Source organism: Nicotiana tabacum, chromosome 9 (assembly GCF_000715075.1).
Source record: "Nicotiana tabacum cultivar K326 chromosome 9, ASM71507v2, whole genome shotgun sequence".
In the NCBI taxonomy this organism is placed as follows: Eukaryota; Viridiplantae; Streptophyta; class Magnoliopsida; order Solanales; family Solanaceae; genus Nicotiana; species Nicotiana tabacum.
This window is the reverse complement of record NC_134088.1, coordinates 120,199,838-120,271,926: the sequence shown is the minus strand read 5'-3', so window position 1 is coordinate 120,271,926 and position 72,089 is coordinate 120,199,838. Positions and strand designations below refer to the sequence as shown.

The 72,089-nt window shown below is 39.4% G+C and overlaps 1 protein-coding gene across 1 annotated transcript; it reads left to right on the top strand.

Moving 5' to 3' along the window:
• Positions 1–19,780: 19,780 nt before the first annotated feature.
• Positions 19,781–47,375, top strand: LOC107814702 ((DL)-glycerol-3-phosphatase 2). Its single transcript, XM_016640152.2, has 6 exons — positions 19,781–20,024; positions 22,301–22,525; positions 30,329–30,389; positions 30,537–30,684; positions 35,841–35,920; positions 47,110–47,375. Exons 1-6 carry the CDS (start codon positions 19,937–19,939, stop codon positions 47,246–47,248), a joined length of 741 nt encoding a protein of 246 aa, XP_016495638.1. The 5' UTR covers positions 19,781–19,936; the 3' UTR covers positions 47,249–47,375.
• The last annotated feature ends 24,714 nt before the right edge of the window (positions 47,376–72,089 follow it).

The following is a 72,089-nucleotide window of genomic DNA, read 5'->3' as shown; positions in this document are numbered from 1 at the left end:
TGTTCTAAGTTTTGGGAAGTCATATAAATAGGGAAGGTGATGTCCCATCGTAAAATAGGTTGCGGTCGATACATAATAGTTACGACGCTTAAACGCTAACAATAGTATCATTTCTCTTATTATAGACTAAGGAGTCGTGACATTTGCATAGCTTGAGGTTGAGCAGTATATACAAGGTGTGTGAGGCTATTCATTTCCTTCTTTTGCACGACTCCGATTGTACATAATGTAATGAACAAACTTCCAAAGATACTCCACTCTTAGAAGCTAGCAGTACTTACATTGTTTCCCGTCTTATGGAACAATTGATGTTGATGTTGCTTCCCTTATTTTTATTTTATCAATGTTGTTGGTATTTACTGATTCTTATAAGATTCGTGATGAAGAGTTAGTCCTAATAACGTGTACGGAGGATACCGACCTTACGTCACTCCGAAAGGTTCAGAATATGATTCCAATGAGTCCAGCATGCATTTTATATATGTATATATTTTACTCTACCGAGCGGCGCTATAGTTGGCCGAGTATGTCACCTATTGTGCAACCACTGATCAGTTGAGTTTTATCGAGCTCCACGTGGCCGGGTACAATTCTATCGAGTCTTATGATGGCCGGGTACGTTTTTACCGAGCCTATTACGGCCAGGTACGATATGATGATGATGATGCCCAGAGGCGTAATATATATATATATATATATATATATATATATATATATATATATATATATATATATATATGTCAGTAGTCCTTTAAAGGTACCCAGATGTTATATGTTGTATATTCTCTATCCCTTTTTACCTTACTGTTCTTACTTATGCTTTTCTGCCTTACATACTCGGTACTTTATTCGTACTGAAGTCCTTTTTATTTATGAATGCTGCATGTCGTGCTGTAGGTCCTGATAGACAGGTAGATACAGCTCCCCCACCAGAGTAGGCTTCCCAGTTTAGCGGTTATTGACGAGATCCCTTCTCCGAACTTGCCGTGGTCTTGGTATGAAATTTTGTTATAGACATTACGGGTATGCCGGGGCCTATTCCGGCAATGTTGCAGCACTTATGTTCCTTTAGAGGCTCATAGGCAGGTGTCGACTCATTTATAGTTTGGATTGCCTTGTTGACTGATTTTTGCTGTATAGTCTCTCATGGCAGCTTGTCAGCTCATACCTTTATATAGCTTCATGACAACCTTATCAGCCCATATTATACATGTTCATGCCATTATCTAACATTGTTGGTTGTTTAGGATTCATGTCTACCATTTATATTTATCTCGTCGGCCCTTATAGATAATAAGAAATGTTAGATAAAATGTGCATTGTTGCTCGGCAGGTATGGCCCGGATGCCAGTCATAGCCCTCCAGTTTGGGTCGTGACAAGTTAGCTTAAATATTTTAGAATTTTAGCGTCCAATTAGAGTAAAATGACATTTTACAGCAAGATGAGGGAAAATATTTTCGAAACTCTCCAATTGATGGTTCCAACCCTCCCATCCCATCCACCACCCTTCCACCCCACCCCCACCCCTTGCCACCTTGTTCGCGTCGCCACCCCACCTCTCTGCCCAATTCTCCCTCCCCCGAGCCCTCCTGGCCCCAAGCTCATCATCATGACTACCAGACTATCCAAGATTTGATGGCTACGAGTGTCATTATCTTTAATATAAATATATTGCTAGTCAAAGAGATTGAATTAGGACGTACATTTAGTCTATTTGACTAATTAAATAATTCGATTTGGTTCGCTTCATTTAAATTAAGTCAGTTCGATTTACAAGTTTTTTGGTGCATAAACAAATGCACGATCATATGACGAAATGATTCTCCAATTCGAAATCAAGGAAAAATTGACATTAGATATATGTGAATAGAAAATGATTACTATCAAATTCAAATACAATATTAAAATCTAGAAAAAACGAAAGCAAATATATAATTTAAATAAATAATAAAAATTTGATTGTACAAAGAGAGAGGAAATGCAAAAATAATTTTTTTCTTATAGAAATAAAGAAAAGGAGCAAAAGAAAAAAATAGAAAAAAGGAAAAAGTACGAAAATTTTGGGTGGGGATGCGCTCCCTCTATTCTGCATATATCCACCATCATTGCGCTCCCCTCTATTATGCATATATCCACCATTATTTCAGCTATAACCAATCCACCTCAACCTTATAGTGTTTGCTTAGAAAATATATAAATGTTCTTGGGACATATCTTTTGCCTACTTACCAAGGGAATAAATACTCTTTTATAAATTGCAACTTCTAGCGTTTGGACAAAGATTTGATTGAAACTTGAAAAAAGAGTTTTTGAAGTTCTATTGACAATCTATATCAGCTCCCTTTACAACGTCCAAAAGGGTAAGAACCACACCCAACAAGCTCATCAACCGATTTCAAGAAGTTTGAGCATGTATCTCGGACCTAACGGCTACTTCACTATAGTAGTCTACCTGAAGATTCCTAAAAGACTTGGACTCTAAGGGATCCCGGCCCATATATAAACTAGACACGGGACAAGCGACTGGGGGAGATAATACATTGACACAAATGATATATATTGACCAAGATTATTTATTCTTTCTGGTCTTAAACTTATTCTGTTCACATGTAAACACTTAACATCTATTTTAGCTTTTATTGAAGCTCTATATATTGTACCCCTTACTTTGACATTGTATTTGGCCTTATCAAAGCTTATATTCCATGAGAAAGTGGTGTATCATGAGGACCATCATCGAATAATACAAATACGTTCTCTCTTTATCTTTCTTTATTGTTGTCGCTTTTAATACTATTCTTTATCTCACTTGCATCATCGACCGTAGCAATGCATGAGATCAATATACAAGCTACCATGAATTTTATTTCTTTTATCAACATATGTAAAGATTAAGGATATGCTACGTTTTTCTCTCAAATTTATATGGTCTAAGTATTTGCTCGATCTGTATGCTAGTAAAAACCAGAAATAACTTCTTGCATTTATGAATTATGAAATATTAAACATTAAACAAAACGAGTTAAAATGAAAAAATATGGATAGTTCGAATTTATATATTGAATATCATTGTAGTAGAAGTTCTTGTATAAGTATTTGCCTCGTCTCTCTTTCTCTTTGTACTGTTTCGTCTACTCCAGAAAATTCGGTTGCTTCTAATAAAATTTATTTTAAAGAAAGGGAGGATATTGCTCTTTCACTATATTTAAATGCACTAGGACTAGAGCCTTGCCAAGCCTTTTACCTATATTCTAGTCCAAGAAAAGAAAAAGAGAGAAAGAAAACAAGAAAGAATTATGGGTGTATCGGTATAAAGGAAAATGATTTTTTATTTATTTATTTCATATTTGGTTAGCTTTGATATTTTAGAGTTTTCGCCTCCAATTGCAGTAAAATGACTTTCACAGCATGAAGAGGGAAAATATTTTTGAAATTCTTCAATTGATGGTTCTAACCCTCCCATACCATCTACCACCTTCCACCCCTCCCCTACCCCACCCCTTGCCACCCTGTTCATGCCTCCACCCTACCTCTCGGCCCAATGTTCCCTCCCCCGAGCCCTCCCGACCCCAAACTCCTCATCCTGAACCCCCGGACTACCCAACCCTCGAACTAGTAGCATAGCCATGGTTTGATGGCTACGAGTTGCCTTTGATACAAATGTACCGCTAGTCAATGAGATTGAATTAAGACGTACGTTTAGTTTATTTGACTCATTTTAAATAATTCTATTTGGTTTACTTCATTTGGAATTAAGTCGTTTGATTTACAAGATTTTTGGTATATAAACAAATGCACGATCATATGACCAAATGATTCTCCGATTTTAAATCAATAAAAAATTGATATTACACATATAAGAATATAAAATAATTACTATCACATTAAAATACAATATTGAAAATCTAGAAAAAAATGAAAGCAAATATATAATTTAAATAAATAATAAAAATTTGATTGTACAAAGAGAGAGAAAATACAAAGATAATTGTTTTTCTAGAAATTAAGAAAAGGAGCCAAAAAAAAAAAAAGAAAAGGAAAAAAAAGGAACAAGTATCATGGGAAAAGTGAAAGTGGTCATGTGTTATGTCATGGGCGGGTTTCCAGCCATGCCCCGTGACCCCTTGGACGCGTCTCGTGGTGTCCTGGCAAGCCTTCCAACGCCTAGCGCCACTGACGACCCTGTTGCCTTGGCTGCGCCAAGTGACAAGCGCGCATGTGCCTCTGTCGCCCCACCGATATCCCTCGCCAGCGCCCAGCCGCATGCAGATGCCAACAGCGTCGTGCACACAGACCGTGATGCCAAAGACAAGGTTGCTGATAACAGACCTGTTTCTACCTTATAGAAAATTAAGTCCTTTTCATTGTAAATATATAGTAGTTTTATTCCATGTACTTCCATTATGTTCCTCTAGCTTAGTTAGGTCAAGTCTTGTAACTTGAGTTTATTCATTTTAAGTACTATTAGGGGGGATCAAGTAATTAAATTTTCTAGCAAGCAAATAATTTTCCGTACTGGTATCTCTCCCCCTAGACATTGTGTTGCTTTTCTGTAATAGCTTTCATTAATGCAATCAAGTTTTCTTTCATTCTCAATTCTCATTTTTGTTCTCTCAATTGCTCTTTACATTGGTTTTTCCATACGGCACTGACAATCTCGTCTAGCGTACGGAGGGGACCTCAGTTGGTGGAAAGTATATGCACTGACATCAGTTGCTTAGCCTTACATCGCCCTTCCAAGGAATCTTAGAAAGGCGCCACATAACAGTTGGTATCAGAGCCTAGGCTCGACATCGGATGAGGGAACACATTGCCATTACCACCATTTGTGACCATGGTGAATCATAGGGACCGCATTGTGGCCCTTGAAGAGACGGTTGACGTATTACGACCCATCGTGGATACGGTGCCTGAACTAAGAACCATCCTAGTGCAAAGGTTGGACAACCTGGACCGCAGAATGCTCCAGGCCGAAGTTGACATAGAAAATATCAGTCGCGACTCTAAAGGAGACCAGCAAACGGCAACCATAGAGGCAACCGGAATCTTTGGTAAATTCGAGGGCCTCTAACAGGAGTGTGCCGAGGATTTAGCCTACAGGGCACAAGAGGCAGACAAGGCGACTGCCATGCAATAAACTATAGACTAGGCCTGTGCATGGATCAGATCGGATCGGATTTAGCACATTTTGGATCGGATTTTTGGATTTTGGATTCTAGAAAATGCAATCCGAATCCGATCCAAATTAATATCGGATCGGATCCGATTTTAAAGTTTGGATCGGATCGGATTTTTGAATTTCGGATCGGATTATTATACCTCAAAGTTACAAATTCATATGTATATTTTCTTTGTAAAAGAGGCAGTATAGTAAGAAAAATCCATGTTTATACAATTATGAGAGTACTATGGTGCCAATAGAGCTAAATCCATCAATTGTAAAGGTAATAACTTGGAGGAAAATGTAATGAAAGTACTAGTTATCCGAATTAAAGTTTAGAATTTATACATGCCCTAATAATTTCGGATTTCGGATCGGATCGTATAAAAATTATACCAATCCGAATCCGATCCGAAATTTAAAATTTTAATAAACACAATCCGAAATCCAAAATCTGAAATTGAACGGATCGGTTCAGATTTCGGATATCCGATCCAAATGAACAGCCCTACTATAGACAACTTGACAGGCCAACTCAATGTTGTTAATGCTGCTTTACAAGGCCTACTTTGAGGAGGCGGAAACCAAATCGGGGTGCTGTGAACCTCGCCCCCGTGGCAGTTTAATTGAAAATACCTAAGCCAAAGCCATACAATGGAGCTCGGAATGCTAAATAAGTGGAAAACTTCATCTTCGACATCGAATAGTACTTCGATACCGTGGGGGGCCAAGAAGAAGCTAAGAAGGTAGCAACTGCTGCCATGTATCTTCAGGGTGATGCTAAAATCTTGTGGTGGGTGAAGTACGAAGCCATTAGGGCCGGTAAAGATGCTCTAGAGACATGGGCAGAACTGAAGGCAACCATACGCCTACAGTTCTTCCCCGAAAATGTTGAGTACAATGCAAGGAGAAAGCTACGGGAGCTCCACCAGACCACATCAGTGTGGGATTACGTGCGAGAATTCTCCACGCTCATACTGAACATACGTGACATGGGGGACAAAGACAAACTCTTCATATTCCTAAAAGGGTTGAAACCTTGTGCCCGTATGGAGCTGCAAAGACAAAGGGTAGATACCTTACCCAAGGTGATCCAAGCAGCGGAATGCCTTGGGGACTATCAAGTGGAAACTCGGAAGGATAGGCCTCAACCGCATGTCCGATCGGGATACAAATGGGGCCAGCCTAGCAATGGTGGCCCTAGTAGAAGTGGAGGAGATCAGAGTGTAACCAAATCTAAGGCTCCTTCCTCAGGCAGCAATAGTGTTGCGTCAAACAACAATGATCGTGGGAGAAAACCCCCTTCATGATGCCGTCATTGCGGCGGACCACATTGGAATAATGAATGCTCATATGCACAGATAAACGCCCATCAAGCTTTTGATGATAGGATGGATGGCGAAGCAGATGATGCGGACCAGATCGAACCAGTAGGTGCATTCAATGTAATTATTGGCTCTGTTTCCGAGGCCTTAGCGGGAACCAGTACTGGTATCCGTAAGAAGAAGGACCCCTGCCCAATCACCAAGAAAGGGAAAAAGAAGGCGGATAAGAGGACTCCTCTTAAATAAGAGAGGACTTTAATGTTAGTTGAGGTGAAGGTAAATGGAAAGCCCATTCGGGCGATGATAGACATGGGTGCTACCCATAACTACTTAGCCTCGACTCAGGTGGAGCGCCTCGTGTCAAAGCTATCAACTTACCTCCTCAGCCAGTGGGTGGAATAGCCAAAGAAGTACCAGTGAAGCTTGGTCCTTATGAAGGAAAATTCAACCTGCGCGTGGTGATCATAGATGAATTCGAGTTGATAGTTGGGTTAGAATTCCTGAGGAAAACCAACACCATGCCCGTACCGTATGCAGACATGCTACTGATGATGGGAAAAAATGGGGCCAAGCCCTGCATTATCCTGTGCATGCCCATGAAGATGGCTGTTGAGAACATCTCGGCCTTGCAGTTGAAGAATGGGGTCAGAAGACATGAACCCACGTTCCCGGATACCCTCTACATTGAAAATATAGAATGTTCCTTGGGTCCCATTCCTACACCCCTGAAGGAGCTGCTACTGGAGTTTGAAGACGTCATGCCACACGATATGCCAAAGCGACTCCCGCCTAGGCGCACTGTGGACCATGAGATTGAGTTGGTGCCGGGTGCGAAGCCACCCGCCCGGGCGCCTTATAGAATGTCACAACCCGAACTCACCGAGCTTCGAAGACAGTTGACGAAAATGCTAGACACAGGGATCATCGTGCCCTCCAAGTCCCCATATAGGTCCCCTGTGCTATTCCAAAAGAAACATGATGGTAGTCTATGACTCTGTGTGGATTATCGGGCTCTAAACAAAATCACCATGAAGAACAAGTACCCTATTCCGCTATTGGCAAGTTTGGATTACAGAGGGTGATGAACACAAGACGACATGTGTGACAAGATATGGATCATTCAACTTCCTGGTTATGTCATTCGTCTTGACTAACGCTCCAGCCACATTTTGCACCCTGATGAACCAAGTGTTCCGAGAGTACATTGACGAATTCGTGGTGGTCTACTTGGATGACATTGTGGTATATAACCAAACACTGGAAGAACACCTGGAGCACTTGCGGAAGGTCCTAGCCCGATTGTGGGAGCACGAATTATATGCAAAACTATCCAAGTGATCCTTTGCTTAAAAACAGATTGACTTCCTCGGTCGAATATGTCATCGAGGAAGGGCGGATCAAGATGGACCAACAAAAGATTCGGGCTATCACAGATTGGCCGTCGCCTAAGGATATCCACGCCTTGAGGGCGTTCCTTGGCCTATGCAACATCTATCAGCGATTTGTGAAAAAGTACTCCCTCATCGCAGTGCCATTGACAAAACTTCTCAAGAAGGTCACGCCATGGGATTAGGGACCCAGGCGGGCAAAGGCCTTCAACGCATTAAAAGCGGCTATGTCTAGTAGCCCTGTCTTGGCCCTCCTTGATTTGTCCAAGCCATTCGAGGTACAAACGGATGCTTCCGACTATGCTCTTGGCGGAGTCTTGCTACTAGAAGGGCATCATGTAGTGTACGAGAGCCGGAAGCTGAAGGATGCAGAGCGGCGCTATGCCACCCATGAGAAATAATTATTGGTTGTCGTTCATTGCTTACGACTTTAGAGGCATTATCTGCTGGGAACCCCGTTCGTGGTCAAGACAGACAACACAGTTGTTAGGCATTTCATGACCCAGCTGAAGCTGAATGGTCGACAGGCCAGGTGGCAGGAACTCCTAGCGCAATTTCACTTCAACTTAGAGTACCGAATTGGGAAGACAAATCATGTTGCTGATGTGCTCAGTCAGAGAGCTGACCTAGCATCGGCGTGCCTACTCGCCACCCTAAGGGGGAGCGAAGTAGCCACCACCATAAAAGACCAGATACAATATCTACTCATCAAGGATCCTGATGCACAGTATTTGGTTAATCTGGTAGGACAGGGCAAAACTCGCCAGTTCTACATGGAAAATGGTTTCCTGAAAGTGAAGGGGAACCAACTTTATGCTCATAAAGTAAGAGATCTACGAAGTACTATTCTGGCGGAATGTCATGATACTTTGTGGGTCGGCCATCCCGGTGAAGAACGCACTATGGCATTACTTTGACGTGCATATTATTGGCCTCAAATGGCCGATGGCGTCGCTCAGTATGTGAGGACTTGTCTAGTATGCCAGAAGGACAAGTCAGACCGCTTGACACAAGTGAGACTCTTGGAACCACTAGCTGTCCCAAAGAGACCCTGGGAAAGTGTTTCCTAGATTTCATCACCGGATTACCCAAGATCAGAGATCTCACAGCTATCTTGGTTGTGGTGGATCTGTTTTCCAAGTATGCTATCTTTATAGCAGCCCCACAATATATATCAACAGAAGATACAGCTCGACTCTTCTTCTCTCATGTCGTCAAATATTGGGGCCTGCCTAAAGACATCGTTAGTGATCGCGACTCACGCTTCACTAGCAACTTTTGGACCCAACTCTTTAAGTGCCTCTAGTCAAAATTGAGTCACAGCTCACGTTTTCTTCCGCAATCTGATAGCTAGACGGTGTGGTTCAATGGCATGTTGGAGGAATATCTCTGCCACTTTGTAACCGGATCGCAGAAGAACTGGGTGAAGCTTCTGGATGTTGCTCAACGGTGTTTCAATTCACAAAAGAGATCTAGTACAAACAAAAGCACTTTTGAAATTATTACCGGACAGCAATCGCTACTCCCACACACCGTGAATGCACCAAACATGTCAAAATCTCCTCGAGATGCTAGCTTCTCAAAAGAATGGAAGCAAAATTTGGAGATAGTGCAGAGCTATCTTATCAAAGCCCAAAAGCAGATGAAGAAGCATGCTGATCAAAATCGTCGTTTTGTTGAATACCAAGTAGGAGAGTAAGTTATGGTCAAAATCCCAAAGCGGTACTTGTTTGCAAGGGTCCGTGACCCTCGCCTATTGCAAAAATACATCGGACCCTTGTCCATTGAAAGGCGCATTGGGAAAGTTGCATATCGGGTGGATACCCCAGCTTGGTGGAAAATCCATCCCGTCTTCCATGCCAGCCTTCTGAAACCTTTTTAGGAAGACACAGAGGATCCTTCACAAAGCCAACTCACAATACCAGTATTCGAGGCCCCAATTCAACTGGGAAAAGGCGTGTTGAAGCTATTCTTGATGATCGGTTGATTCACGCCACAAGGAAGGATCACCAAGAGTTCTTGGTGAAATGGTAGGGTTGTGATGCAGAGGAGAATACTTAGGAGAGGGGAACAAACCTCAAAGCCTATAAGAGCCTAATTGATGATTATCTTGCAAGTAAGGCACTGACGATGTCGCCAATTCAGGTGGGGGAGAATGTCATGTACGGCTTTACAGCCATGCCCTGTGACCCCTTGGATGCGCCCTGTGGCGTCCTGGCAAGCATCTCAATGCCTAGCGCCACGGACGACCCTGTGGTTTTGGCTGCGCCAAGTGACAAGTGTGTATGTACCTTTGTCGCCCCACCGATATCCCTCACCAGCGCCCAGCCGCAGGCAGATGCCAACACTTCTACGCAGACCGTGATGGCAAAGACAAGGTTGCTGACAACGAACCTATTTGTACTTTGAAGATAACTAAGTCTTTTTTATTGTAAATATAGAGTAGTTTTATTCCATGTACTTTCATTATGTTCTTCTAGCTTAGTTAGGTCAAGTCTTGTAACTTGGGTTTATTTTTTTTAAGCACTATTAGGGGGATCAAGCAATCAAATATTCTAGCAAGCAAATAATTTTCTGTACCGGTATGTCACGACCCAAACCAATGGGCCGCGACAGGCACCGGTACCTTACTCAACCGAGTACCAACGTAACGTATCTTTCTTATTACATCATCATATACACGTGACATACCGGCCTAATAGGCCAACATCATCATTTATAAACTCAAAACATAGGCCAACAAGGCCGTACAATCTTTCACGTATACGACATATGTCTACATGCCTCTAAGAGTACATAAATGTCATAAAGGTCGGGACAGGGTCTGCCATACTAATCAGTACATGCCCTAATCATAGTGACCACATAAGCAACTCCAGAACAAATAGAGTGTACCAACATCTTCCGTTGAGCTGATCGCCTACTTGGAGGACTCTTGACCTGTCTATCGAGACCTGCGGGCATGAAACGCAGTGTCCCCGTGCAAAAAGGACGCCAGTACAAATAATGTACCGAGTATGTAAGGAATAAAAATCAGTAAATAATAGACATGAGAGAAACATGGAGTAAAAGACTCGACATGTACGTCTGCATAGATCTGTGAATCATTTCACTTTTTATAACGTCATGCATATGCGTATAAATGTCATATCATGCATAGGTATATGTGTTCATAATATCATCAAGCCTCTGAGGGCATCCCATCATATCATTTCGGCCACTGTGGACAAATCATAAACGTATACCAGCTGATCAGGTGGTGGTGCATATATAACGCCATAACATTTTCCCATATCCCATATACATATAATATACATATATACGCGTATATAACGCCATCTCGTCATGGGTCAATATATATGTATAAATGCTTGAAATGCATAAGAAATACGTTAATAATATTTTCTCGGAATGTCATAAAAATAATATGCCTTGAGAAATACGTTAAAAAGATTTTCTCAGAATGTCATAAAAATAATATGCCTGTCGGATAAATTTTATCAAATACGTATTTTTCTGAGACCCATGAACAAAATATATAATAATAATTCACATGGGGAATCAAGAATATAGGCACCCCTAATATTTTTATGAATAGAATCATTTATAAAAATTATGCATTTGCTCATTTCGTTTGTATCGTATTGATCATGCCAAAAAGAAAAAAGGGATAACCTTAACATACCTAGAGTAGGGAAAAATCCGCATGATATTCTTGGAAAAAGGTTGCACCGTACTCTGTTAGAATTGTAAAATTTTACGTTGCTAAAGTTTCAATAATTCTCATTGGGTTGGTTGAAGAATCACGTTGCTTAATGTAATATTTGGAATCTGATTCAAGTGTTTGAAAATGAAAAGTTGAAAACTCCTAAGAATGGCCAATGTCTCCTCCACTTCTAATTGTAGTGTTTGAGAATGAGATTTGTTGAAAGTTTAAATAAATTCACTTCTCATGGTAGGGTCTTTGGTATGGAAATGTTAAAATATGATTGTAGTATCTTGAGAATGAATTTGTTGAAATTCCTCAGAATGACTAACGTCCCCACTGTCATTGTAGTATCTTTGTATGGAAATTCTTTTGAATTGAAATGCCTTGTATTTGGCATATTAGGTTGCCACCTAATAAGAATGACTAAGAGTCATTCCTTTGAGATGTGGCTTGCTGTCACGTGGGGATGGGGGTGGGAAAGTTTAATCTTTATCCACTTATTAGGTAATTAGGTAATGTCCCATTATCCGGTAATTAATCAATTACCCGCATAATTAATAATTATCCCAAATTACTTAAAATACTATTCACTTTTAACACACCTTATACATCTTGCTATCATGGTCATGTGGTACCTTGTATGGTACTAGTCCATAAATACCGGGTATTTTAGCTCGGGCTATATTTTATCCCAAAATATCAAACTTTGACGAAATTCATTTTCTTTGATTCGTTTACCCTTTCACCTTCACGAATTTACTCATCAATTGTTTGAAATTGCATAATACTTATAATCTCCAAATAATCTTGTCCTTTAACTGATGTCAATTATCTTACGACAAATTCAACGTACAATACTACAGGGTGTAACATCATCGTAATATAATATTGCAGAGCATAACATCGACGTAATAATACGAGGCATAACATTATTCCCTCCTTTAGAATATTCGTCCTCGAATGTTGACTGATGCATTTATCATTTTCATAATCTATGTCTTCCGAATACTTTAGTATTCTCTCCTTGCCATTTAGGCAACTGTTCTTTGAATAAATCCAAAGGCCAGGGCATTCCCCCTTTTAGGCCTCTTTCTCACACCACGGTCTCTGGTCGGAATTCTTCCAATCTCGTACTCTTGCTACCTACTGTCATGCAGCATGTACGACTTTTTCCTTGTATGTGCGCCTATGCGACTCTTCTCTTATTTTTCCTCCATCTTTTAGCCAAATCCCTAGGCCTCATATTGTGAACATATACACAGCTTAGTAATATGTCCCTCTGTGCGTCATTAGCTTTACTTCATCTAAGGAGGCCATACTATACCATAATTCTTACTTCGATTTATCGTTACTGAGGTCTGCTACCAAACTCCAGGTTACTCTCGTTGCTGATCCTATATGCATAAAGCTAAGTCTTTTAATGCTTCTTCATTACTATTCATCTTAAGAATGATGGCCTAATCTCATCTCGTACTTTGAAGCTTTTACCCATCCATTGTTGATTTACCTTAATGTTGATCTACAATCTTCCATTGATAACTTGAAACTTCTTACGTAATATATTGCCACTAGGGCTTACGCTGCATCGTGGAATATTTGAAGTGATTTTCCTGATCCACCTGGGGCGATACTATACTTTCATAACCATATTTCATATCATAGTCATCCTAATGTGATTCACTTATGTGGGTATTTTAATCCCGTACAATTCCTGAAATCCTCTTCAAATCATTACTCAATCAAAGGCCCAATCGCCATCCTTTATTTATCACAATTACACCCTCATTGTACTATTAGGGCGGCATTCCATCTCTTCTAAATGCCATTAGTCTTATACTCCTTTGAGTTCATTCAGGCTATACTGAGCTTTGTATAACTTAGAGAAACCATCAGCTCTTCTTGTTTTCATGGGCTTAATCCTGAGGACTTATCCATTCTCGTCACCTTCTCCCTCTCCCTTTCTTATCCTTACTCATGTCTTCCTAAACCTTGTCGCTTTACCATACTTTAGCTTACGATATACATATATCTATTTATACTACTTGCAACCTTTCTTCAACCTGCTTGCATCATAGGTTTCCTTATGTCATCCTGGAACATCAAGCGAGACATCACAACGTCTCTAACTCTTATTTACTCTCTTAATTAGACTTCTCGATACTTAAAAACCATAGGTTGGATGATATGCCACTAACGACACTGCTATCATTCCTGGATACTGAATCCCAGCACTTATAACCTTCTATCTGTAGTATGAACTATTCGTAACCTTCTGCATTTGAGTATCTCGTACGTTGTTCACCTTTACCTTACTTACCTTAAAATCTCGCATCACATTTTCTATCTCTTTCATGACCTCGCTTTAACACGTGTATAATTCACATCCACAACTTGAAGTTCTATTATAATACGTGCACCTCTGGTGCATACACAATCCGGTGAGAGCTTCATACTGACTTCTTTTGAGGCTGGTACTTTTCTAACTGGCGTTATCGTAGAGCCGTTATAGAATATGCCTATTGTACTATCTCTCTTGTATTTAAGAGTGATTTTGCATTATCCTCAATCACGAGGTCTAAAATTTTCTTGATCCAATAATCAAACTCCTAATTTACTGAGTTGATGTAACTCTTTAGTTTCCTCTTCCTTCTGATCAACCTTCATGTAGGATTAAGCTATCTTCCGATCTGCGGCTCATGGTATGAGTTATTACTTTAGCCTTTCATGGGCGCTATGGAATATCCATGATACAATCTTCTGATAATTCAATCCTTTGTTTATGCCCTAGGCTCAATTCTTTCTTTTTAACTTATACCAGAGTCTTTTACGACTGTATGAACGTCAGCATATATGGTGCATGGATATCACTCTGAAGTCTTAAGTGCATAATCCCTTTTGTTCCCTCTAAGCTTTCTTTAAACGTAAGCTATTGCTTTTCCTGGTCGTTCTGCCACCTTGTTGCGTTCATGCTTAGCTTATCTTTATTCCCACGCATGCCGGAATTTTTGTACAACTCATATGATCTTGAATATTACTTTTGGTTTCATTTCCCGCTAATTAGCCATGCTAGGTGCTACTTCCTTATGGAGTGCATACAATGTTGTTGTGAGACTGTTTTTTTTACATGACCATTTTCTCTTTAGGTCACTATGCTTAGGTTGAAGCCTTCTTCCTTATTTCCTCAGCTAGTCTTTCATTGTAGTACTTAGGGAAGATCTTCTGACTCTTGTGAAGCTGCGAGCTTATTATATCGTATACTTAATGGAATTTTTGATGTTCGTACTCACATATAAAATTCCTTAGTTACTTACCTTCATACTTATATGCTTGTACGGTTGCTCCCGAACTGAAGTTTTGACTGTCTTCCCTTAATACTCATACGATATCTTTAACTAACCCAACTCTTATCCGAATATTTCTCAAGGTCACGATGTCATATCTGCGAGACTTAATTCCCCATATTGGGGTTCACTCCGTTTATCTTGCCCGATCTATTGATTTGTCTGTATCCTCTTGTCTAGCCATAACTAGGCTCTTCCTGAATCAACTACTAACTACTCATTAGCTCATTCTCATATCAATATTCTGCGTAATCTTTCATGGGTCATTTTCTTTATCTTAACTTACGTCCCGCACTGGCTCCTTATCTATCAATAACATCTCAGACAAGAACCCTTACCTCCTCTCCTTAACGTCATGTTTGCATAATATTCTGGAATCGTAGCATATCTGTAAGATTTGAATAAGTGTAATCTTAAATTATTTTTTCTTTATTATCACATTCTTTCTTTACCATTTCCATAGTTACTAGAACCACCTAATTCTGACCTAATACCACATCACACCATATTCCCCCTTTATGGGAGCACTAAGATTTAGTACTATGATGATCTACGTATAGATGTTTAACCCTCTCATTTTTGGCATCTTTTCACATTATCAATGATCCTTACTCGCCTCGCGGTAATCCTTCAGTACCAAGGATAACGAAATTACTCACTCACGAGGGTGACACTTAGTGTAACTGGCACATACAGTCCCTTAAGCTTAACTTTACTCACCTTGCTTGCTTTAGGAAAGCATCTTCCTGAATGACCATTCTCTGAATTTCTCATGAATCTTCTTCTGTTGTCCACTCTATTATCGCCGGAACGAAATCTGAAATTCTCATGATGCTGACTATTATCCAATCACTCAATCCCTAATTCATGTTTAGTTTATCTTGTTCACCAGCCCATACTGGTTTCTATTGTTCTGGAGTCTAACTTTTCCTTCCGGTAGTCGCGTTGGAGTTACGAACTTATTTCTTGAAACGAGGACATGACTTTATGGCCTATACTCTTTTGTTGTCTCAAGGCCTGTCACTTCTCATCTTTTCCTTCAATTGACTTTAAACTCTGTAATATTGTCATCTTTTTGATCCACCGTTGTCATCCATGTATCATATCTTACTCATAATGCTTCATTAACTCTTTTCTTATTTCCCGCTAACATTTATGTCTATTACTTTATTCTGAAAACTCGAACAAGACATTCTTTTGCTTTTAGCTACCCTTGCTCCATACAGTGGCTCTTGGGTTGCTTAACGTTCTTGCTCTACTAGGGACGCGAGCCACACTAAGGTAATATTTATCCCTTCCAGGCTTCTAGTACTTATCTTTGTAGTACTCATATCTAGTTGTACTATTTTAGGGTGCACCATCAAGGTGTCTCACAAGGAGATCCATTACCACATTTGCACTATCCTTCGGAAATGTCAACTAACTTTACCAATCCATCCACTATTTTGGGTTACTCTATCCCCAGTCGTATCCTGATAACTCGTCCTTCTCTTAAACTATGTCTGTTAGCTCCCATAGGGCATAACTGAGATCGGTGTGGCCGATTGTACATATAGCTGCCACTGTTGAAGGTAACTCAAAATGCTTATATCTCCCTTCCTGAATGGTAAATAATGATAATCTTTATTAACTGGATACCTCGTACCCTTTTTCATCTTGATTCTTTTACTTTTTGAAACTTGTATTTATCTTCTGAATCTCTCATTGTCTTTCACCATAAAGGTGGATAAATGTTCTTGCCTTAAGGTTCCTTATAAAGAGGCTTACACGTCTTAGTGTTCATATGATCTGCTGAATACCTCATATTTATCCATCATAAGCATCATGTAAAATCGAGTTCCTCTTACTCAACTCTTTCACAACCACATCTCTTACCAACCGTCTTTCTAGACGTAGGCATCGTCATATTAGGAATAAGATAAAGTTTAGGAAATTGAGTTCCTACAACTGAGCTCTACCACATGATCTTAAGTAAGAAGAAAGAGTGACAGTCCTAAATGTCCTGTAGCCTCCTGCTTATAAGTGTGGTGCATAACACACCCATAAACAAGACTCTACTAGACATGGCTTGTAGACTCCCTATGACAGAACTGCTCTAATACCACTTTTGTCACGATCCAAACCAATGGGCCACGACGGGCACCCGGTACCTTACTCAACCGAGTACCAACATAACGTATCTTTCTTATTACATCATCATATACATGTGACATACCATCCTAATAGGCCAACATCATCATTTATAAACTCAAAACATAGGCCGACACGACCGTACAATCTTTCACGTACACGATATATGTCTACACGCCTCTAAGAGTACATAAATATCATAAAGGTCGAGACACGGTCCGCCATACTAATCAGTACATGCCCTAATCATACTAACCACATAAGCAACTCCAGAACAAATGGAGTGTACCAACATCTTCCGCTGAGCTGATTGCCTACTTGGAGGACTCTCTACCTGTCTATCGAGACTTGTGGGCATGAAACGCAGCGTTCCCGAGAAAAAGGGACGTCAGTACAAATAATGTACCGAGTATGTAAGGAATAAAAATCAGTAAATAATAGACATGAGAGAAACATGGAGTAAAAGACTCGACATGTATGTCTGCATAGATCTGTGAATCATTTCACTTTTTATAACGCCATGCATATGCGTATAAATGTCATACCATGCATAGGTATATGTGTTTATAACATCATCAAGCCTCTGAGGGTATCCCATCATATCATTTCGGTCACTGTGGGCAAATCATCAATGTATACCAGCTGATCAGGTGGTGGTACGTATATAACGCCATAACCTCTTTCCATATCTCATATACATATAATATACATATATACACGTATATAACGCCATCTGGTCATGGGTCAATATATATGTATAAATGTTTGAAATGCATACGTTAATAATATTTTCTCGGAATGTCATAAAAATAATATGCCTTGAGAAATACGTTAAAAAGATTTTCTCGCAATGTCATAAAAATAATATGCCTGTCGTATAAATTTTATCAAATACGTATTTTTCTGAGACCCATGAACAAAAGATATAATAATAATTCACATGGGGAATCAAAAATATATACACTCCTAATATTTCTATGAATATAGTCATTTATGGAAATTGTGCATTTGCTCGTTTCGTTTGTATCTAATTGATCATGCCAAAAAGAAAGAAGGGATAACCTTAACATACCTGGAGTAGGAAAAAATCCGTATGATATTCTTGGAAAAAGGTTGCACCGTACTCCTTTAGAGCCGCAAAATTTTACGTTGCTAAAGTTCCAATAATTCTCATTGGGTTGGTTGAAGAATCACGTTGCTTAATGTAATATTTGGAATCTGATTCAAGTGTTTGAAAATGAAAAGTTGAAAACTCCTAAGAATGGCGAACGTTTCCTCCATTTCTAATTGTAGTGTTTGAGAATGAGATTTGTTGAAAGCTTAAATGAATTCACTTCTGATGGTAGAGTCTTTGGTATGGAAATGTTAAAATATGATTGTAGTATCTTGAGAATGAATTTGTTGAAATTCCTGACTAACGTCCCCACTTATCATTGTAGTATCTTTGTATGGAAATTCTTTTGAATTGAAATGCCTTGTATTTGGAATATTAGGTTGCCACCTAATAAGAATGACTAAGAGTCATTCCTTTGAGATGTGGCTTGCTGTCACGTAGGGATGGGGTTGGAAAGTTTAATCTTTATCCACTTATTAGGTAATTAGGTAATGTTTCGTTACCCGATAATTAACCAATTACCCGCATAATTAATAATTATTCCAAATTACTTAAAATACTACTCACTTTTAACACACCTTATACATCTTGCTATCATGGTCATGTGGTACCTTATATGGTACTAGTCCATAAATACCAGATATTTTAGCTCGGGCCATATTTTATCCCAAAATGTCAAACTTTGACGAAATTCATTTTCTTTGATTCGTTTACCCTTTCACCTTCACGAATTTACTCATCAATTGTTTGAAATTGCATAATACTTATAATCTCCAAATAATCTTGTCCTTGAACTGATGTCAATTATCTTACGACAAATTCAACGTATAATACTACAAAGTGTAACATCGTCGTAATATAATATTGCGGAGCATAACATCGACGTAATAATGCGAGGCATAACATGATGACTCTCCCCCTCAACACCGTGTTGCTTTTATGTAGTAGCTTTCATTAATGCAACCAAGCTTTCTTTCTTTCTCAATCCTCATTTCTGTTCTCTCAATTGCTCTTGATATTGGTTTTCCCGTACGACACTGACAATCTTGTCTAGCGTACGGAGGGGACCTTAGTTGGCGGACAATAACTATACTGACATCAGTTGCTTAGCCTTACGTCGCCCTTTCAAGGAATCTCTGGAAGGCGACGCGTAACAGTTAAAGTGAAAATTTTGGGTAGGGATGCGCCCCCTCTGCGTATATCCACCCTTACCTTCAAATATAATCACCCCACCTCAACCTTATAGTATTTGCTTAGAAAATACATAAATGCTCTCGGGATATATTTTTTGCCTACTTACCAAATATTTATTTTCCAGAAAATATTTTCATTCCTACCAAAAACACCTTATAAAGGAATAAATACTCTTTTATATGCAACTTCTAGCGTTGGACCTAGATTTGGTTGAAACTTGAAAAAAGAGTTTTTGAAGTTGTATTGAAAAATATCTTTTGGAAAATAAAGTTGTGTTTGGACATGTATTTTATTAAAAAAAATTAAAATTTTGTGAGCGTAAGAAAACTTTTTTGTCAACTAAATATTGTTCAACCAGCTAATACGCTAAAAACTCAATTAAACCCATCATACGTCAACTAAATAGTATGGGCCATCAGTACTGCTTTAGTGCATTTTCTACCGGAAGGGAAATAAACGAGACACCTTCAAATTAAGCCGAGAGGCTAACAAAAAATAAGCTTACAGATCTCCCCAAATTTTAAGCGCTTGCAGGTTGTTGTGGGCTACTCGAAGCTAAAAGTTGTTAAAATAATGGCGAATGAGGGCAGCAGTGATGCTTCATCTGCAAGAAAAGCCTCAATCACTCACGTAATCTTTGACATGGACGGCCTTCTTCTAGGTATATATGTGTATATATCATTATTATAAGATCTTTCTTACTTGATTTACTATATTTCCATTCTATTTTGCAAATCTGGATGACTTGAGAATGCAATGCCCACTGTTTCTTGACCCAATTGCCCATTTTGCCAATAACTGGTAATGTGCTTGTAGGAATTTCCTATAAGTAGTTTTTCAAGGGTTGGAAAGAGTGGGTTCCAACCAAGAGTTTGTGAGTTCGAGTCACTCCAAGAGCAAGATGGGGAGTTCTTGGAGGGAGGGAGCCGAGGGTCTATCGGAAATAGCCTCTCTAACCCAGGGTAGGGGTAAGGTCTGCGTACACAGTATCCTCCTCAGACTCCACTAGTGGGATTATACTGGGTGGTTGTTATTGTTTTAGTTTTTCAAGGGTTGGTATACCTTTGGTATGCAATCATTTGCTTAAATTGTTTGTTCTTTGGATGTCGTAAAATTTGTGATCATTGGGGAAGTGAAGTTAAAAAACTTGAGTGTGATATGTTCTACCCTTATTTTCAATCATAATCAATCTTAATCATATTTTCTATTATTGATTTCTGACCACAATCTATATATGCCCCTCTTATTTCTTCCTTTTGTGAGCTGACTGTGCTTTTGATTTTATATCTTGCCAGCTGTGATAGACTCAGGATTTGTAAAAATAGGGTAGGGAAGCTCATCTATTTGACAATACTTAACGGAACTTCTGAATAAAAATCTTAGGGGATGGAGGGGACAGAAGTAATTCCGTAAGGCATTTTTAAAAATTTAGAAAAGCTTTTGAAGGGTAAAATTTCATTCGTGGAAGAATATTGAGCGCATGCGGTGCAACAAAACAATCAGCCGCTGCTTGAGGGCATTATTTGATTTGGAATTCTGAAGTTGCCTTTCTTATTGATACCATAAGTTGTCAATGATAAGTGATATGTGAACAACTCTACAATATCTAGTCTCTTTAAGTGAGACCTTGTGACCATTAGGCCATTTCTTATGCAGAGAAGATTAGTCAAGAATAAGTGAGACCTTGTGACCATTAGGCCATTTCTTATGCAGAGAAGATTAGTCAAGATTAGTCTTCTGCTATATACTATTACTACTTTTCTCTATAGGTAGATTAAGCCACTAAACATTCTAATGAAGTTTATAATAAGTGTGTTCCTCAAGCATGTATAGGCATTTGTATGTCTATGTCTTTCTGATGTAACATTCACATATCTGGTATGTAAGTTACTCAAGACTTAGACATTTCTCACCTATCAAAGAAAACAAAATGGCCTTTCTTAGCTCTTTGATTATATTTTCCCCTAATTAAAAGGAATGAAGAGTAAATTACTGAGCTTTGGTGGTTCTGATAGCATGCTACCATAGCAGAAAAAGAATTGCTTTCTTTGCTTTAATGACTTATTACTCACTGCCTATACGCTGGTATGATTCTTTTCAGTAGAAACCTTACACTGGTGTGCATCTGTAGAGGAAACATTAGCAACGGGATAGTTAGAGAAAGTCTCCTCTGCCATGCATTATTTTATCTTCTACTTTTCTTAGAGGTGTACAATCTCATGAAGTGAGGATTGCGCAGGACCATATAAGGTGAGCAAATGTTCCACATTCCAACGATATGGGACAACTCAACAAACTCTTATACGCTAGAAAGCTTGTTGCGCTTTGAGATTTATAAATGTCAAAAGAAATCTAGTTCCCTCTTTGTCAACCAAAGAAAAAAAATCTAGTCTCTCGTTCTCTCAGTGCAACAGTAAGATTGATGTTGATTTCTTATAGGGGATCTTGAAGTTTAGAAAAAGGATCCATGTTCTGTTTCATTTGATTTTTAGTGAGGTCATTTACTTTTTCAATCCAAGAGTTTGTTATTTTGAATTTTCTTTTGTTACCCAAGTTATATAACTTAAATAACCATAGAACAAATTCACACATCCAAATCTGTTATGCCCCTTGGGTATACGTATGTGGTTTAACCACAGCGGACACTGCATGGCTTTTTATTTGATTTGGATTTAATGTTTTTCACATCATGTGATATATTAGGACACTCCAGTCTGTTTCTTTGAAAAAAAAAGAGCTTCTAAGTAATGGGAAGAACAGTTGAGGATAGATTGTTAACTTAGGGGATCAAAGGGGAGATTGATATTTACCAGGCTTTTCCTGTTTGTTGGATTCTATTGGAAAGAAACAAGGAAATCTTTGTGTTGTTGAATAGTTGCTACTTGAAGACAAGTCTTGGTTGACTAGCTTCTGTGTTGCTTTTCTTTTGTGTATCAGACACGGAGAAATTCTATACGGAGGTCCAGGAGATTATACTTGCTAGGTATAATAAGACTTTTGATTGGTCACTCAAGGCAAAGATGATGGGGAAGAAGGCGATAGAGGCTGCCAGGGTCTTTGTTGAAGAGACAGGAATAAGTGATTCACTTACAGCTGAAGATTTTCTTGTAGAAAGAGAGGAAATGTTGCAGAAAATGTTTCCCACAAGTGACCTCATGCCAGGTACAAGTTTACGCACTAGTGGCAGATTATTTTTCTTTATTCATTTCTCAAGTTTCAGCTTTCTCACCCTTCCTCAGTGTTCTACATAAGAGTAGCAGACATTTACGGGATTGGTTATTTGTCTGAAAATGGCATGGAGTAGCCACCTTCCTTTTTGACCAAGTTCCCTTTGATGGTCCCTTCTGCAAATTTTCTCTGTAAAGTTACTTTTGAGTTTAGCTTCAGTAATCATCGTTTTGTTTCTTCTGACTGTTACATCATTCCTTCATTTTTATCAGTCTATTGATTTTCCAATAACCCCTTCCGTCATGAGATGTGACCGAAAGAGCCATTTTTCTTTTTATTTATTAAAGAAATCTTTTGTTTCCAGAAAATGCTGGTTTTCCTACAAGTTCTTCTCACATTCAGTTTTCCATTTTCTCAACCAGTATATTTCACAAATTTCAGGTTTTAGCTTCAGGTGAAAAACCATGTGAATGCATTTTTATCTTTTAGCATGAAAAAGATACTCTGAAGTGATAGTTAGAACTGTCAAGGTGTGCACAAACTAGCATGGACACCACCGTTATATATAAAAAGTTGATCCAAAAGATGTCAAATTAAGTTTTGAATAGTGCTAAATAGACAAGTAGGGACAGGTGGAAAATTTTTGTATTATATCTGGTGATCCCTACAATATTCAAGTCGAATTCTAAACTTCCTATTTGTGAAATTTGTGAAAGAGAAAAGGCAGGGGGTCGCGTTCTCATGTCTCTTGAAAACGAGACGAGATCTTATGCTTTAATGTTTATTTTTGTGAAAGGTAAAAGGCTGTGTTGAAGCCGTATATACAGAGCAAAAAGATCACCAAAAAGAGACCCTAAAAGGTCTTACAAGGATCCAATGATATCTGCTAAAAATAAAATAGCATCATACAGTTCATCTTAACTTTCTGTAAAGGGCTGCATTTCCTTCAAAACACGTTAAGTTCCTTTCCATCCATACTGCAGTATTATCAATAGCGAAAAGCGCAAAAAAGCTCTAAGGTCTATTGGAGCTTTAAGCGCAAAGCACAAATAAAGCGTGGGCTTTAATGAAGAAAGGCGCAAAAGGAGAAAAACTACAAATATGTATGTGTAGTCCAAGACTAATATCTATAAGCATGAATACCAAATATATGGACAAAGAAATTGAAGAAAATTTACGATAAAGTGAAATATCAATTGTTTAGTGTCGCGTCTTCCGGATTACGCTCATTAGCAAGGAAAAATATGCCTTAGAGCCTTGATGACAACACTGAAGCGCCTGTTAAGCGAAGCGAAGCGCTCAACATGTTTTGAGTCTCGCTTCAGGGCTTAAGCGCGCCTTTGATAACATTGCCATACTGTCCACCATATCCATGCTGGAATCGAGCTCCATCATCTCTTCTGCTTCATTGTACCTCCCATGTTGTTTCAACATTAGCAGATCTCCTGTGGGCTTAGGCATAACCCAACTTAATTCCTTTCATACTAAGAAACAATTGCCACAGCTGGTCAGTGAATGAAAAGGTGGTTGATGGTCTCGGACTCCTTCCCACATACAAAAGCATCTAGAGCATAACTTGATGCCCTTTCTCTTCAAGTTTTCTTGAGTCAGGCATGCCTCTTTAGAAACTGTTAGTTTACAGCTATGTATATAATGTAGTCTTGTCCCACATTGGAATAGGAGTAGTATGTCCTAATATAGTATAACTATAAATAAGGACCTCTTGTATTGTATTGAACATCCAATATCAATAACATATTTTCTCCCATGTTTTCTCACATGGTATCAGAGCAATTGTGAGAGATTTATCGATGTGCATAAATTCCAGCGACTCCGGGAAGAGAAATCAGTCACCGGAAGTCTTTTTCTGGCGACTTTTTCAAGGCTGTTTGCGTCTGCTTTATCTCCGTTAGTGTTGTGCAAAATCCAACACTACCACAAGAGTAGTCACTGTCCGGCGACCAAACCCCAGTGAAAATCTCCGGCAGCAGCCTCTTCACGCGCCTCCACGCGCCACCAGAAGCTCACGCGCCGGCGCATACGACCACTTCTGGCCAATTTTTGAAAAACTTCCTTCAGAACAGTTGGGTCGCCTGGTAATTCTTATCCTACCCCTACTGTTTTCATTTCATTCCGACCACTTTGAGTTTTTCCGGCTGCTACAGTACTATTCCGACAGCTACAGTAAGATTCTGGCTGCTTCAGTATTTCATTATTCTGTTTCTGTGTTTCCTTACTCTGTTTCAGTGGATTACAGTTGATTCTTTCTCTTATTTGGTAATAATTTGCAACAATGTCTTTGGGATTTGATGCTTTTGGGTCTAGAAACGTGAGTTCTGGAAGCTCTAGTGTTATTATTACCTTAGAACCTTTAATGGGAGGTTCAAACTACTTAGCTTGGGATTCATCTGTCGAGTTGTGGTGTAGAGGCCAAGGTGTTCAAGATCATCTAATCAAACAGTCTAGCGAAGGAGATGAAAAGGCAATAACACTTTGGACAAAAATCGATGCTCAGTTATGTAGCATCTTGTGGCGATCTATTGATTCCAAGTTGATGTCCTTGTTTCGTCCATTCCAGACATGTTATTTGGTTTGGGCAAAGGCACGCACCTTATACACTAATGACATATCTCGCTTCTATGATGTGATATCGCGGATGACAAACTTAAAGAAAAAGGAATTAGATATGTCTACTTACTTGGGTCAAGTACAGGCAGTCATGGAGGAATTTGAGAAGTTGATGCCAGTTTCTGCTAGTGTTGAAAAACAACAAGGGCAGCGACATGAGATGTTTCTCGTTCTTACCCTCGCTGGACTTCCTAATGATCTTGATTCAGTACGCGACCAGATTTTTGCTTGTCCGACTGTCCCGACAGTTGATGAATTATTCTCTCGATTACTCCGTCTTGCTGCAGCACCAAGTCACCCAGTGATCTCATCACATATACTTGATTCCTCTGTTCTTGCATCCCAGACAGTGGATGTTCGGGCATCTCAAACTATGAAGCATAGACGAGGAGGAGGTCGTTTTGGAAGATCTAGACCCAAGTGTTCTTATTGTCACAAAGTTGGACATACTCGTGAAATGTGTTATTCCTTACATGGCCGTTCACCCAAAAATGCTTACATTGCTTAGACTGAGACTCCAGGTAACCAGGGATTTTCTTTATCTAAAGAAGAATATAATGAGCTCCTTCAGTATCGAGCAAGCAGACATCTCCACAAGTAGCCTTAGTTGCTCAGACTGATACTTCTGTTACTGGTAATTCTTTTGCTTGTGTTTCCCAGTCTAGCACTCTTGGCCCATGGGTCATGGACTCAGGCGCTTCTGATCACATCTCTGGTAATATATCACTTTTGTCAAATATTGTATATTCACAGTCTCTTCCCACTTTTACTTTAGCCAATGGATGTCAAACTAAGGCAAAAGGAGTTGGACAAGCTAATATCTTGTCTTCTATCACCCTAGATTCCGTTCTTTATGTCCCTGACTGTCCTTTTAGTCTTGCATCTGTTAGTCGTTTGACTCGTGCCCTCCATTGTGGTATATATTTTATTGACGATTCTTTTATTATGCAGGACCGCAGTACGGGACAGACAATTGGTACATGACGTGAATCAGAAGGCCTTTACTACCTTAACTCACTCAGTCCTTCCATAACATGTCTAGTTACAGATCCTCCAGATCTAATCCACAGACGTTTAGGACATCCGAGTTTATCCAAACTTCAGAAGATGGTGCCTAGTTTATCTAGTTTGTCTACATTAGATTGTGAGTCGTGTCAGCTTGGAAAACATACCCGAGCCTCCTTTTCGCGTAGTGTTGAGAGTCACGCAGAGTCTGCCTTCTCCTTAGTTCATTCTGATATATGGGGTCCTAGTAGAGTCAGTTCAACCTTGGGATTTCGTTATTTTGTTAGTTTCATTAATGATTATTCAAGATGTACTTAGCTTTTCTTAATGAAAGATCGTTCTAAGTTATTTTCTATATTCAAAAGTTTCTGTGCTGAAATCAAAAACCAATTTGGTGTTTCTATTCGCATTTTTCGCAGTGATAATGCCTTAAAATATTTATCTTCTCAATTTCAGCAGTTTATGACTTCTCAAGGAATTATTCATCAGACATCTTGTCCTTATACCCCTCAGCAAAATGGGGTTGCTGAGAAAAAGAATAGGCACCTTATTGAGACTGCTCGCACACTTCTAATTGAATCTCGTGTTCCGTTGCGTTTTTGGGGCGATGCAGTTCTCACGGCTTGTTATTTGATTAATCGGATGCCTTCATCTCCCATCAAGGATCAGATTCCGCATTCAGTATTGTTTCCCCAGTCACCCTTATACTCTCTTCCACCCCGTATTTTTGGGAGCACGTGTTTTGTTCATAACTTAGCCCCTAGGAAAGATAAGTTAGCTCCTCGTGCTCTCAAGTTTGTCTTCCTTGGTTATTCTCGTGTTCAGAAGGGATATCGTTGTTATTCTCCGGATCTTTGTAGGTACCTTATGTCAGCTGACGTCACATTTTTTGAGTTTAAACCTTTCTTTACTTTTGCTGACCACCATGATATATCTAAGGTCTTACCTATACCGACCTTTGAGGAGTTTACTATAACTCCTCCTCCACCTTTGACCACAGAGGTTTCATCCATACCAACCGTTGAGGAGTCTAGTGTTGTTCCTCCTAGTTCCCCAGCCACAGGAATACCACTCTTGACTTATCATCGTCGTTCGCGCCCTACATCAGGCCCAACTGGTTCTCGTCCTGCACCTGGCCCTGCTCCTAGTACACCGATTGCACTTCGGAAAGGTATACGAACCACACTTAACCCTAATCCTCATTATGTCGGTTTGAGTTATCATCGTTTGTCATCTCCCTATTATGCTTTTATATCTTCTTTGTTCTCGGTTTCCATCCCTAAGTCTACAGGTGAAGCGTTGTCTCATCCAGGATGGCGACAGGTTATGAGTGACGAGATGTCTGCTTTACATATACGTGGTACTTGGGAGCTTGTTCCTCTTCCCTCAGGTAAATCTACTGTTGGTTGTCATTGGGTTTATGCAGTCAAAGTTAGTCCCGATGGCCAGATTGATCGACTTAAGGCCCGTCTTGTTGCCAAAGGATATACTCAGATATTTGGGCTCGATTACAGTGATACCTTCTCTCCCGTGGCTAAAGTGGCTTCAGTCCGTCTTTTTCTATCCATGGTTGTGGTTCGTCATTGGCCCCTCTATCAGCTGGACATTAATAATGCCTTTCTTTACGGTGATCTTGAGGATGAGGTTTATATGGAGCAACCACCTGGTTTTGTTGCTCATGGGGAGTCTCGTGGCCTTGTATGTCGCTTGCGTCGGTCACTTTATGGTCTAAAGCAGTCTCCTCGAGCCTGGTTTGGTAAGTTCATCACAATTATCCAGGAGTTTGACATGACTCGTAGTGAAGCTGATCACTCAGTGTTTTATCGGCACTCTGCTTCAAGTCTCTGTATTTATCTGGTAGTCTATGTTGATGATATTGTTATTACTGGCAATGATCAGAATGGTATTACCAATCTGAAGCAGCATCTCTTCCAGCACTTCCAAACTAAGGATCTGGGTAGACTGAAGTACTTTCTAGGTATTGAGGTTGGCCAGTCTAGCTCAGGTATTGTTACTTCTCAAAGAAAATATGCTATAGACATTCTTGAGGAGACATGGATGTAGGTTGTAGACCTGTTGAAACTCTGATGGATCCGAATTATAAACTTATACCAGGACAGGGGGAGCCGCTTAGCGATCCTGCAAGCTATAGGCGGCTGGTTGGAAAATTAAATTATCTCACAGTGACTAGACCCGACATTTCTTATCCTGTGAGTGTTGTAAGTCAGTTTATGAATTCTCCCTGTGATAGTCATTGGGATGCAGTTGTCCGCATTATTCGGTATATAAAATCGGCTACAGGCAAAGGGTTACTGTTTAAGGATCGAGGTCATGAGCAGATCGTTGGCTACTCAGATGGTGATTGGGCAGGATTACCTTCTGATAGACATTCTACGTCTGGATATTTTGTTTTAGTAGGAGGCAATTTGGTGTACTGGAAGAGCAAGAAACAGAATGTAGTTGCTCGGTCTAGTGCAGAAGCAGAATATCGAGCAATGACTATGGCTAACATGTGAGCTAGTCTGGACCAAACAATTGCTCAAGGAGTTAAAATTTGGTGAAATCAGTCGGATGGAACTTGTGTGCGATAATCAAGTTGCCCTTCATATTGCATCAAATCCGGTGTTCCATGAGAGAACTAAACACATTGAGATTGATTGTCACTTCGTCAGAGAAAAGATACTTTCAGGAGAGATTGCTACAAAGTTTGTGAGGTCGAATGATCAACTTGCAGATATTTTCACCAAGTCTCTCACTGGTCCTCGTATTGGTTATATATGTAACAAGCTCGGTACATATGATTTGTATGCACCGGCTTGAGGGGGAGTGTTAGTTTACAACTATGTATATAGTGTATTCTTGTCCCACATTGGAATAAGAGTAGTATGTCCTTGTATAGTATAGCTATAAATTAGGACCTCTTGTATTGTATTGAACATCCAATATCAATAACATATTTTCTCCCGTGCTTTCTCACAGAAACTAACCATACAAAGCAAGCTACTTTATAGCAATCAACTTTATCCAAGTTTTGCTAAGGGAATAATCAGTTCTTAAGGATGAGACACCCATATTGCCTGAACATACAAGTTGCTAATGGGGTTTCAATCCTTTCTCTTTATCTCTATCTTTGCCGGCTAATGGGGCCTAACTTATATGGTATTTCACGAGAAACTTCTACCGGTAGGGGATAGCTTTAGCTGAGTTTAATGTTCTGGAGAGGCTGTGGTTTACTTGATGGAAATAGCTCCGCATTTGTTTTCATCACCCAAAAGAAGAAGCTGGTAATATGCAGGGATAGGTAACCTTTAAATGCCAAATAAAAGCTTATAACATTTATGCTTTATTTTGGGTTTCAAAGCCTTGGAGGCGACCCTAGATGAAACTTCCAGTTTGCCTAAAGTCTAGGTGGCTAGAGCTATCCGGTACTTGTGCTAGTAGGAGATGATAAGTACTGGATTGATTTAGTGGAGGTGCATTCAAGCTGGCCTCGATACCACTGTTATCAAAAAAAAATTATAAAAGAAAATTCTATATTTAAGTGAAATGGAGAATATGATTTCCTAGTTATTCAAGGAAAAGGCTTCCGTTACCCTCTTGTAGTACACTCTTCAAAGTTAGAACATTTCTGCCAACATGAGAAATTAATTGCAGTAGTTTCTTTCTGCTCCAACCATCACAATGACAAATGGTTAGTTTGAATATTCATTTTGTGTATTAGCATCTGTTAACTCCTTCCAAAAAATTCACCATTTGTAGGTCCCTATGTAAAATGTAGAACGCATTGTCTGCGTGGGACAAATTTCGTAATTCAATCTTATCAAAAGGATTGAAATTAATATTTATAGCTTGTGTGAGTAAAGCTACATAGACTTGAGAATTGCTTGGAAGAATTACACCCATGATCTTAAATCTAATTCCTTATCTCCTTTCTTGTAAATCTTGTCCAACATCCTCTAGGATAATTATTTTTTCAAGTTCCTTGTGTCTAGTAATGTAATTTTAGAACAGTTATCTCTGAATAGAGAGGCTATCAAGTATAAAACTTGACTTGCATATACATTGTACATACAGTTTATTTCAGTCTTTTGATTTCGTTTAATGCAAAATTAGATTAGTATCCACGAGTCTCTTTGCATCTTTTAACTTTTTGTCCTGTTACAGGGTCCAGCCGCCTGATTCATCACCTTCATGCAAATGGAATACCAATTTGTGTTGCTACGGGGTATGACATCTTCTTTTAGTTTTGTTCTTTAGAAAGTTTAATGTTGGTGCCGCAATTAGTATAGCAAGTAGTCGTGTAAGATTCTACATAAGCTAAAATAATGTTTAAGAAGTAAGATTACATGAACTAATATAAATGCATTTTCAGTACACACACGCGGCATTTTGACTTGAAAACTCAAAGATATGGTGAACTTTTTTCACTGATGCATCATATCGTTCGCGGTGATGATCCAAAAGTTAAACAAGGAAAGCCATCACCTGATATATTCCTTGCAGCTGCAAACAGATTTGAGGTAATTTTCTGATTAACTTTGATGTATTTTTATTTCTTGAGGACTATTGTTTTAAAAAAATAGTGCTTTTCCTGTAGATTGACATAACGGAAAAGGGCCAGATTTGCCCCTCTACCAAAGAAAACAAGCTATATTTACAATCCGTTTCAGTTTCATAACAAAGATACACTTACTGCTGAGTTTATTTTATCCCTTATCTGTTAAATCCCTCTTCTAAACTTGAAAATAACACGTGGCAAGCCCTGATTGAGCTAAAATAATCAGCCCCACTTTTAATTAGAGGGAAAAGGTCCAAATTTATCCTTATACTTTCGGATATTGTCTACATTTAACCTCCGTTGTACTATTTGGCCAAATTTATTCCTACCATTATACTATTCCGCCAAATTTACCCCTACCATCAGTAAACTTTTAAAAACTACCCCTCAGTCTGTTAGGTAACCCAAAATCTCCCAAATCCCTTTTATTTAAATCACTTGTTCTTCATCTTGATTAGAAATTACTATTAATGTGAATGCTAAAGGTACTCAACTATACAAATTATTCATGGATATTTCTAATTACCATTGCACCCACTTCCCTTATTATGATAATGATTTTGGAATTGATTTAAAATTTTTATAATTCTTCAACCATATACACACCGCAAATTTCTATGGATCCATTTGTTATGTATTATATGCGGCTGCTCATCATGTATGTACATATATATTCGAATATACTTTGTAATTGTCTAGTTATTATAGAGTTCGGTCGATTAACTTAATAGTGCACAACGCGTAGGCATTTGATTAAAGCAAAGCTGAATTCTGCAATGCAAAATCTCCAAGGAACTAAAACTTCTATCACTAATACTTGCAAAGTCTTCATACCTTTGGTAGAACGAATTCATTAAAGCTGGGGTGTTGTAAATACTTTTGAAATTTTGACAAGCTACCTAATTTAGATTCTTCAATTTAATATACTTTGTTTACTAACCGCAACATTATTTTAATATTTTATTCTCTTATTTCTTTTTTTTTCCAATTAAGAACGTTGGTAAATGCCAACTACTTTGAAAATAGTGGATCAAGAAGAAGAATAAGTAACTTAACTAAAATGATTTGGGAGAATCTGGGTCGCCTGACGGACTGAGGGGTAATTTTTTAAAGTTTTTTGATGATAGGGATAAATTTGGCCGGATAGTATAACGGTAGAGGTAAATTTGGCCGAATAGTATAACATATGTTAAATGTAGACAATATTCAAAAGTGGAGGTGTAAATTTGAACCTTTTCCCTTAATTAAATCCAACCCGACCCAACTTAGTTACCTACCCATCTGAACCCCCCTAAATCCCCCCATTCCCTCATTCTCAATCTAAGTAGACCAACACTCAATCAGGGCCCACGGAAGGGAATTACAGGCATCAACCATCAAAATATTATGCAACATGTCAAAAAGTAGCAAAATTGGTTCCTTGATTGCACATTCGGAGTTGTTTCCCAAGTTGGTTCCTTTTCTTGAGGATAGAGCTCTTGCAAGAGATTGTGTTATTATTTTGCAAAACTTATGAATCAATGAAGATGCTAGAATTGCAATAGCTGAAACTGATGGATGCATTGCCTCACTTGTGAAACTGCTCTAAAGTTACAATCGCAATGACCGGGAGCATGCAGTGGCTTTTCTTCTTTCTTTATGCTCTCAAAAGGTTCAATATTGTCAACTGGTGATGGATGAACGAGTCATCCCTGAACTTGTCAATGTATCTATTAATGGAAACAACAATGTCACGTCCCAAACTACCCCCGAGACGTGACTGACACCCAGCTAACACCACCTGCACAGTACCCTCAACAGACCCTACTTGTGAAATTACATTGGTTTATTATTGTTGTTGTTATTATTGCTTAATAATGAGGCTTATGTCGACGCCAAGTCCTGGTGCTTCACCAATTTTTTTCTTTTGATAACTGGGGTGTCCAGGCCAGCTTGCGCGCACCTCAACTCATTCCACGGGATACCTGCCACCTCCCACTAGCAACCGATACTAGGTAACTCTGTCCATCAAGGCTTGTATAGATAGGAAAAAATCACCTATTGTTTTTGCCTCCGCTGAGATTTGAACCTAAGACCTCAGTTCTCACCTACTTCATTGACCACTAAGCCTTCACCAATTTCTATCATAGCTTTCCTCTGGTCCAGCAAGTTCCTATAGTCTTCGTCTATGAACTCCCCTCCTATCACTTTTTCCATTTTATTTTGAGGCAAGTTCTTGCAATATTCATGTCGTTAGTAGTCGATGTTCACTTCGTAAGCTTTGTAGAAATCAATCTTGGTTTGATTCTCCATCTGAACCAAAGAATTCAATGAATCTGTGTTGTTCCACCTATATTTAGCTTCAGTAGTATGTTATTTACTTTCACCTTTCTTTTCCCTTAGAACTTTGAAATGATTTTGGATCAAGGCTAATTCAATTCGCTTACTTGGCGAGATCCATATTTTATAACAGAAACAACCATCTCCAGAAATATGGTTGAATTGGGATATGCTGCCATCGTGCTTCACTATTGTCTTCACGATGGTGCTAAAACTCGGGTGAGGACTATGGGAGGAGACTCAGAACATTTTCCAGTGATGATGAGGTTACATAAGCGATCAGCTTTTAGCCCCCTTTTATTTGCTCTGGCGATGAATGTGTTGATACGACACATTCAAGGGGAGGTGCCATGGTGTATGTTATTTGCAGATGACAGAGTGCTGATTGAGGAAACACGTTGCGGGGTCAACGCTAGGCTGGAAGTTTGGAGATAGACCCTGGAGTCTAAAGGTTATAAGTTGAGTAGAACCAGAACATAATACTTGGAGTGCAAGTTCAGTGATGGGACGTATGAAGCAGATGCGAACGTGAAGCTTGATACACAAGTCATCCCCAATAGAGATAGTTTCAAATATATTGGGTTTGTTATCCAAGGCAATGGGGAGATTGACAAGGATGTTACACATCGTATTGGAGCGGGGTGAATGAAATGGAGGCTTGCATATGGTGTTTTATGTGATAAGAATGTGTCACCAAAACGTAAGGGCAAGTTCTACAGAGTGGTAGTTAGACCGACTATGTTATATGGTACTGAATATTGGCCAGTCAAGAAATCCCATGTCCAGAAGATTCGTAGCAGAAATAAAAATGTTGAGATGGATGTGTGGGCATACTAGGAAAGATAAGATTAGGAATGAAGTTATTAGGGACAAGATGTGAGTGACTCATGCGGAAGACAAACTGCGGGAATTGAGGCTGAGATGGTTCGAGCATGTGATGGGGAGTGACATAGACGCTCTATTTAGGAGCTGTGAGAGGTTGACCATAACGGGTCTAAGGAAGGGTAGAGGTAGGCCAAAGAAGTACTGGGGATAGGTGATTAGGTAGGACATGGAATTGCTTAAACTTACCGAGGACAAGACCTTCGATAGGAAGGTGTGGAGGTCTAGAATTAGGGTCGAAGGTTGATAGGTAGTCGAGGGTTTCTCCTAGTCTTACCGGTAGTATTAGTAATATTCTTATATTTTCTTGTTCCTAGATCTTTTTATTACACGTTGTGTCATTCTTACCAGTAGTATTACTACTATTCTTGTATTTCTTATCTCTGGATCTTTGTTATTATATGTTGTGTCTTTGTTTTTTTCTTGTTATTATTGTTGGTTGCTTCCTTGTCACTATTCCTTGAGCCAAGGGTTTATCGGAAACAACCTCTCTACTTCCACAAAGCAGGAGTAACGTCTGCGTATACATTACCCTCTCCAGACCCCACTTGTGGGATTACACTAGGTTTGTTGTTGTTATAGATGAGAATTGATGTTCACATCACTAATTAGTTGCGATGTTAGTACAAATTAATTTATATTCTCGTTGTCGTAAACTATGGTTAAGCTAGTTCTTAAATCAAAATCATTATTTAGTTAGATTGCTTCTAGATAGAACTAGAAGGACCTTCTTTCTCTGACGAAACTCGCTTCTCAGTGATAGAGATTGAGGCGTGTCCGAGCCATTTTACGGCCGAACTATAAAAATACTTTTATTATGAAACGACAAAAATGATGAATTATGTGTCGAGCATACTAGCTTGTTTGGCCAAGCTTCAAAAATAAGCTTATTTTGATAAGTGCGTTTTTTCAAAAGTGCTTTTCTCAAAAGTACTTTTGATGAATATTAGTTTGTGTTTGACTAATTAATGTGAAAAACACTTCTGAGTGGCAATTAGTGTTTGACCAAGCTTTTAAAAAGTGCTTCTAAGGGTATTTTTCTCAAAAATATTTTTCAAAAAAGTGCTTTTAGACAAAAGCTACTTTTTTCTGCTTCTACTCCAAAACATTTTTTTTCCTTCTAAAAGCTTGGCCAAACATTTTAACTTTGAAAAAAGCTTTTTTTTTTTTTTTTTTTTGAGAAAAAGGCTATTCATGTAGAAGAAGATTCTCTTATGTGAATATAAGTTTATCTAAAGTTATGTTTGAACAAAATGTAGTTTGATTATTGAAAAGTCAGCATCGAAAAACTTTGGATAGATGGAGAATCTAAAAAGAACAAAAAATGGGGACATTATGGTATAGTATGTCTAAGAAGTGGGTTGTGAGTTCGAGTCACCCCAAGAGTAAGGTGGAGAGTTCTTGGAGGGAGGAAGTCGAGGGTCTATCGGATACAGCCTCTCTACCCAAGTGTAGGGGTAAGGTCTGCATACAAACTACCCTCCCCAGACCCCACTAGTGGGATTATACTGGGTTGTTGTTGTTGTTGTTGTATGTTTAAGAAGTTCTCTTTTTAGGAAGTCCACTATTTTGGGATGAACTAAAATTAGAAGGTGGGTGCTCAATTTGAAGCAGAAAGTGTACAACATCTAAAAGATTCATGATGGAAACTAGGATGTTTGACTACAAAAAAGCAACTTTAATTTGTTCCCAAAATTAGACAAAAGACTACTTTATTTGATTGTACAAGTTTTCATGGAATAAAAAATGTAAATTAACACCGATTTTGGTCACCAATGCTGAGGTAGTTAGATGTAATTAGTAAAACTAGAATTGAGTCCTTCAGATAATGGAAAGTTAGAAGTATGGTCGGTATAATTAAAGTATGATATATCATGGATGTCTATGAGCTGTATATTTAAAGTTTAACATGGACAGGGTGGACCAGTAGATCCACAGAGGATTCTTGTATTTGAGGATGCGCCCTCAGGTGTCCTTGCAGCCAAGAATGCTGGAATGTAAGTCTATCACCCAGAACTTTAATGTTTGCTGATATGTTTTTAATTTTCTTCAGATAACTTGAGAGAGCTATGCGATTGCTTTTCAATTAAGCACTTCAATTAAAATTAAACTTCATAGCACTTCTTCTTTCATGGTTTAAGGAGTTTACTGATAGTAACCCCCATGCACTTCCCATTAAATGTTTGCACAAGTGCATTTCTTATATTTTGTCTTATGTACTTTTGCCTTAGTAGCTCTTACTAGGATAGTTTTTCCCTTCAACAACAATCTTATGTACTTGAGATCCTGTGCAAAAGGTGTCACCACCCAACTCCCACCGGAGCCGCAACGACGCCTAACACTACTTGCTAGGCAAGCCAACAGTCACACAAACACAACAAATTTGGATAAACACGGTTTAATAAGCTCAATAATGGAATTATCATGAAATATCTCATGAAAACAACAACAATACTGCTACAACCATCCCAAAGATCTGGTGTCAACGCGTACATGAGCACTACTGAGTATCAAAATATAAGGCCAAATTTTCAATACAACTGTTTGAATAGTAGAAGTAATAACAGAAATAATGAAAGAGAACTTCAAGGTCTGCGGACGGTATAACAGCTACCTCGTAGTCTCCCAAAAGCTTGTAGCAACAGAACTCTAGAGATCACCTCGTCCGGAAGTACCTGGATCTGCACACGAAGTGCAGTGTATTATGAGTACAACCGACCCCATGTACTAAATAAGTAATAACACTAACCTTGGGCTGAAAGTAGTGACGAGCTAAGAAACAGCAGTCAGAGACCAATATCAATAACCAGTAAGAATTCCGAATATAAAGGAAACAATAGAAGCAGGTAACTCAATGATATTATGTTCATCTTGTTCACATTTCAGAAATTTAGGCATGCTTTCCAAGTATAACAGTTTAAGCCCAACACAGACAAGACACTTCATTTACCAGCTAGCATGAGGAAGGTACATCTCTATGCTTACATGTCAAATATATATGTCAAATCAACAATATCACAGTGAAACCATTAAGATTAACCACACATCAACACCTGGCATTGTACGGGTGCCTGGCATAACTGCCCATCAACAAGCACGTATATAAAACATTGTGCCTGTGCCTGTGCCCACTGCTGGCATGTCAGACTCAGGAGGGGAGGATTCTGCCCAAGCACTAATCATAATCATATAGCCCAATAGTGAGGTTTGGTGCATGCGTCGCCCCAAATCATTAACACGTAGCTCTATATGAGCCTGGCATACGCGTCACCTCAAAATCAATACCAATCGGCTCTATGGCTCATGCTCAGTCATCAACTGGTCAAGTCTCAGTTAACCACATCTCCCAGTATTCAATTCAACAATGTTACACATATGAGGCATCAAACAACATGTGAGGAATCAAATAAGAAAGTACTGAGACAGATATATCATACACGGATATAGCATCATGATTGAGAGCATGTGTACTATTAAGGCAAATAGCTCATAAACAACAAGAATAGCCTTATCAAGTCCCAAACAAATAGCACATAGCCTAGACATGATTTCTAACATGAATCAGAACTCAAATAATCATACATGTTTAGAAACATGGATAGGACGAGGCACGATAGCAAACCAATCCCATAATAGTCTAAAAGGCACCTCAAATCATGAACATACCGGTGCACGCACACACGCCTGTCACCTAGTGCGTACGTCACCCCAATACCTTTCGTATAACATAGTTCCCAGGGTTAAATGCCCTCAAATCCAAGTTTAGATATGTTACTTACCTCAAAACGAGGGACTCAATACTCCAAAAAGCCCTTCCCACGCGAATCGGCCTCCGAATGACTCGAATCTAGTCACAAACAACTTACAACAACAACAACAACAACCCAGTATAATCCCACTAGTGGGGTCTGGGGAGGGTAGTGTGTACGCAGACCTTACCCCTACCCTGAGGTAGAGAGGCTGTTTCCAATAGACCCTCGGCATCCTTCCCTCCAAGAACTCCCCACCTTGCTCTTGGGGTGACTCGAACTCACAACCTTTTGGTTGGAAGTGGATGGTGCTTACCATCAGAGCAACCCACCTTGTGAGGGTGCTCACAAACAACTTAATATCATCAAATAATGCTGTAGGAAACAACTTCGAACAATAAAGCTTCGATCTTTATCAAAATCAAAAAGTCAACCCGGGCCCGCATCTCGGAACCCGGTCAAACTTACAAATTCCGAACAGTCATTCAATTATGAGTTCAACCATATCAATTTCATCCAGTTCTGACTTTAAATCGATCTTCAAATTCTCATTTTATACTTTAGGAAAGGTTTTACTAAAATCCCCAATTTCTTCACTTTAAATCACCAATTAAATTCTAAAAACAATGATGGAATCATGAAATAATAACAAATCCGAGTAAAAAATACTTACCCCTTTTCAAATCCCCATCAAAATCGCCCAAAACCGAGCTGTCTAATCCAAAATGTGATAATAACCAAACCCTCGAAATAGAGTATTTAAAACGTTCCGCCCAGGCATACCTTCGCGATCGCGTCCACATCTTCGCGATCCCGAAGAACAAACTTCTAGCTTCTCAAAAGACCCTACGCGAACGCGAGGCCCAGGATGCGAACGTGAAGCAAAACACACTCGGACACTACGCGAATGCGGGCATAGCTTAGCTGCCGCGAAGGCTTATAGCCAGCTGCCCCCAGCCGACCTACCTTCTACGCGAACGCGATGACCATAACGCTATCGCGAAGGCAACTACATACAAAACCATCGCGAACGCGATTACCACTTCGCGAACGCAAAGAACAACCCGCCTGCCTTCCAAAAATACACTACGCGATCACGACAACCCTTCCGCGATTGTGAAGAAGAAAACCATACATCAGAATCAGCTATGCCAAAACATGGAGAAATGGTCCGAAACCCATCCGAAACACGCCCGGGACCCCCGAGACCCCATCCAAACATACCAACAAGTCCTAAAACACAATACGAACTTACTCGAAGCCTCAAATCACCAAACGACACCAAAAGCACGAATTGTACCTCAATTTAAGCCTAATGAAACTAATGAACTTTCAACTTCCAAAACTCATGTCGAACCATATCAAATCAACTCCGAATTACCTCAGATTTTGCATGCAAGTCCTAAATGACACAACAGACCTATTCCGACTCTTGTAACGAAAATCCGAACCCGATATTAATAAAGTCAACTCCCGGTCAAACCTCTCAACCTTCCAAACCTTCAACTTTCCAACTTTCGCCAACAAGCACCAAATCAACCTAGGGACCTCCAAATCAACATTCGGACATACGCTTAAGTCCCAAATCACCATATGAAGCTATTGGAATCATCAAAACACCATTCCGGAGCCATCTACACAAAAGTCAAACTCCGATCAACTCTTTCAACTTAAACTTCCAGCCTTGGGACTAAGTGTCCCAATTCACTCCAACACTTCCCCGAAACCAAACCAACCACCCCGGCAAGTCACATAACCACAAAAGAACATAGAAGAGGCAATAAATAGGGGAACGGGAGTACAATACACAAAACGACCGGTCGGGTCGTTACAAAAGGTTACAGTGATTGATTTTATGAGCATGGTCACTCGTCTAAATATATATCTCAATAATTTGGCACTAAGATTATGTTTTGTTGATTAACTCATATATGGTGTAAATATCTTGAAGATAACAACTAGTTAAAATTTATTGAAGGAACAATATGATTTTGGTATGTGTTCTCCATGTCTGAGCTACGTGCTCAGTATAGCAAACAAGGTTACCTTTTATATATCTTTTTATTGCATTGGCGACACTTGTTTCATCTAGCTACTAGTTTTTGTCCACTCTTCTCTTTCTGGTCTCCATTACTTCTTTTTTTAGGATCTTGCTTTTTTCTTCCTCCTATTGTGAATTTTTGTCTTGACTTTCAAGAAACTTTGAACCTATCAAGTTTGACGATGCTTCCTCGTGTTATAATTTTGTTTTCTGATTTAAATTCTTTTTCTGCCCCTTTAGGGTCATCTGATAAGCAAAAAGTTTTATATTATTTTTCCGCTCTCAACTGCCTCAGTTGTTTGCTGCTTTACTAGGACCCTGAAATTTCCTCCGACACCCACACAAACTCCAGTGTTTTACCCATGATGGATAGACAACAGACCTTGTTTGTGTCCTTAAATATACATACACAAATATCTTGCTAATAGTGATCATCAGAGTCCTTGTAACATGGTTCCTTTTTGGTGGTTCTCTGGTTTTTGTCGTTTCAAATTAGTTTCTAATGAAGTTTTCCTGTTTTATCCATTATAAGTGTTTACCCTAAGAACGGATAACAATTGAATTTATACGTGGTTTTAAGGACACGTGATTTTACTTGGCACAAACTGAGAAAATATGTAAATTGATATTGAAATTGATTAGTCATACGAAGGGCAAGCCCGTTTTGACCGTATACAATAAGGCTAGCTTTCCTTTTCTTGTTTTAGTTTGATATATTCAGATGTCTTCAGTGTGGAGTGTTAACCATTTTCGTAACCTTTGAACTTTTTCACCTTTGTTTCCTACTATTATTTCTGTTGAGTTCCCACATTGGTGTGATGAGGGTTTCATGGTCTCTTTATATGGTATTGGGCAATTCTCACCATATGAGCTAACTTTCGGGGTTGAATTAGATCCAAGGTCCAATTCTTTCACATGGTATCAGAGCCAGACCTACCCAATTCTTGTTTTATCCGATGTTGGGACCCTATATTATATTGTTCATGATCCAGATGTCTTGTCCTGAACGTGCTCCACATCAGTGGAATGAGGGTTCCATGGTATATTGCCTTGCAATCCTCATCTCATGAGCTAGCTTTTGGCTTTGAGTTAGGCTCAAGGTCCATTTCTTTCACAATATGTTTTTGGATTCTAAGAGGCATGTAACATGCTTTAACTACTAAAACTTCCCGAAGTTCTCTTTGTTGATGAGGGTTTTTTCTTGGTAGATGCAACGTATGCCAAGCGAGTCCTGAAGTTGCATTTTAATTTTCATTGATGTAGAAGATTACTTGTTAGAAGCCATAAACGAAAAGGAAGAAGAAAATAAGAGATAATATGGAAGAAATTTGGTCTCTTAAATTGGTCCAATTATTGTTTGAAGTTTTGAATGGGAAGTAAATGGGAACAAATTGTGGGGTCCAGTCCCATAATCAAACAAAGAAAAAAGGGGATTGTGGGGTCGATCCCCATAATGAAGAAAGAAGAAAAAGATTGTTGGGTCTATCTCCATAACGAAGAAGAAAAATCTGCAAGATGCAAAATTAGTAGTTGGCACCGAAACGCGTTTTTTGACCAAAATTGTTTTTTGGTTACGACACTTCTTCCTATAAATAGAAGCCTTCAGCTTCTCATTTGACACATCAATCTCAAGAGGAAAAATATATCTGAGAGTTAGAAAGAAAGATTAAGGTTTCACAGACAGAGTATAAGAAAATAGTCTGTTAGAAAAATAGAGAGTGAGCGATATTGTAGTGAGGTAGGAATATCAAAAGAGGGTTATTTTTTTTGAGTATTGTAGTGGTCTTTTGAGTATTTTACTCGGACCTACAAAGTGTAAAATTCCTTGCTATAGTGATATCAGTTGCTCGTCTCGGGGCCGTGGTTTTTTCCCTTATTCAAAAGGGTTTTTCACGTAAAAATTTTGGTGTCGTAGTCACTCGTTTATTCTTGTTAATTACCATATCTCGGTGCTACGTTATTATTCAACTTTTATTACTGTGAATATTATTTTTGTAGGGGATTTATTCCCAACAACTGGTATCAGAGCACAAGTTCTGCTCGTTCAGAGAAATACTATTCATTGTCTACTATACTCGGTGAAAAATAAAAATGTCCGGAGTAAAGTACGAGGTAGCAAAATTTAACGGAGATAGCGGTTTCTGAACATAGCAAAGAAGAATGAGAGATCTGCTCATCCAACAAGGATTACACAAGGTACTAGATGTTGATGCCAAAATGCCTGATACCATGAAAGCTGAGGATTGGGCTGACTTGGATGAAAGGGCTGCTAGTGCAATCGGGTTGCACTTATAAGATGATGTGGTAAATAACATCATTGATGAAGACACCGCACGTGGCATTTGGACAAGGTTGGAAAGCCTATACATGTCCAAAACGCTAACAAATAAATTATACATGAAGAAGCAGCTATACGCCCTACACATGGGTGAAGGTACGAATTGTTTGTCACATTTAAATATGTTTAACGGACTAATCACACAGCTCGCCAATCTCGGAGTGAAAATCGAGGAAGAAGATAAAGCTATCTTGCTGTTGAATTCGTTGCCATCTTCGTACGATAATATGGCAACAACCATCCTGCACGGTAAGACTACCATTGTGTTGAAAAATGTCACATCGGCTCTTCTACTCAATGAGAAGATGAGAAAGAAGCCTGAAAATCAAGGACATGCTCTCATCACAGAAGGTAGAGACAGGAGTTATCAAAGGAGTTCGAGCAACTATGGTAGATCCGGAGCTCGTGGGAAGTCTAAGAATCGATCCAAATCAAGAGCTAGAAATTGCTACAACTGTGATCAACCAGGTCACTTCAAAAGAGATTGCTCAAATCCAAGGAAGGGCAAAGGTGAAACTAGTGGCCAGAAAAATAATGACAACACAACCGCCATGGTACAAAACAATGATAATGTTTTCCTCTGTATAAATGAGGAAGAGGAATGTATGCACTTATCAGGTCCAGAGTCAGAATAGGTGGTTGATACAGCAACATCTTACCATGCCACACCGGTAAGAGATCTTTTTTGCAAATATGTAGCAGGTGATTTCAGCGTGTTACCCAAAGATTGCAGGGATTGGTGACATTTGTATCAAGACAAATGTCGGATGCATATTGGTTCTGAAGGATGTGTGACATGTACCTGATTTGTGGATGAACTTGATCTCGGGAATTGCTTTAGACCGAGATGGATACGAGAACTATTTTGCAAATCAAAAGTGGAGATTCACCAAGGGATCATTGGAGATTGCAAAGGGAGTTTCTCATGGTACGTTGTACAGGACAAATGCAGAAATATGCCAAGGTGAATTGAACGCGGCATAAGATGAGATTTCTGCAGATTTGTGGCACAAAAGAATGGGTCATATGAGCGAGAAGGGATTGCAGATTCTTGCCAAGAAACCACTCATTTCTTATGCCAAAGGTACAACGGTAAAACCCTGTGACTACTGTTTATTTGATAAGCAGCATAGAGTCTCATTTCAGACATCGTCTGAAAGAAAATTGAATATACTTGATTTGGTATATTCTGATGTTTGTGGTCCAATGGAAATTTAATCGATGGACGGTAACAAATATTTTGTTACTTTTATTGATGATGCTTCACGAAAATTATGGGTTTATATTTTGAAAACCAAAGATCGGGTGTTTCAAGTTTTCCAGAAGTTTTATGCTATGGTGGAAAGGGAGACAGGACAAAAGCTAAAATGTCTCCGAAGTGACAATGAAGGTGAGTACACTTCAAGGGAATTTGAAGAGTACTATTCGAGCCATGGGATCAGACATGAAAAGACAGTTCCTGGAACCCCACAACACAATGGCGTAGCCGAAAGGATGAACTGCACCATTGTGGAGAAGGTGAGAAGCATGATCAGAATGGCTAAACTTCCTAAGTCATTCTGGGGTGAAGCAGTTCAGACAACCTGTTACATGATCAATTGGAGTCTATCAGTTCCGTTGGCGTTTGACATCCCGGAGAGAGTTTGGACCAACAAGGAGGTGTCCTACTTGCATGTGAAGGTGTTCGGTTGTAGAGCTTTTGCACATGTACAAAAGGAGTCGAGAACAAAGCTGGATGATAAATCTGTTCCTTGCATATTCATCGGATATGGAGATAAAGAATTCGGATACAGATTGTGGGATCCTGTAAAGAAGAAGGTCATCATAAGCAGAGATGTAGTCTTCCGAGAAAGTGAAGTTGGAACTGCTGATGATATGCCAGAGAAATCCAAGAATGATATAATTCCTAACCTTGTTACTGTTCCTTCTACTTCTAATAATCCCACAAGTGCAGAAAGTATGACCGACGAGGTTGTCGAGCAGGGGGAGTAACCTGGTGAGGTTATTTAACAGGGGGAGCAACTTGATGATGATGTCGAGCAAGTGGATCACCCCACTCAGGGAGAAGAACAACCTCAACCTCTGAGGAGATCAGAAAGGCCAAGGGTAGAATCATGCAGGTACCCTTCCACGGAGTATGTCCTCATCAGTGATGAGGAAGAGCCAGAAAGTCTTAAGGAGGTGATGTCCCATCTAGAAAAGAACCAGTGGATGAAAGCCATGCAAGAAGAGATGAAATCTCTGTAGACAAATGGCACGTACAAGCTGGTTGAACTTCCAAAGGGTAAAAGACTACTCAAATGTAAGTGGGTCTTTAAACTCAAGAAAGATGGAAATGTCAAGCTGGTTAGATACAAAGCCCGATTGGTGGTTAAAGGCTTCGAACAGAAGAAAGGTATTGATTTTAACGAAATTTTCTCACTTGTTGTCAAAATGACTTCTATTCGAACAATTTTGAGTTTAGCAGCTAGCCTAGATCTTGAAGTGGAGCAGTTGGATGTGAAAACTGCATTTTTTCATGGAGATTTGGAAGAGGAGATTTATATGGAGCAACCAGAAGGATTTGAAGTAGCTGGAAAGAAATACATGGTGTGCAAATTGAATAAGAGTCTTTATGGATTGAAGCAGGCACCAAGGCAGTGCAAATTGAAGTTTGACTCATTCATGAAAAGTCAAACATACATACATAAAGACCTATTCTGATCCATGTGTATACTTCAAAAGATTTTATGAAAATAACTTTGTTATATTATTGTTGTATGTGGATGACATATTAATTGTGGGAAAAGACAAGAGGCTGATCGCAAAGTTGAAGGTAGATTTGTCCGACTTATTTGATATGAAGGACTTGGGCCCAGCACAACAAATTCTGGGTATGAAGATAGTTCGAGAGCGAACAAATAGAAAGTTGTGGCTGTCTCAAGAGAAGTACATTGAACGTGTACTGGAACGCTTCAACATGAAGAATGCTAAACCAGTCAGCACACCTCTTGCTAGTCATCTAAAGTTAAGCAAGAAGATGTGTCCTACAACAGTGGAGGAGAAAGGGAACATGGCTAGAGTTCCTTATTCTTCAGCAGTCGGAAGCTTGATGTATGCAATGGTATGCACCAGACCTTATATTGCTCATGCAGTTGGTGTTGTCAGTAGATTTCTTGAAAATCCAGGAAAAGAACATTGGGAAGCAGTCAAGTGGATATTGAGGTACCTGAGAGGTACCACTGGAGATTGCTTGTGTTTTGGAGGATCTGATCCAATCTTGAAAGGCTACACAGATGTTGATATGGCATGTGATCTTGATAATCATAAATCTACGACAGGATACATGTTCACATTTTCAGGGGGAGCTATATCATGCCAGTCAAAGCTTCAGAAGTGTGTCGCACTCTCTACAACTGAAGCAGAGTATATTGCCGCTACTGAAGCTGGCAAGGAGATGGTTTGGCTGAAACGGTTTCTTCGAGGGCTTGGATTGCATTAAAATGAGTATGTCGTTTATTGTGACAGTCAAAGTGCAATAGACCTGAGCAAAAACACCATGTATCACGCAAGGACGAAGCATATCGACGTGAGATATCATTGGATTCGAGAAAGAATAGAGGATGGATATATACAGGTCAAAAAGATCCATACAAGTGAGAATCCTTCGGATATGCTGACTAAGGTGGTACCAAGAGACAAGTTCGAGCTATGCAAAGAACTTGTCGGCATGCACTCAAGCTAGAAGTCCGGTGTTACCTCATTCAGGTGAATGAGTCTGGAGGGGGAAATTTGTGGGGTTCAGTCCCATAATCAAATAAAGAAAAAAGGGGATTGTGGGGTCGATCTCGATAATGAAGAAAGAAGAAAAAGATTGTGGGAGGGGGAGATTTGTGGGGTCCAGTCCCATAATCAAACAAAGAAAAAAGGGGATTGTGGGGTCGATCCCGATAATGAAGAAAGAAGAAAAAGATTGTGGGGTCCATCCCCATAATGAAGAAGAAAAATCTGCACGATGCCAAATTAGTAGTTGGCACCGAAAAACGTTTTTTGACCAAAATTGTTTTTTGGTTACGACATTTCTTCCTATAAATAGAAGCCTTCAACTTCTCATTTGACACATCAATCTCAGAGAAAAAATATATCTGAGAGTTAGAAAAAAAGAGTGAGGTTTCACAGACAGGGTATAAGAAAATAGTCTGTGAAAAAAATAGAGAGTGAGCGATATTGTAGTGAGGTGAGAATATCAAAAGAGGGTTATTTCTTTTGAGTGTTGTAGTGGTCTTTGGAGTATTTTACTCTTACCTACAAAGTGTAAAATTCCTTGCTATAGTGATATCAGTTACTCGTTTCGGGGCTGTGGTTTTTTCCCTTATTCAAAAGGGTTTTCCACGTAAAAATTTTGGTGTCGTAGTCACTCTTTTATTCTTGCTAATTACTGTATCTCGGTGCTACGTTATTGTTTCGCTTTTATTACTGTGAATATTATTTCTGTAGGGGGTTACTCCCAACACAAATTTCATTTGCACATTTTCCTTTACAACCCTAAAAATGAGATGTGCTCAAGTTCCTATCACTTTAATTTTTCTTTTATTTTTGCTCCTTTGCTCTTCCATCCTTCCTTTTGTGAAAAAGGTTATGATATAGTTACCTTCTGCCAGCTTACCATGTTTTTTTCCAGCAAAAATATGGTGAAGCAAAAGGAAAAATAAAAGAAGAAAAGAAATGTTTCTCGATGAAGATGCAAAAAGAGGGGCAGTTATTTGCTATATTTATCCTTATTTTTCTTTCTTACTGACAATGAAATTCAATTCTGTATTTGTACAACAAAGCAAAATGCTCCTGCATCTTTTCATTCTGATGCATACCCAAGAATTCATTGAAGATATCTTGTATGTTTAGATGAAGTCACTGATCTTGCTCTTATCTCCATAGCACGTTGTTGTCTACTTTGTTCCTGATTTTTTGCCTTGATGTTATATAAATATGTTTTCCATACGAATGTATAAAAGCTCTGCTCATGGTCAGGGACTCAGGGTATCATCATCTACTGACGTGGGTTTTATGCACTGCATGCAGGTCAGTGGTTATGGTTCCAGATGCAAGGTTGGACAGTTCATATCATGAAGTTGCTGATCAGGTTTTGAGTTCTTTACTTGATTTCAACCCAGCCGATTGGGGATTGCCTCCATTTGAAAATTCATCAAACAAATCCTAAAGTTCCCAAACCGAGCCATATTATGAGTTCAAAACTCAATTTTATTATAGAGTTTCATGCTTGACTCATTATTTCAGATACTTAAGGTCCATTTCTGTTAAAATGAAGAAACTGAAGATTTGTGTCCGTAATTTGTTTTCCTTTGATATCGGCAAACCCCATTTCCCCACCCACAGCAGCCAAGTGGCCATTTTAATTTCCACTTTGTTCCCTTGGTGGAAGGAACTTCCTACTTCTTTCTTGAAGGTGGCTCATATGTCTCAGATCAAACATCAAAGAATGGAAATTTGGAATAATGGATGTGATTTTTCATCAATCTCTCAAGAAAGTCATCTTTGAAGCTGTTAATGTATTTCCGGAAATTAGAAAAGCAAGAATTCAAGCAGATGATAGCATAACAATTAAAGGAAAGCCACGAAGGGGATATGATTGGATCAGAAGGAACCACGACGCCACCATATTATATTAAATGCACTGGTCCTTCCAACATTTGAGCTCGCTTCGGCTGAAGAAGCCCTCCGGAGTCTGTACACCCCCCAAATGAGCGCAGGTACTTACTGAGTGCGAGTGCCGAGTGCCAAATCTCGACTAATTTCATCGAGTATCTACTACATCCTATCAATATAGGTACCAAATAACTTTGTCTATAATAACTTGGACATATGAGAAAAAATCACCAAGCATTTTTGCCTCGGCTCAGATTTGAAACTAAGACCACATGATTCTCAACCCATTTCATTGACCGTTATATCAAACCCTTGGGTGCCGTATGTTTTAGTTGTTTAAGATGTAGCAATCTAAAGACATTTATTGGTGCAACTGAAAAACGTGAATTTCTATGTGATTAACGTAGCTAAGTTGTAGTAGATTAGAGAGGTCCGCACTTTCTTTTAGTGTTTATCGAACTTAATAATAATAATAATATGCTTTCACATGCAAGCTTAAAGAAGAATAAAAGTGGTTCATATTATATTTAAATAGACTGGTCCTTTCATCATTACCATAAAAGCTGTTGCTCTAATTAAATCTTCATTTCTCACGTTTGTTTTTCCCATTTAAGTTCTAGTGAGCTTCTTTGTTTTAACGATACAAGTTGGTTGTCAGGAGATTTAATTCGTAGTTTCCGTTTAGCCTCTACAAAATTGATTGAGTGTGTTGGTTTGGTGATCACATTGTTTTCCACGATTTTTTATTACTTAATATAGCTAATCATTTTATCGAAGGTGATATACCCACTGAAGCTTGGAAGAGTAGTATTTTTTTTTTTGTCTTGGTAAAACTCATTTTTCATCCACTAAGTTGGTCAGAAATAGTCAAAGTCAACTTGTTTAGGAATTTGAAGTTTTAAAATGTGTTAAATGTTCAAGCCAATATAATTCAACATAAACTCATTGTAAAAAAGTTATGGTGCTATACAATTTATTAGCATTACAATCTTCTTCAGCCGTACAAGCACGTCGGAAACACTGACTTCAACTTTTTCAAGAAGCAAAACTATTGGTTTCAATTGGTAACGAAAAGAGCTAGTTAACTATTCATTATCTGTTTGTTTCAATAGGCAACAAAACGAAAGAAATCATAATACAAGAAAAGAAAGGAGTGAGAGCAAGTTAGAAGAGTTCTTTTCAATAGTGAATTTATTCTGTTCGTCTTAGTTTGGGAACTGTTGATCCTTGCCAGAGTAATAGAATTCCACACTTTTTGTACCTGGTGTGTCCTATCATTCTTGGCTAAAGAACATTTAATGCTTGCCTTTCTACTTTAAAAAGTTAAGAAAATAATGGAACGAGATTTGCTGTAATTTGCATTATGCCTTCTAATGCTTCTCAAAATGTGATGATTGTATTAAACCAAAGTTGACAAAGTTGATATTTTTATTTATAAAGTTCTATACAAATTTCAAATTGTACTTCACAAGTAACTTCCAACAAGTTTATAAATGCGATTGTCATATATCCAGCTATCCTTTTGTGAATATTGTTTAACCCAAAATTTAGATCTAGGTATAAACAATTAGATTTTCTAATAAAATAGAGTTAATCTTAGCCAATATTAATATCCAAAAGATATATTAACTGATTTTATAGCAAGATAATACAGATATTATCCAAGTAGCAATATATGATGACAATACTGATAATATCCAATGATCCAAAAATGAAGGAGATAGCATTAAATAACAATAAATAGCAACGAATGACATTTAAGTAAATAAGAACATGTGAGTCACCCGAAAAGGGTGAAATTCTTGGGTATTCTTTCTGGCAATGATGAATGATTGATGAGCCTTTGAATATTTCGAATTCTTCTTGGATCATGGGAGAAAAGTTAGACAAGGATCTCAAGAAAAAAGTATATTTTGTATGTAAGTAATAAAGCAAGAATCTTCAGAGAATGTCAATGTATTGTCTTACAAGTGAGTGTTCCATGTTCCATATAACTATGTCTCTTTCTATTTATAAGGGGACATGTGCCACAAAACCCTAATAGTACAGATCTAGAGAATATTCACTAGAATATTCTCTTTAAAGTCTTATCCTAAAACTAGCCGTTATTACTCTGTTTAAGAAAAGTGCTCGTCCTCGACCTTGATCTCTATTGACTCCTCGACCCAGTCCTTCATCTCTTGTTAGACCACTTCGACCTTGAATAAGCCTTTTGTCGAAGTAATGCCGGTGACATGTGGCAGCCTTCGAAGGCCCTCTTAATGCTGATATGGTCTAAACATAACTAGGATAATTTTTGGCCCATACAGTTAGTCCCTCCGCTTGTTGAGGTCGTCCCTGGGGGCAAGCTCGATGAGTGGATAATGCTATTCAAGGTCGAACTTGTTGAACAAATAATGTGGGTCGTAGTCGTTGTAGCGAGCAGGTAATGTGGCTCTCTGTGGGCCGCGTATTTCAAATCCCTTAAATTTTTTGGGTGATTTGTTGGAGCCATCTGGTCCAAGAGAAGGGCGACGTCATGACATTATGCGTCATGATGATGCTTGTTCCCGACACATTGCGTCGATTTGTGTGTGACAATGGGATTTGCCATTTTGATTCCGGCGCCAATTATGATGAGTCGTTTTGGGTTTGGTGCCAATTATGACAGACCGTTTCGGATTTGGTGCCTCAATCTCTATAAACTGGGGTAGCCAAACCCGAATTTGAAATTTTTACTCTCCCAAACCCTTGAGTCTTCAAACTCTCTCTCTGATCCTCTCTTCTCTGTATTTTGCTCTCACCGTGTCCTAAACTCTCTTCCCAGTCCCTTTCTTTATTTTCTCATAAACTTGTCAAATGATTCATATGATGTTGGTGAAGGGAGTCATGCCATTCCGTTGGCGGTTGTGTTTCCTGATCAAGGGGAGAATGCAACTGTTACTGTAGAGAATGAATCTTTTCCTTCGGTGGAGGAGATCGTCCCCCGTAACCCCGAAACCAGGTCTGATTTCCATCAATCACCAGACGCGGCACCTGAAACCTTCTTATCGGAAATGGAGCCCAATTAGTTAGCTGAATTTAAAGCTAAGTTCGGCCTTCCCGGGCAAATTGAACTGATCCTGGCAGTGGAGGACAAAGTGCATGTTCACCGTCCCCGCGTACTGTGCTCTATACGCTTACCCATTCGCTATCGGTTGCTCGTTTCCCCTCCTTCCGTTGGTGGAGGAATTTTACCGCCACTATGGCGTTTGCCCTGTTCAGCTCGCCCCTATATTTATAAGGTGATCAAGATGCTGACTAAGTTTGTTGAGCTCGACGGTGTTGAGGTGACATTGCAGCATTTAGTGCACCTGTTCGCCCTTAGCTTCTATAGGGGGACGATATTGAATCTCCGTCATCGTGGAGGCAAATGCCTGGTGGTGAAGATGGATGATAAGGCCATCCGTCAGTTCTGGCTCGATTTCTCTTACGTCAGAACTGAGAACGTCGTGGCCAACGCCGACGGCTTCCCTGAGGCTTGGAATCATACACGTAAGTCGAAACATTTCTTTCGTTTTTACCTTTTGCATTTCTTCGTCCATTTTGGGTCGGGCAGATTCTCTCTCATATCGTAGGGATTCATGATTGACCGAGCTTTTTTAAGAAGTTCAGACCGACTCTCTCTTCTACAGGTAACTTCCCCTTTTGGTTGTGGTCGTTGCCTCATTTTGTATGTTGGTCGGCTTTGTCAACATTTATGTTTCTCCCTTTCTCAGGTTTGGTTAGGGGGAATTTTTGAAGGATCAGGGCGCATGTGCCCTCATTTAGGAAAAGGAGTGTTACGCCCTTAGTTTCTGTCCCCGTTGCGGCTACTGTGCCTTCTGCACCTACCTCCATCCTGGCTGCTACCGTCCAAGAATCCGCCTCTGTCCCAACTGCTGCTTTAGCTCCTCAGCTATTTTCTTTGATTGATGAGGACGACGAGGTCTCCCCCAGTGATGGGGATCTAAAACCTCGCAAGAGGAGGGTCGTGGACGCCAGAGGAGAAGTCTCGTTCGCTATTGACTCGCTGGGGGATGACTTGGTTCTCAGAGAGACGATGACGTTTCAAATAAGAGAGGATACTGGGGTGAGCACTGAGGTTCCGCAACTCGAAGAGGTGGCCATGGACGCATTGGTACGTCCAAGGGGGAGGCGGCTGTGATAGTGGCACTTGATGATGGCCCTACACTTCCGAGGCACGAGGAGGCTTCGCCCTCCAGGGTTGTCGTAGATGTGTCTTCTCCAGTCGGTGATAGAGGAAAAGCCGTCGCTGAAGAGGACGTCGGATCTGATTCCGACATGGACCTGAATGAGCTGAGAATGATTGACGAGGGGCTCACCCAACTCGAGGTGAGGATGGAGGGGCTTCTAGAACCATCACGATCCCAATGGATCGTGATTTGCTTGTAAATACTGAGGAGGTAGTCCCTGCTCTCGGTCCTCTCTGTTCTGAAGCCGAGGGTGAACCCTCAAGCAGATAACCGACGGTACTCTATCGAAGAACATCGTCGGTCTTGCTCTCAGGGTAAGTACGACTGTTATCCGTCCTTTTCCTTATGCCTTAGCTTTTTTTCAGGTTCTAACTTCTTTTTTCTGTTTTGCAGACAGTTATTCTGGAGATTGAGAGTGCTCGACGGGAGAATAGAGGTAAAGAAATTTACGTGAAGCTGAAAGACAAATATACAATGTGCCGCAGGTGCAAAAATGCTGGCAGAAGCTATAAATCGAGGTTTTGGTTCTTTCTTCATATTTTGAGACGTGGGACTCGGATTGAGGTGATTGTTAGAGCAATTTTCATCACAAGAATTGGGGTAAGTGTTCTCTACTCGATTTTGATTTTGGGGGTTTGGGCCTAAAGTTTCATAATATAAATATTTGAGTTTTGAACATCGAATTGGAGTCGGATTTGAGTGAAACTAGTATGGTTGGACTCGTAATTAAATGGGTTATTAAATTTCATAAATTTTGTTGGGTTCCGAGGTGTCCGCCCGAGTTGGGCTTTTGGCTGATTTTAGGCTTTTGATTCAAGATTTGATTTTTTCGATAGGGATTGGTTCCTTTAGCATTGTTTGATGTATTTGAGTTGTTTTTGGTTAGTTTCGAGCCGTTCGGAGATTGGAACGCGTGGGATGGCATTTTGAAGCATCGCTTGGCTTGCTCGATGTTGGAATTGGCTTGTTCGAGGTAAGTAACTCTTCTAATCTTGGAGTTGAGGGTATAAAACTCTGAAATACGTGTTATGTGATTAGTGTTGAGGTGACGCACATTATAGGTGACAGGCGTGTGGGCATGCACCATGTGAATTGAGGCTCTGTTGTTCCCACGACATTGTATAGTGGTTCTACTTTGTTGATATCCGTGTTCTCACCATGTGATAAAGTAGTTAAGCTGTCAATCATGTTAGATATCATGTTTAGGCATTATGCCGATACTGTTTGGACCCCTAGTGGTCGTTTCTTACTGTCATCTCACTGATTTTATTGATATTTCATACTCAGTCATATCCATGCATTCATACCATATCTCAGTCTCAGATTTTATTTATTGATACATCATATCATTATTGTCGGGCTAGTTTCATGACATTGTGAGCCCGTGAGTGAGACTGGAGAGATTGATGACTGAGTGAGGCCGGGGGCCTGAGTGAGAGTGATATTTTGGGATCGGGCTACACGCCGCAATATATTATATTAATTATATTTTATATGGATCGGGTTGCACGCCGCAACGAGCCTTAGGGCTGTATGTATATATATATGGATCAGGTTATAGGGTTGCGCGCCGCAACGAGCCTTATGACTATTTATATGTGATGGGATCGGGGTGCACGCCGCATCGCTATAGCGCTTGGGTTGAAGGAGCCCCTCCGGAGTCTGCACACCCCAGTGAGCACAGTCGACTATATATATATGGATCGGGTTGCACGCTGTAACGGGTGCTTATGGTCATATATGGATCGGGCTGCATGCCCCAGCAGGTATTGTACAACGCTGAGTGATTGAGTGTGCTGAGCATTAAGCATAGTGAGAGAGAATGCGAGACAGTGAGATTGAGTACTCTAGGAGTGTGAGTACATGAGCTCATCGTTGAGATGCATTGCATTTAACATGCGTACTTGAGATACATGCATAGAGATGCATTTCTTTCTGCTACCCGATTTTGGGGACATTTATGATTTTACCTGTATCTTGACATGTAGGCATAGAGAAGTACTTTACTCATGCTATCTAAAAATAAAACATCTTACTATTTGTTGAAAGGAGTTTTGGGAAAAACCACAGTTTTCAAACTTACTCGTACTTTGGCTTTTTCGGTAAAAGATTTGGGTTTTCACTGAGATACTTGAAAAGAAATGCCTATTTTTCTGGAACTATGAACGAACTGAACCTTTTATTTTGGAGATACCCTTTTGTTATTGTACTATGCTATTATGAACTGTGATGGAATATTTGTGTTATATCCGACCTTGTTGTTAGCTCGTCACTACTTTCAACCTAATATTAGATTTGTTACTTATTGAGTACATGAGGTCGGTTGTACTCATACTACACTTTTGCACCTTGCGTGTAGATAATGACCGTTGATGTTGCTGTGTTCGATGGGAGCTGGATTGAAGATGTACCTGCGTCCCGGCTGTAGCTGCCTCTTGTTCGTGGTAGCTTTAGATCTGTAAAACTCTGTTTATGTACTACTCAAACAGACTATGTATTTATTTCATTTCCGCTTTGTAAACTCTATTCTTAGAAACTCATAATTTGTACTACCAGTTCTTGGGGAATATATCGGATTCAGATAATTTCTTTACTTAATTGCTTTATTAATTGTTATTGGAATTGGTTAGTGGTTAACTGGCTTACCTAGCGGGTTGGGTTAGGTGTTATAACGACTAGTTAGATTTTGGATCGTGACAAGGGCTTTGCACATTATCTCTTGTGCACCGAGGTGATTTTTATTTGTGTTTTATGATTAGATGGTATTATTATTGTGTACTTGTAAAATTCATGAACTGAGCAGGTTATTAGCGGGTTTCATTGATAATTCCTGCCACTATTACATCGCCGATGTTATTTATAATACTTGTTGTGTACATGGGGGTTGGTTGTACTCATACTACATTATGCACTTAATTGTGCAAATCCAGGTGTTAGACCTATCCAAGAGCCGCTGTGATTTTGTTGTAAGTTGCTGAGAGATGAGGTAGAGTTGTATTTCGACCATAGTACTTGACGTCTCTTTCCTTTTCAGTTGTTGTTATTATTACTCCGATAGTATTTTCATTTTGTATTTTTGGACTTGTACTTCTATTGTAGAGTAGATGATTCTGTATTATCAGTTATGGGGATTTTATGTACTGACGCATCTTATTTATGACATTTGGCTTTAGATTTCTATTATTTCCGTTAATTTTGATATTTTGTTCTACTTTGTTATGATTAGCTTACCTAGAAAGTGAGTTAGGCATCGCCATGACCGGATTGTGATTTTTGGGTGGTGACATAAAATAACTCTTGAATATTTGAGTTCATGTTTATTATTAAAAACTTATGTTGATGATAAAGGGATTAAATATTTGAGTTCTGTTGTTATCTTTTTATAAAATGAGAAATGTAATTTTTTTAAATCCTTTACATTTTAAAATAGCACTTGTTAAATCTTTAAGGTTTGAAATCTCATTTGCTAATTTCTTTATTATGAAATGAGAAAGAATTTTATTTGATTTTGTTTCGAATGATTTGAATTGACTAACTTCATGATTTGATAAAAAAGGTATTTTTAAGGCTATTTGGCTATGGATCCATTTTTGGAATATCAAAATATTTTAGGAGTTACTAGTGGAGACCATCAAGATTAGTTCTAATCTTGAGTTCATTATCATAGAATTACACGTGCCGATGTAAGGACACATTCAAAGGTTAAATCGAGGTTTGTAGGATAAAGCTCCCATTATGAGGGCAATTAATTATTACTTAAAGTAATAAGGTTAAGTCAACTCGTATGGCATTACGGGAAGCTCCCGGATAAGTAGAGTCAAATACTTGTTGCTAGATTGATCACTTAGTAGTTTTTTATGTCGGTGCCGATGTCCGTATAATGTTCCCGGTGAAAGGTAAAAGTTGATTTCTTACGTTTAGGCCTAAGATGACGAAAGTGATTTCAATGACTTAATGAAATCGAAACGATTTTGTATAATTTTTATTAGAATCATGGGCTGATATAAATATTTTAAAAATTTTATATCATGGTTTAAATTTTACTTATTTTTTCAATTAAAATGATAAAGAGCATGAATTAATATAATTATTTACTATTTTGTATGAAATATTAGCTGCATATGTTTTGTAAAGCCTTGTTCCAAGAACTCGAATTGCAGAGAGTCTATAACATTTATTGAGTACTGTGGTAGTGTACTCAGCCATCAGGGGCCTCTCTCCAAGGACCCGCTTACTTTACATATTTCAAGATAAGGCATGGTACGTGATGAGTGGACATGGCTAGGAAGGCTCTCTTTTCGAGGTACATGGTGAGGCACCACTTTTCATGTTTTTCCTTAATTTCTTATTGAAGAAATTTTTTCAAGTATTTATTTTATCCTTGTGTCGTAGAGATTCCATAAACACTTGTCATTATTTTGGGTTTAATCTAGAGATATTCCTATCGCATACATAAAAGAAACATTGCTATCTTATGTATTTCCAATTAATAAAATGATAGATTTTATATTTCATGATCTTAATCAATTAAAATAATTAATTTTTTAAAAAGGCTTCTGCATGCATCTATTAGGCTTATAGATTGGTATTCTTATACGGATCGATCCACCCGGGTTGGGTGGTGTGCTGGGTGGTAGTCACCTAGTTTTGGGTCGTGACAAACTTGGTATCAGAGCACTAGGTTCTAATTCGAGTCCTAGGATATCTATGGAATCATGTCTAGTAGAGTTCTCTGTCAAAATTTATTACATATGCAGAGCCGTCGCAGCGAAAATTAAACAAGAACGTACCTTCAGCCATTGTTGTTCAAGTGTTGTAGGGAATCGTCTTTGAAACCTTTAGCAAAAAACCTAGAGAGCCTTCTAGCGTGTGCCTATTGTAGGATGCCAGAGTGATGGAGTCACATGCGGATTTATAGGTAGGCTATGGACTCTTAGGCAAATACTTTAGCCCTAGAAACTTCTCCATAAAATATAATTTTCCTAGGGACTCCTAATAAAAAAATATTTCTTTCCACAAAGAAACTACCATATTTGCATAACTACAGAATATTATCTGATATATTATTTTCTTTGGGAGACAAGGTAAATAATTTATTGCCTTATATGTGGGCCACACTAGAAGTCTCTAGAAGAGGCGGTAAATTTCTAACATTCTCCCACTTGGCCCACATATTAAAATCAGATAATCCTTTACAAGAGATAAACATATAATATGGCCATAGACTTCATCACTCAACTAAAAGTTATGCAACAATCACTTTAGCTAGAACATATCATTACATGAATCATGGCGGTTATGCTCTTAAACAAACAATTCCTTCCATGTATTATAATGTACAATATGTTCTAACAAAGTGTCAATAACTTTATGAATGAACTTAATTAAGTCATTCAGAGTCCAACTTTATTGATCCAATGATCACAAAATAATACATGAAAAATTAAAGTGTACACTATCATGTATATCAAAATAAACATAATGTCTAGACAAATTGTTAGAGAACAAAGCAAGGCTAAATTGAGCTGTTAAGACCCATATGGGTTACATGATCCTTGAAAATATTAGCCGGCAGACCTTTACTCATAGGATCAACAATCATCAAAGTAGTACTAACATGCTCAAAACTCACATCTTGCTTCTTCACATAGTCTCTAACCATCAAGTACTTTATGTCGATGTGCTTGCTTTGGTTGCCACTTTTATTATTATTAGAAAAGAACACTACAGCTGAATTATCACATAGGATTCTCAGTGGCCTTAAAATGGAATCGACAATCCTAAGTCCGAAAATAATGTTTTTCAACCATAACGCCTGTGATGTAGCTTCATAGCATGCTATAAATTCAGCTTTCATTATAGATGTTGCAACAATAGTCTGCTTGACACTTCTCCAAGACACAACACCTTCAGCAAGAAGGAAAATGTATCCTGAAGTAGATTTACCAGTGTCTTTGCATCTACCCAAATCAGAGTCTGCATATGCAATCACCTCCAATGAGTTAGAGTATTTGTATGTGAGCTTAAAATCCTTGGTTCCTTGCAAATATCTCAAAACCCTTTTACCAGCTTTCCAATGGTAAGACCAGGGTTACTTTGTTATCTGCCAAGCATTCCTACTGCAAAAACAACATCGGGTCTAGTATAGACATGTGCATACATAAGGCTCCCAACAAGAGAAGCATAGGGAATGTTTTTCATTTGCTTCTTTTCCAATGCATTTTGTGGACATTGATTCAAAGAGAATTTGTCACCTTCAATTATGGGTACTGCTATAGGTGAACAGTTTTTTATCCTGAATCTTTTCAGAATTCTTTCAATGTAGGCATTTTGAGACAGTCCAAGTAATCTTTGTGATATGTCTCTGTGAATATCTATGCCAATGACATAAGAGGCTTCACCTATATCCTTCATCTCAAAGTTCTGGATAAGGAACTGTTTGGTCTCGCGCAACAATTCCAAATCACTACTTGCAAGCAAAATGTCATCCACATATAGGACTAGAAAAATATATTTTCTCCCACTTATCTTAAGGTATATACAGTGATCAATGATATTCTCCGTAAATCCAAATAAAGAGACAACATTATGAAATTTAATATACCATTGGCGGGAAACCTGCTTTAGCCCATAAATAGATTTATTCAACTTGCAAACAAGGTGGTTTTTGTCCTTATCACAAAATCCTTCAGGCTGACAAATGTATACCTCCTCTTTAAGATCTCCATTCAGGAAAGTTATTTTCACATCCATTTGATATAACTCTAAATCAAAATGAGCTACTAATGCCATAATTATTCTCATTGAATCCTTCTTTGATACTGGAGAGAAGGTTTCATGGTAATCAATGCCTTCCCTTTGATTAAAACCCTTGGCTACAAGTCTGGCTTTGTATACAACATAGTCACTAGAAATTGCTGGTTTTCGACCTCTTGAGCATTTTCGTACTCCCACTGTTTGAGACACTTCTTTAGTGGGTTCAGGTAAAACGGGTTATTCTTCATGTGGCTCCTCGAGTGTTGGTGGCTCTTGAACTTGTTGTAATTCAGATAATTTATAAAAAATTTTCTAAGCAACATTCAAGTTCCTAATATATAAAGATACCATAAGTGGTTCCCTTATTTCTTCTAATTCCACCCTTTGAGTCAAACCACTCCTACTCTCTTCATGCTCCTCAAGAAATTTAGTGGTTCTAGCCTCAACAGTTTTAGGAGAATGAGAAGGACAATAAAACCTAAATCCCTTAGAGTTAACTTCATAGCCTATAAAATAACCGCTTATTGTTCTTTTCTCCAACTTCTTTAGTTGTGGGTTATAAACCCTCACTTCAGTTGGACATCCCCAAATATGTAAATGATTTAAACTAGGTTTCCATCCTTTCCATAACTCAAAAGATATCTTCGGTACAGTCTTGGATGGAACCCTATTTAAAATATACACAATGGTTTTTAAGGCTTCGCTCCATAAGGATAAAGGTAAACTTGATCTGCTAATCATGCTTCTTACCACGTCCATTAATTTCTGGTTTCTTCTTTCTGCTACACCATTTTGTTGTGGTGTTCCTGGCATGGTATATTGAGCAATTATACCTTCACTTTCAAGGAACTCAGCAAATGGAAAGGTAAACTTGATCTGCTAATCATGCTTCTTACCACGTCCATTAATTTCTGGTTTCTTCTTTTTGCTACACCATTTTGTTGTGGTGTTCTTTGCATGGTATATTGAGCAATTATACCTTCACTTTCAAGGAACTCAGCAAATGGACCTTTAACTTGTCCCTTATTTATGTACCTATCATAATATTCTCCACCTCTATTAGATCTTACAATTTTGATTTGAGCACCAGTTTGTTTCTCTTCTTCCGTTTTGTAGACTTTAAAAGCATCAGGTGCTTCTAATTTGTTAAATAGAAAATAGAGATACATATATCTTGAATAGTCATCAATAAATGAGATAAAATATCTCTCACCATTCAAGCAAGGGGTAGGAAAAGGTCCACATATATCTGTATGTATGATCTCAAGCAATTGAGAACTCCTTTTGGCACCTTTAGTTGATTTGTTGGTCTTCTTACCCTTTATGCAGTCCACATAAGTCGCAAAGTCAGAAAAATTAAGAGCTTTTAGAACACCATCATTAACCAACCTTTTGATTCTATCAATAGAGATGTGTCCTAATCTCTTGTGCCAAAGACTTGATGAGTTCTCATTGATAATACATCGCTTAGTGCCAATTTCTTTGCCATGCAACGTTAAAATATTACATTCAAATGTGGGGTCCAACTCAAGTTTATATAAATTTTCATTCAAATTTCTAATACCAATAACTTTATTATTACTCAAAGTTTCACGGAAGGATAATGAAAATTCAAATCATATCCACTAATTGATAGTCTTGAAAGAGAAATTAAATTTTTAGAATATTCTGAACTATAAAAAGTATTTTCCAAATCTAAGTGAAAACCATCCTTCAAAATAAGCCTATAAGTCCCACGCCTTCCACACATGAATGCGTCGTATTGCCAGAATAGACGTATTGTTCCCTTCCTATCGGCTTCCTTTGAGTTAGAATGCCCTGCATGATTTGGCAATGTTAATTGTAGCACCAGAATCAATCCACCATGTATTATTAGAAATTTTAGTAAAATTAGATTCATAACATACAAAGGTAAAATTACCTTTCTTCTCACGCTTGTATTTCAGGCAATCCTTCTTCCAGTGTCCCTTCTTCTTACAGAAACGACAAGTATGTATGTCAAAAGTGCTTTTTTCTTCATGGGGAGTACTTTTGCCCTTCTTTGTATTTCTCTTACCATGAGTCACCAAATTAACACTTTCAGGTGTCTCATATTTCAACCTCTCTTCTTCTTGAACACACATGGTTAAGAGTTCATTGATTGACCATTTATCTTAATGTGTGTTGTAAGAAATCTTAAACGTGCCATATTCCGTAGGAAGGGAGTTGAGAATGAAATGCACAAGAAATGGTTCGGACATATCAACCTCAAGGGACTTGAGTTTAGCAGTAATGTCTCTTATCTCCATGATGTGCTCGCGCACTGTACGTCTTCTGTCAAAAGTCATACTTGAGAGCCTCTTCATAAGGGTGCTGGCTAATGCCTTATCAGAGCTAACGAATTGTTCATCAATTGCCTTCATGTAAGCTTTGACCTTATCGCTATTAGGGATAGAACCCCTAATGCTTTGGCTTATGTGGGCTTTTATGAGCATTAAACTTAGGCGATTAGATCGCTCCCACCGCTCATAATTAGCCTTAGCCTTTGGCATACTCGATTCCGCGGAAATAGATGGTTCTTCCACACGGCGTGCCAGATCTAAATCTGAGCACCCTAAAGTGAGGAGGACTTTATCCTTCCATTCAGCATAATTGTCACCATAAAGCATTAGCATTCGAGCATTCTCATTAAAAATAGCGGTAGGAAAAGCTGTAAAGACTGCAAAACAAGGATACACATACATAAGCTATAAAGCACAATCCATCAAAAGGTGAATCGAGTAAAATATCGATTCTTAGTAAATTCTAGACCTTCTTGTGGGCACCCATACATAGAATTTACGAACTTTATTAGACTAGTAAACCAAAATACATATAAATTTATCTGTACCTATGGGTATAAGATACTTTTAACTTAAAGGTTTACTATCTCATTCCAATTAATCTCACCAAAATGGTTACCTCTCTGTAGAGCCGGGTTACCACTTTAATAAGATAACAGGATTAAATATCATTATAACCTTTAATCACTAAACTTTGAGATTAAATAACTTAATTTCTTTTATATTAAGTACTCAAGATGATGAGGCCACTCCTAAATACATCACATAAAAGAAAACCCAAAACTGACATCTTATAATAATCAACTTAAACAAAATATTGATTTGATTCTAACACTGGGCAAACGGAATATAAGCATATGCCTATATAGAACCAAGATAATATCTTACAACTAGTGAACCAACCTAAACCGAATGTTGATTATAACAAAAATAAGCACACAATATGCTTACATGCACTGCACAACTAATTCGTATAGTTAATTCAAACATTATGAAATAAACCAATGCAAAGAATGTAACTCCAGATACAATGGAGTAATGCATTTTTTTTAAATAGTCAAATTCTTTGGTGAAAAGAACATTTAGACTTAATCAAGAAATTCAACTTTAATCCAACACAAAGTTGAAACATATAGACTTGTAAATAAATTAGAAAGTAACCTACGTATGGAAATCACAACTACACATACTTTGTAAAAGCAACCAATAGATTTCAACATCCTTTTCTTAACATAAGAAAAGAGGGTAAAACTATTCTTTGTCAATTTTATACCTAGGCAATTTAAAGGAAATTTGTGACGACCTGGCCGGTCGTCTTGAGAATTATATCCCCGATCCCCTATTAGCTGTTTTTCACGTATCTATTTCTGCTATTGTGAATTGCCGGTAGGTTTTGTTTTAGTTTTTGGAGTGTTTTGGAACACTTAGTCACTAAACGGAAGCTTAAGCCTTAGGATTTGGACCGCAGTCAGAACTGTGTGAAGACAACTCCGGAATAGAGTTTCGTCGGTTTCATTAGCTCCGTTAGGTAATTTTGGACTTAGGGACGTGTCTGAGTGGTGTTTTGGAGGTCTGTAGCTCATTTAGGCTTGAAATGGCAAAAGTCAAAGCTTTGGAGATTTTGACCGGTAGTGAATTTTTTGATATCAGAGTCGGATCCCAATTCCGGAAGTTTGAGTAGGTCTATATGGTTGAATATGACCTGTGTGCAAATTTTGGGGTCAATCGGACGTGGTTTGGTTGGTTTCGGCATCGGTTGTCGAATTTGAAAGTTTCAAGTTCTTTAAGTTTGAATCGGAGGATGATAAGTGATTTTAGCGTTGTTTGATGTAGTTTGAGGGCTTGACAAAGTCCGTATGGTATTTTAGAACTGGTTGGTATATTTGGTTGAGGTCCCGGGGGCCTTGGGTATGTTTCGAATGCTTAACGGATTGAGTTTGGGACTTATGCAATTGCTGAAGCTGTTGCACCTGGTGTAATCGCACATGCGCATTTTAGGCCATAGGTGCGGCGCCGCAGAAGTTACCATGGAGCCGCAAAAGTGGTTTTGGCCCTGTCATGATGGGGCCGCAGGTACGGCGATAGATCCGCATAAGTGGACACGCAGAAGCGGAAGAGGAGCGCAGGTGCGACCCTTGTTCGCAGATGCGGACCCAGTTCCTCTTAAGTGATTTTCGCACTTGCGATGGTATTTTCGCAGGTGCGGTACCACAGATGCGGTTGAAGGCTTGCAGAAGCGAGATCTCTGGCAGAAAAAGGGATAAGTGCGAGGGTTTGATTTCATTCTTCATTTTTGGACTTGAGAGCTCGGGATTTGGCGATATTTCGAGGGATTTTCAGAGGAAGCTTTGGGGTAATGATTCCTAACTCATTTTTGGTTGTATTCCATTAATCTATAGTTGTCTTCTCCATTTAATTTCGGATTTGGGGTTGAAAATTTGGGGAAAAGTGGAGAAAATTTCTTAGGCCGAATTTTGGGATTTTGATCAAGATTTTGGTATCAGATTTGAGTAATTTTTGTATGAGTGAACTCATGAGTGAATGGGTGTTCATATTTTGTGACTTTTACCTGATTCTGAGATGTGGGCCCGGGGATACCTTTTGGGGTGATTTTCTAATTTCTTTCTTTAGCTTTGATTTCATTAATTAGATTGATTTGTTAAAGTTGTATTTATGGTATGTAATTGATTTTGGCTAGATTTGGACTATTCAGAGCCGGATATTCATGAAAAAGGCATTGTTACCGATTGATTGAGCTTGGTTCGAGGTAAGTGGCTTGCCTAACCTTGTGTGGGAGAAATTCCCTTAGGATTTGGTGTTGTTATGATATGTGAGCGACGTGTACGCGAGGTGACGAGTGCGTACATAGACTATTTGTGAAAAAACCTGATTTTTACCGAGTAATAGCCTGTTTTCATCTTATCTGATTATACTAGCATGTGTAGTTATCCTGTTAGCCTAGAATATCATGTCTACATGTCCTAATTGCCTATTTAAACTCTTTGCAGCATGTTTAGTAAATCCCGCTTCTTTCTTGACTTGTACTTAGTCTAAATTATAGGTTTCTTGATGTAACTGTTATATTCATTTATTTAGGCTGTGTATTTACTTTGGGACTACGGGACGGTATCCCGAGAGATCCCCCTGCATATTTACTTTTGAAACTACGAGTCAGTTCCTCAGGATATCTCCCTGCACATTTACTTTTGAGACTACGAGGGGGTTCCTCGGGAGTTCTCCCTGCATATTTACTTTTGAGACTATGAGGCGGTACCTCGGGAGATCTCCTTGAACTTTTATTTTGGGACTACGAAATGGTATCTCGGGAGATCCCCTCCTGTTTATCCTTGTGTTCTGCGTTGCTACTTTGATATGTTCTCCTTGTTTAAATTCCAGTTTCTTATTATATTGTTATACTCTCCTACTTATGTATTATATACTAGCAGGGCCTTGACATGACCTCGTCACTACTCGACCAAGGTTAGGCTTGGCACTTACTGGGTACCACTGTTGTATACTCATGCTCTTTCCTGCACATATTTTTCGTGTGCAAATACAAGTTTCTTTTACCAGCCTCGTCCTTAGTTGCAGTCACTGCTGTTTTCGGAGAACTTCAAGGTATATCTGCCTGCGCCCGTAGATCCTCGGAGTCCCCCTCTATCCCCATATGTTGATTCCTCTCTTATTTCTATAGACACTGATGTATAGAACAGTTAGGACTTCGTAGAAGCTTGTGACTTACGGTGTTCCGGGTCTTGGGAGTGTCATGTATATTTCGAGAGTTGATTATTGTATATGTCGAGCGGCATCTCAATTGCTTATTAAAATATATGTTACAGTTAGTTGTTAATTTTCATGTTTTTCATTTCATTTCCGCAAGTGCTAGGCTTACCTAGTCGTAGAGACTAGGTGCCATCACGACGATTCACGGGGGGAGAATTTGGGTCATGACATGTTAGTATCAGAGCTCTAGGTTTATAGGTATCGTGAGTCACAAGCCGGTTTATTAGAGTCTCGTAGATCTATATGGAGACGTTTGTACTTATCTTTGGGAGGCTATGGAACTGTTAGAAAAAATTATGCTTCTTTGATTCCTTGTGCTTTTAGAGGCTAGTCCAGCAGACCTGGCCCGAGTCAGTCGTAGTAGCCACACCCTTCGATGGGTTAATTTAAGTGTGGCGACACCCACCATATGGTGAGGGATTGCCCCAGACTTAGGAGGGTTGCACCTCCACAGACTTCTCAATCACCACGTGCTCCACCAGGTCCTCAGGCCAAGATTCCAGCACCAGCTACCGCCCCACCTGCTCAGCCAGCTCAAGGTTGAGGCCGGGGAGGTTGAGGTCACCCTAGAGGGGGAGGCTAGGCCAGGTATTATGCTCTTCTGGCTCATACAGAGGCAGTTGCTTCCGACTCTATCATTAAAGGTATTGTTATAGTCTGTCATAGAGATATGTCGGTATTATTTGACCCAGGCTCTACGTATTCATAAGTGTCCTCTTATTTTGCCCCACACTTGGGCGTATCTCGGGATTCTTTGAGTTCCCTTGTTTATGTGTCTACTCCCGTGGGAGATTCTCTTATTGTAGACCGCATGTATCGGTCGTGTTTGATTGCTCTTAGTGGTTTTAAGACCAGAGCCGATTTATTATTACTCAGCATGGTAGATTTTGATGTTATCTTGGGCATGGACTAGTTCTCGCCCCATTATACTATTCTTAATTGCCACGCGAAGACCGTGACGTTGGCTATACCAGGCTTACTGCGATTAGAGTGGAGAGGTACCTTAGACTATACTCCCAGCAGAGTTATTTTTATTTCTTAAAGCTCAACGAATGGTTGAGAAGGGGCGTGACGCATATTTAGCTTATGTAAGAGATTTCAGTGTTGATACCCCTACATTTGAGTCAGTTCCAGTAGTGAGGGACTTTTCAGATGTGTTTCCAGCTGATCTTCCGGGCATGCCGCCCGACAGAAATATTGATTTTATCATTTATTTGTTGCCGGGAACTCAGCCCATCTCTATTCCTCCATATCGTATGGCTCCTCCTGAATTGAAGGAGTTGAAGGAGCAGTTACAGGAGTTGCTTGATAAGGGCTTCATTCGACTCAGTGTGTCACGTTGGGGTGCTCCTGTCTTGTTTGTGAAGAAAAAGGGTGGTTATATGTGTATGTGTATTGACTATCGCCAGCTGAACAAAGTTACAGTGAAGAATAAGTATACATTGCCTTGTATTGATGACTTATTTGATCAATTATAGGGTGCCAGAGTATTCTCCAAGATTGACTTACATTCAGGCTATCATCAGTTAAAGATTCGGGAGCCAGATATCCCGTAGACTGCTTTCAGGACCCGATATGGTCACTATAAGTTTCTTGTTATGTCTTTTGGGCTGACCAATGCCCCAGCAGCCTTTATGCATTTGATGCACAGTGTGTTCCGGCCTTATCTTGACTCCTTCGTCATTGTGTTTATTAACGACATTCTGTTTTACTCTCGGACTCGGGAGGATCACGAGCAACACCTGAGGACTGTGCTTCAGACTTTAAGAGAAAAGAAATTGTATGCAAAATTTTCTAAGTGTGAGTTCTGGTTAGACTCAGTGGAATTCTTGGGCCATGTAATATCAAGTGATGGGATCAAGGTGGATCCGAAGAAGGTGAAAGCAGTGCAGAGTTGGCCTAGACAGTCATCGGCTACGGAATCCGTAGTTTTCTTGGTTTGGCGGGGCATTACCGTCGCTTTGTAGAGGGATTCTCATCTATTGCAGCACCTATGACCAGGCTGACCCAGAAGGGTACTCCGTTCAGGTGGACAGAGGAGTGTGAGGAGAGCTTTCAGAAGCCCAAGATGGCTTTGACTACAGCCCCAGTATTAGTATTGCCTACAAGTTCAGGGTCTTACACTGTATATTGTGATGCGTCGCGGATTGGTCTTGGTGCGGTTTTGATGCAGGATGGTAGGGTGATTGTCTACGCATCCAGACAGCTGAAGGTGCATGAGAAGAACTATCATGTCCACGACCTTGAGTTAGCATCTTTTGTTCATGCCCTGAAGATTTGGTGCCACTATTTGTACGGTGTTCCTTGTGAGATTTACACCGATCATCGGAGTTTTCAGCACCTGTTCAAGCAAAAGGATCTTAACTTGCGTCAACGGAGGTGGTTGCAGCTACTTAAGGACTATGATATCACCATTTTGTACCACCCGGGGAAGGTCAATGTGGTGGACGATGCTTTGAGTCGCCGGGCGGAGAGTTTGGGGAGTTTATCATATCTTCCAGCAGCAGAGAGACCCCTAGCATTGGATGTTCAGGCTTTAGCCAGTCAGTTTGTGAGATTGGACATTCCTGAGCCGAGTCGAGTGTTGGCTTGTGTGGTCTCCCGGTCTTCTCTTTATGATCGTATCAGGGAACGTCAGTATGATGACCCCCACCTACTTGTCCTTAAGGACACGGTTCAGCACGGTGATGCTAAGGAGGTCACTATTGGGGATGATGGCGTATTGAGGATACATGGCAGGCTATGTGTGCCTAATGTAGATGGTTTGCATGAGTTAATTCTTCAGGAGGCTCATAGCTCGCGGTACTCCATTCATCCGGGTGCCGCGAAGATATATTAAGAATTGAGGCAGCATTACTGGTGGAGGAGGATGAAGAAGGACATAGTGGAGTATGTGGCTCGGTGCCTAATTTGCCTACAGGTGAAGTATGAGCATCAACGACCGGGTGGGTTGCTTCAGAAGCTAGAGGTTCCGAAGTGGAAATGGGAGCGGATCACTATGAATTTAGTTGTTGGACTCCCACGGACTAAGTGGAGGTTTGATGCGGTTTGGGTGATTGTGGATAGGCTGACCAAGTCAGATCATTTCATTCATGTGATGACTATATATTCTTCCGAGCAGCTAGCTCGAATCTACATATGTGAGATCGTCAGGCTTCATGGTGTACCGGTATCTATCATCTCCGATGGAGTACGTAGTTTACATCACGGTTCTGGAGGGCAGTAGAGGATGAGTTGGGTACTCAAGTGGAGCTGAGCATAATATTTCACACTTAGACGGACAGACAGTCCGAGCGCACTATTCAGATATTAGAGGATATGCTCTATGCTTGTGTAATGGAGTTTCTAGGGTCATGGGATAAGTTCTTACCACTTGCGGAGTTTGCCTACAACAACAGTTATCAGTTGAGCATCCAGATGGCACCGTATGAGGCTTTGTATGGTAGGTGGTATCAGTCCCCAGTGGGTTGGTTCGAGCCGGGCGAGGCCAGATTATTGGGTACAGACTTGGTCCAGGATGCCCCAGATAAGGTGAAGGTGATTCAGGATAGACTTCGCCCAGCCCAGTCCAAACAGAAGAGTTATGCAGACTAGAGGGTTCGCGATGTAGCATTCATGGTTAGAGAGCGGGTCTTGCTTCGAGTATCGCCTATGAAGGGCGTTATGAGGTTCGAAAAGAAGGGAAAGCTAAGCCCAAGGTACATTGGTCTTTTTGAGGTGTTGAGGCATGTTGGGGAGGTTGCTTATGAGATTGCCTTACCTCCCAGCTAGTAGGAGTCCATCCAGTATTCCACGTTTCTATGCTCCGGAAGTATCACAGTGATCCGGCTTATGTATTGGATTTCACCTCAGTCCAGTTGGACAAGGATCTATCTTATGTTGAGCAGCCAGTAGCTATTTTGGACAGTCATGTCTGAAAGCTAAGGTCAAAGAACAATGCTTCAGTAAAGGTTTAGTGGAGGGGTCAACCGATCGAGGAGGCGACTTGGGAGATCGAGCAGGATATGCGCAACCGTTATCCTCATCTTTTCACAGCTTTAGGTATGTCTCTATACTCGTTCAAGGACAAACGATTATTTTAAGAGGAGGAGGATGTGATGACCCAGCCGGTCATCTTGAGAGTTATAGCCCCGATCCCCTATTAACTGTTTTCCCCGTATCTATTTCTGCTATTGTGACTTGCCGGGAGGTTTCGTTTTGGTTTTTGGAGTATTTTGGGACACTTAGTCCCTAAATGGAAGCTTAAGCCTTAGGATTTGGACCGCAGTCAGAACTGTGTGAAGACAACTCCGGAATGGAGTTCCATCGGTTCCGTTAGCTTCGTTAGGTGATTTTGGACTTAGGGACGTGTCCGGTGGTGTTTTGGAGGTGTGTAGCTCATTTAGGCTTGAAATGGCGAAAGTCAAAGTTTTGGAGATTTTGACCGGTAGTGGACTTTTTGATAGTGGGGTCGGATCCCAATTCCGGAAGTTAGATTTGGTTTGTAGGGTTGAATATGACTTGTGTGCAAAATTTGGGGTTAATCGGACGTGGTTTGGTTGGTTTCGGCATCGGTTGTCGAATTTGGAAGTTTCAAGTTCTTTAAGTTTGAATTGGAGGATGATAAGTGATTTTAACGTTGTTTGATGTGGTTTGAGGGCTCGACTTAGTCCGTATGGTATTTTAGGACTGGTTGGTATGTTTGGTTGAGGTCCTGGGGGCCTCGGGTGTGTTTCGAATGCTTAACGGATTGAGTTTGGGACTTATGCAATTGCTGAAGCTGCTGCTCCTGGTGTAATCGCACCTGCGCACTTTGGGCCACAGGTGCGGCACCGTAGAAGCTGTCATGGAGCCGCAGAAGTAGTTTTGTCCGTGTCAAGTTGGGGCCGCAGGTGCGGCGATAGATCCGTAGAAGCGGACACGCAAAAGCGGAAGAGGAGCGCAGGTGCGGGCTCGCAGATGCAGACCCAGTTCCCCTTAAGTAATTTTCCACCTGCGATGGTATTTTCACAAGTGCAGTACCGCAGATGCGGTTGAAGGCTCACAGAAGCAAGATCTCTGGCAGAAAAAGGGCTAAGTGCGAGGGTTTGATTTCATTCTTCTTTTTTGGACTTGAGAGCTCGGGATTTGGCGATTTTTCGAGGGATTTTCAGAGGAAGCTTTGGGGTAATGATTCCTAACTCATTTTTGGTTCTATTCCATTAATCTATAGTTTTCTTCTCTATTTAATTTCGGATTTGGGGTTGAAAATTTGGGGAAAAGTTGAGAAAAGTTCTTAGGTCGAATTTTGGGATTTTGATCGAGATTTTGGTATCAGATTTGAGTAATTTTGGTATGAATGAACTCATGAGCGAATGAGTGTTCATATTTTGTGGCTTTTACCCGATTTCAAGACGTGGGCCTGCGGAGACGTTTTGGGGCAATTTTCTAATTTCTTGCTTTAGCTTTGATTTCATTAATTAGATTGATTTCTTAAAGTTGTATTTATGGTATGTAATTGATTTTGGCTAGATTTGGGCCATTCAGAGCTGGATATTCGTGGAAAAGGCTTTGTTACCGATTGATTGAGCTTGGTTCAAAGTAAGTAGCTTGCCTAACCTTGTGTGGGGGAAATCCCCTTAGGATTTGGTGTTGTTTTGATATGTGAGTGCCGTGTACGCGAGGTGACGAGTGCGTACACGGGCTATTTGTGGAAAAACCTATTTTTTACCGGGTAATAGCCTGTTTTCATCTTATCTGAGTATACTAGCATGTGTAGTTATCCTGTTTGCCTAGAATAGCATGTCTACGTGTCCTAATTGCCTATTTAAACTCTTTGCAGCATGTTTAGTAAATCCCGCTTCTTACTTGACTTGTACTTAGTCTAAATTATAGGTTTCTTATTGTAACTGTTATATTCATTTGTTTGAGTTGCGTATTTACTTTGGGACTACGGGACGGTATCTCGGAAAATCCCCCTGCATATTTACTTTTGAAACTACGAGGCTCTTCCTCGGGAGATCTCTCTGCACATTTACTTTTGAGACTACGAGGTGGTTCCTTGGGTGTTCTCCCTGCATATTAACTTTTGAGACTACGAGGCGGTACCTCGGGAGATATCCTTGCACTTTTATTTTGGGACTACGAGACGGTATCTCGGGAGATCCCCTGTTATTTATCCCTATGCTTTGTGTTGCTACTTTGCAATGTTCTCCTTATTTAAATTCCAGTATCTTATTATATTGTTATTCTCTCCTACTGATTTATTATATACCAATAGGGCCTTGAGCTGACCTCGTCACTACTCAGCCGAGGTTAGGCTTGACACTTACTAGGTACCGCCGTGGTGTACTCACGCCCTTTCTTGCACATATTTTTCGTGTGCAGATCCAGGTTCCTTTTACAAGTCTCGTCATTATTTGCAGTCGCTGCTATTTTCGGAGAACTTCAAGGTATATCTGCCCGCGCCCGCAGATCCACGGAGTCCCCCTATATCCCCCTATGTTGATTCCTCTCTTATTTCTTTAGACACTGATGTATAGAACAGTTAGTACTTCGTAGAAGCTTGTGACTTACGGTGTTCCGGGTCTTGGAGTGTCATGTATATTTCGAGAGTTGGTTATTGTATATGTTGAGCGGCATCTCAATTGCTTATTAAAATATATGTTACTGTTAGTTGCTAATTTTCATGTTTTTCATTTTATTTCCGCAAGTGTTAGGCTTACCTAGTCGTAGAGACTGGTGCCGTCACGACGATTCACGGAGGGAGAATTTGGGTCGTGACAAAATTACAAGTCCATATTGTAAGAAAATGAGTAGATAATATTTACTGAGTACAAGAAGAAAACAAGAACAACTTATCAAAAAATACTGTGTTGTGGCAAGCCACTGCCTTGAAAGTGATTTCGGCCCGACTGGGTGCAAATCGTTAAGACCAGTCGCTCCCCAAGGTTCCACAACACCTCCAAACACGTGCATTCGTGGCTGAAAGTTTGGAGTTTGCACAAAATAATTGTCCAGATATCGGTGAGGAAGAAGAGAGTTGAAGGTGTGTTTTATGTGTTAGATAATTCACAAAGAAGACTGCCTTTTATAGGCAAAGCTGTTGGACAGTTACAGATGAAGAAATTAATCTGTAGCTATTATAGATAATAAAGATGGAGTTGTTACAAGAATTAACAACAACTGTTACAGAAATTAAACACAGCTGTTACAGAAATTAAAGCATGGCAGTTACAAAGAAATAAATGGAACGTTAAAAAATTCAATTCAAAGAGAAAGAATTTGGACATATTCGGGTAAGCTTGTATTTGGATATTTTTCTGGTAAGCTCAAAAAATGAAGAAATAATTTTAGCAAAACC

What these genes read in the sequence shown, in the direction of transcription:
- LOC107814702 (XM_016640152.2), top strand. Translation starts at nt 19,937, where the DNA reads ATGGCGAATGAGGGCAGCAGTGATGCTTCATCTGCAAGAAAAGCCTCA. An exon ending in CATGGACGGCCTTCTTCTAG is followed by an intron (nt 20,025 to 22,300) that starts GTATATATGTGT and finishes TTTGTGTATCAG; the next exon opens with ACACGGAGAAATTCTATACG. An exon ending in CAGCTGCAAACAGATTTGAG is followed by an intron (nt 30,685 to 35,840) that starts GTAATTTTCTGA and finishes TAACATGGACAG; the next exon opens with GGTGGACCAGTAGATCCACA.